Source organism: Apodemus sylvaticus, chromosome 3 (genome assembly GCF_947179515.1).
Source record: "Apodemus sylvaticus chromosome 3, mApoSyl1.1, whole genome shotgun sequence".
NCBI classification, from domain to species: Eukaryota; Metazoa; Chordata; class Mammalia; order Rodentia; family Muridae; genus Apodemus; species Apodemus sylvaticus.
In genome coordinates, this window is record NC_067474.1 from 147710672 (window position 1) to 147778526 (window position 67855).

Genomic DNA, 67855 nt, shown 5'->3' on the forward strand with positions numbered 1-67855 from the left:
CCTCAGCCAGGGCATGTGATCTAGATTTTAGAGTTAGACCCAAGGGCAATCCCTACTGTGTGATTGCGAACAGTCCCCAAGGTGTGACTGGGAGGATGTGGAAATCAACATGTGACTCTGAGCCTCAGGTTTCCCTCAGTGCAAAGCGGGAATGCTGACAGTGCTTCACTGAGACCCCAAGACTGCTTAAGGTAAGGCAACGGAAGCCCTCACCCAGCGCGGCCAGGTGCTGCGTGAGTGGAACCCAGCAGTTGGAGTGACGTCATCGCCCATGCCTACTAATGCCTGCTTCTTCATTGCCCTGTCAAAGAGGCTCCTGTCCACCGTCAAAGTCTCAGACCTGGGAAGCCGACACTGCAGTGTCTTGCCTGTACCCGCGCCCCCAGACCTACCTTGGAACTCAGAACCCAGAACGCAGTTGCAGTTTCCTTTCTGAAACTGTGGGGCACCAGGGTACTGGTCTTGTCAGAGAAAGGCAAAGCAACAGCGTCCAACACCTGGACCCTCATCCTGCTGAAAGCCCAAGGTTATTAACCCGTCACAGATGTGAAGGACGGATAGACAAAGGGGAAGGCAGACAGATGGAGGAGTCAGACAGGCAAAGGTAAGCTAGTGCTTTGGAAGAGATGTGTGGGAGAGGTCAGAGCCCCACAGAGGTTATCCTGTCTTTCAAACCTTCTGGTGCCTCTGCCCTACACCTTTTAGACAGCTGAAGAGGCTCATTAGGGCAAAGCTTCCCTTAGCCATCTCTGGAGAAGCATCACCTGGAGTTCTAGCAAGTTCTTCCCCTCTGGCCAGTCAGGAAAGAAGCCACAAGTGGGAGATGGGAAAGGTGCTGGGCACTCACCAGGCAGGTTGAAGGCTCTGTCCCTGCTGAGCAGTAGCAGAAGCAGCAGAAACCAGCGGCTTCCCATGTCAGTGCTGCTGGGCGGTCCTGAAGGATCTCTGGCCAGAACAGAGGGACAGACAGCAAGACAACGCAGTCCTGGGGCTTTGTATAGTTAGAACTAATGCTGATGGGGAGTCAGAGGAAGGGAGAGGCTGTTTCCCATCAGCTGCAATCAGTGGACCTCTGGGGACCTCAGTTCCAACTAGTGAATATCCCCCAAGGACCCTAGTTGTCAGCCTTTAACAAATAGCAGGGCAGACCTCTGGGCCACCCAGCTTCCCTATCTGTCTCCAGCACCAGAATATCTGAGTTTTAGGGACAGTGGCCTCCCACCTTCTGGGTTTGAGTTGACATTTGAGAAGTCAGATCTTCTGCCTGTACTTACGTAAAACTATGCCAGGACATTTGGTGAGCAGGTTAAGACCTGGAGACTCAGTGGACACACACCTGAGGCTTAGGCGACTCCCAGTTCCCTGACAGACTCCTGACTTGGAATACCTGCCGTGCTTCTCACATAAAAAAACAAACAAAAAACAAAAAACCGAAAAAAAAAAAACAAAAAACAAAAAACAAAAAAACCCATGCTCTGTAGTCACATAGGCTCAAAACAGAGTTCTCCATGCTAATGAGGTACCTAGAGGCCTGGGTGGGGTGGTTGGGGGGCTTAGTCAATTAGCTTCCCTTCCCAGACATTCTTCTCTGCAAAAGGCACTTAATCGCAGGCCCACCCTGAGAAGTGGGGTACGGTTTTACGCATCCATTTTCTGCCATGACTATAAATTGTTTAGAACCATGAATCCACTGAGGGGAGAGCCATGAAGTCAGGCCTTTGCCTACAGAGCCTCAGCCTAATCTCCCTTAGGCCTTTCTGCACTTCCATTCATAACCGCCACAAGCCTGCCTCCTCCAAGCTAAGGACAATCATCTCTGCTGCGATAAGTCTGAGCTCTCTTTCCCATCCCGGGGCTAGACGCTGCCGTCTCCATCCTTAGGGTCCCTGCAGCGATGTGCGATAGGTGCAGGAAAACTCTCCGTGTCCCTCCCTCTCCACGCAGCCATGCCCAGAGGCCTACAGCCCTATGTGTACTGATCCAGTTTTCTCTGTGGTGGTTTGAATGAGAATGACTCCCATAGGCTCCTATATTTGTATGCTTGGTCTCCAGTGGGTAGAAGTGTTTGGGAAGGATTGGGAGGTGTGGCCTTGTTACTGGGGGGGGTGTGGCTTTGAGATCTCAAAAGCCTCTACCGCTCCCAGCATTCTCTCTGCCTCACTGCTTGCAGGGTCATGATATAAGCTCTTAGCTACTGTTCCAGCCACAGGCCCTCCCACTTCCTTCCAGTTACCAGGGTGGTTCTTCTCCAGAAGGCCTTCGGGGACTCACGGAGGCCTTTGGGGTTGACTTTTGCTAACCATTCTTTGATGTCCAAGGGTGAAGCCATCTGTGCAGCTTGGACCATGGTGATCCTATCAGAGACTCTATCAGGGCTCCCCAGGGTGAGAGGGAACAGAAGACACAGCCTGCTTCATCAAACAAGGGCTCCCAAAAGCATGAGGCCAGAAACAGCACCCTCATTCTAATTGAGGTCAGGGGTTATATCTCTAACATTAAGTCAAAATGATCTGGAAAATAACTTCATCAGATTAGAAGCCCTTAAGGGATCATCTATCCCAACCCCAACACAAGTTCCCACTGAGAACCTCAGGCTAGCCTCCAACTCTCTTTAATGTTCCTATCTTAGTCTCTGGGGGCTGGGATCGGATGGTTGTCACCACATACAGCACAGACCAATGGGTTTGTATGTTTTGTTTTGTTAGCGATAGTGTCTCATGTAGCCCAGGCTGGCCTCCAATTGGCCATGTAGCCGAGGATACCCTTGAATTCTTGATTCTCCTGCCCCTATTTCCCAACTGCTGGGAATAAGATATGAATACCATGCCCCAAGCAAGGAGGCTTTTGGGATACAACATCTATCTTCTCTTTTCTTTCTTTTTCTTTTTTTCTTTTCTTTTTTCTTTTTTTTTTCAAGACAGGGTTTCTCTGTGTAGCCCTGGCTGTCCTGGAACTCACTCTGTAGACCAGACTGGCCTTGAACTCAGAAATCTGCCTGCCTCTGCCTCCCAAGTGCTGGGATCACAGGCGTGGCCACCACGCCCAGCTCTCTTTTCACCAAAGGCAGGGGTGCAGAACAGGTAGAGGATTAGCAGTCAGACACATTGGTTATAACACAAAAGTTTATTTTCAGTGCACACAGTCTCACTGGCCTGGCTCTTCTCTTTATGGTGCCTGGGCCCACACAGGCCTCATCCAGCTCTGGCTGAGGCAGAAGTCAGGGACACTCATCTTCAGGCCAAAGCCTGGCTACGCCTTTCTGTAATTCCACTCTCATCCGGAATCTTGACTCCTCTGGACTTGAGGCTCCCAGGCATAAACCCGCAGATGCTGCTACCTTTCCAGCCCCATGGCCTCTGCCGCCCGGGTGGAAGGGAGAGGGACAGGCTCCAGTCTGGGATGCAGCAGCTGGCCCTGTGTGCAGGCCCTTCGGCTCCCACATGGTTCTCTCAGTGGCTGAACTTGTGTATGCTGACCAAGTTTATGTTAGATTCGTACACCTGCAAACCGAGAGATCTTTCTGTCATTCTGTTTACCTGAATGGGAACGCCTACTCCTCTTCCCTCCTCTTGCCTCAACAGCTGCTCCATCCGGGTAACTCTAGCATGTTTAGTGCCCACTCTAACCTGGAGAGCTCAGGCATCCCCAAGATTCTTCAGTCTACTTAAGTCCCATGAGATAGGAGGCACAGACACAGACATACACACAGCGACACACACAAACACACACAGACACAGAGACACAGAAACACACAGACACTGACACAGAAACCCAGACAGACCCACATGCACCAACATACCAGAAACACATAGACACACACACACACAGACAAGACATATAAACACATAGATACACAGGAACACAGACACAAACACACACACAGAGGTACACACAGACACAGACATACACACACAGAAGCCACTCAAGAATAAATTTGTGGGTGCTGAGGGTGGGGGAAAACATGGACTGGACTTTTAGGGCAGAGCCTGATGGGAGGAGACAGGGCTTCTCTGAGAGGGAAATGGTGAGATTTGACCAGATTGAGTGATACCAGCTAAGATGAGTGGGGATTTTAGTGGGTCTACAGGAAAAGGAAGGAAACCTTAGCTATATGCCTGGAGGTTGTTGGTGTGTGTGTGGTATGTGTGTGTGGGGGGGGGGGCTAGGGGAGTCGATTAGCTAGGGAAAGGAACACGCACCTTTTCCCTGCTGGCCAGCGCAGCGATCAAGTCTTGCTTGTTCACCTTGTCACGAATTTCCGGGGAGGACTCGCTTAGGAGGGTCAGGCTTTTGGAGGTATGTTTGTGCATTATCATATCCTCCTGCTCCTGGTTGAAACGGATGGAACGCACCTCCTCCACTATCCTGGGGGAGAAGAGATGCCGTGTTTGTTGGTGGTATTGAAGCCTTTCCATCTCTTCCCTGGTGTGCAACCTCTTTCCCCTCCCCACTAACTACTTCTACCGGCCTTTGAAACATCCTTCCAGGAGACCCAGACCGTGTTGGCCCCTCCCAGCAGACAAGAACGACCCGAAGGTCAGGGTGCCCACTCCTGAGCTGGGAGGTATGAACCCTGGGCAGGCTTCTCTGCAAATGAGCTTGAGGCGGGGCCCAGTTCAGACTCCCCAGGACCATCCCTACCTGTTGAGCTCCTCTCGGATCTCTTTGTATTCCAGCAAGTTCTCCTGTATTGCTTCAAGCACCAAGCAGAAGTTATCGCAGGTTTTTTCTGAGAGGTTACACAGGGGTCCCCCAACCAGTGGCTCCTTGGGGACGGTGGAAGTCTCCTTGCGGGCGTCTTTACAGTGCACCAGTGGCAGCTCGTCACTCCAGTCCTCTTCCTCTTCTTCTGCCTGGGGACAGTACACGGAGGGAGACAGCTAGCCCAGGGTCCTGGGGCTTCAGGGAGGATACATCTCTTAGGACGTGCCGCCTCTAACTTTATTTGGTATGATAACATTTTAATCTGTGCATGCTAGGCACGGAACCCAGGGCCTCCAGCAAGCTAGGCAAACAGTCTGATACTGGGCCCAGTCCTTCGATCCAGTCAGTGTTAGCCTCCCTAGCTTGTCATGGTAATTCAATTTCAAGCACATAAGCCCCTTTCTTACCTCTGGAAATTCTTGTTCCAGCAAACCTCTAAAGTCCTACCTGCTCTGAAGTGATGGTGGTCACAGTCCTCTAACCTTTCCAAAGACCATTTCCACTCTACCTTATAGAAATTCTGCCAAGTGAATTCTGTGTAGCTAACGTTTAGTTAGTCTCTTTTCTAACTATCAAGTTCTTTTTTATTTCCTTCTTTCTTTTTCTTTCTTTCTTTCCTTCCTTCCTTCCTTCCTTCCTTCCTTCTTTCTTTGTGTGCGTGCGTGCATGTGCATGTGTGTGCATGCATGTGTGTGTGTGTGTTTGTGTGTCTGTAGCCCTGGCCAGAACTCACTCTGTAGACCAAGCTAACCTCCAATGAAGAGATCCACCTGCCTCTGCAGGGATTAAAGGCAAGTATTTACTTTCTTTAATGTGTATGAACGTCTTGCCTGCTATATGGAAGTAAAGGCACCATATACATGTAATGCCTGTGGAGACCAGAAGGCAGCTGCGAGGGATCCCCTGGAACTAGAGTTACAAACAATTGTGGGTAGCCGTGTGAGAGGGACCTGAACCCTGGATGTCAACAAGAGCAGCAAGTGCTCTTAGTCACAGAGCCGTCTCTCCAGTATGCTTGTCAGGTTCTTACTTATGAGCCCTCATCAGATCCTCTGAGATTCTCATGAGAGTGCTGGCAAGTGAGGATTGTGACCATGTCCATCATCGAGAGGAACTTCAGATGCAGTTGGGTAAAAGTCCCAATATCACCCCATGCTCAGCCTCAATTATGGCACATCTAAGAATGTACACCCAGCCTCCAAGAGCCTCAGTCACAGAGCAGACATTACAAATGTGGGGTCTTGCCTCCAGGTCTTGGTCTTAGGGCACACACTCTCCTCCCTCGTGTCCTCCCCATCCCACACATCTCACTAAAAGTTTCTTGTTTTGAGACAGGATTTCCCCCGAGCTGTCCTGGAACTCCCTTTGGAGCCGAGGTTGGCCTCGAACTCATAGAGATCCAACTGTCTAGACCTTCCAAGCGCTAGGATTAAAGGCGTGTGTAACCACACCCCCAGCTCACCTCATTAAAAGTTATGTGCAGATTCCCCTCCTCCTCGCTGGTCTTCATCATTTGTTCCAGATTTGTGGTTACCACGACGACAAACAAGTTGAGACCAATGAAGGCACCGAGGGTGATAAAGATAGCGAAGTAGATGGCGCCCCCGACCTCCATCGCATACTCTCTGTCTTCCATCCTGGGAATGGCGGTCAGGGGCTCCATCATCATTTCCCTGGCCCTCTGTGCCTCAGAGAGTTAGGGCCAGCTCTCACACCAGCTGTCAGCACTTTTTTGTATGTCAAGGACAAGCTTCAGTTATACAAGGCACAGCCACACTTACATCCACTGTAAATAGAAATGCTCTGTGCTGAGCTGCATTCTGGGAGAGTTCTACAGATCTCTCTAGACTGATCCTTATGCCACCCTACGACGTAGCCAATACTGTATTGTACTATCTCATTACGAATGATTAAACAGAGGATCAGATACGTAATAAAGCCCAGCTCTCAGGAAGTAGAGATAGGAGAACAGAAGTTCAAAGCTAGTCTGGGCACCTGTCTCAAAACCAAAAGAAAACAAAACAAAAACTGGAAATGAAACCTGGTTGTTAGAGTACGCATGAAGCCCTGCACGGGGTCGTGTGTCTGTAAGGTTAGCATTTGGAAAGCGAGAGGAGGAAGAGCCGGCATTCAGGACTATCCTGGGCAATGCTAGATGCGTTTAAAAACAAAACAGATAAAACAAACCCCTCCGACTTTTAAAAGCTAGGCGTTAGAGATATGGCTCCGTAGCAGAAGGCTGGCCTAGCATGCTTGCCAGCTGGGACCATAAGGTAAACAAATACATAAATAAACAAGCTGGTCTTGGTAGCTCACATCTGTAACCTCAGCATTTAAGAGACCAAGGCAGAGCTGGGCAGTGCTGGCACACGCCTGTAATCCCAGCACTTGGGAGGCAGAGGCAGGCAGATTTCTGAGTTCAAGGCCATCCTGGTCTACAGAGTGAGTTCCAGGACAGCCAGGGCTACACAGAGAAACCCTGTCTTGAAAAAAACCAAAAAGAGACCAAGGCAGGAATATCGATACAAATTTGAGGCCAACAGTGGAATTATTTCTTGGATATCACAGGGCCAGTGCAAGGGACAAGGCTCAAAAATCCAATGCAACTCCACTGTGAAGTCCACATAGACCTGTCTGGCCACCAATAGAGATCACACTGCCTCTCCCTTCCCAGTGCTGGGACTAAAAGCAAAAGCCACCAAGCAATTGTGCTCTGGGCCTTAGTGTCCTACCTTTTGTTGTTGTTGGTTTTGGTTTGGTGATGTGTGTGTGTGTGTGTGTCTGTCTGTCTGTCTGTCTTGAGACAAGGTCTTAACATGTAACTCTTGTTAGCCTGAAATGGGCTATATAGACCAGGCTGGCCGAGTTCTTTCAGAGATCCTTCTGCCTTTGCCTGCTGAGTGCTGGGACTAAAGTTGTGTGCCACTCTGCCAACTTTTTTGTTTTGTTGATAGTTTTTAGACTGGTACTCATGTTAGCCCAAGCTGGCTTCAGACTGTGCCATACAGGTAAATGTCACCAATCTTGCTTTGTTTGGTTCTGGGGATTGAACCCAAGCTGGGCAAACACTCTACTGCTAAACTCTGCTCCAGCACGCCTCTCCCCCGACCCCTTCCCTTTTCTCCTTTTTTGAAGCAAGTCTTGTTAATTATAGCCAACAATCAACTTGAACTCCTCTTTCACCCGTCTCTGCTTCCTGAATGCAGGGAATTCTGCTCCCTGTGTCTGGATGAACCACGACTGCAGAAACCCAACTTGGCTTCTACTTCACAGCAGGGAGTGGGATGGATTGAAACTGGACTTGGACTTGACAGAGAAGAAGCAAAGAATAGAACACAAAGATGTCCTCGGGGAGCAGGTCTGAGCCTGAATAGATTAAACCCAAACTTCCCAGGAGTCTAGGTGGTTTGTCCTGCTCTGCAAGCTGGAGACCTCCTAGTAACCTCAGGTACAACCACAGACCTGCGTCCTGGCCAGAGGCTGAGCCACACAGCTATGTTGCATAGCTGAAGTCTCCATGAACAGGGTCAGGAGGTCCTAGGAATGTGTGAAGCTTCTATGGCAATAAGGTTCAAGTATCACAAAGTCAAAGGTCCTGCCCCATGATTTCCTTGGGTATTTACTGCCTGTAAGACCAACTTCATGAAGTCCCAGGAGCCCCCTATTATAATTTCCCAGGAGCCCCCTCTCATTTCCCAGGAGCCCCCTCTCATTTCCCAGGAGCCCCCTCTCATCATTTCCCAGGAGCCCCCTCTCATCATTTCCCAGGAGCCCCCTCTCATCATTTCCCAGGAGCCCCCTCTCATCATTTCCCAGGAGCCCCCTCTCATTGTTTCCCTGTTGCAGGAACTCCAGCTCTGCCCTAGCCAGGGGGAGATGGAGCTCAAGAGAGTCCCAGTGAGCTGTACTCACTGGAAGTCAGAGTAGATATCCAGCCAGCCATCCTGGGTGATGCAGATGAAGAGCGTGTACAAGGCAACCCCCATGTTCTGGAAATGCTTGGGCACAAATGCACCAAAGAGCGTGACCCCAAACACAGAGAACACCTGTCAGAGAGACAGAACCCACCCCAATCTCACCCAGCAGCCTTGGAGCTTGGCAAGACTGGCAAATGGATGCAAGCAAATATGGCAAAGGATTTGGACTCAAGTGCTTTGCTTCTCTGGTCACCCGTCCCTCCGCACTGCCCTACCGGCCATATTCAGAGGAGACAGGCTGGGGTTGGGAGACACTCACCAGCATGAAGAAGAGGATGAGGGCCATGACGTTGGCCAAGTCCGGCATCGACTGCAGGATGACCTTGATGATTCTGGCCAGGGGCTCCACAGCCATGCACACGTGGACCAGCCGAAGCACCCTGTGGGGAAGCGCCTCTCAGGGATACCTCGACCCTTCCCAGACTGCGCCCTCCTTGGTGCCTCCCTCCCACCAACATTAACAATTTCTCTTCTCCTTCCTGGGAGCCAGACAGATGCCCCTCTTACCTTCAGGGCTCCCCACTCACCTGAGAGGGTAAGTGATGGCAATTATGTTGAGTTGTTTTACGAAGAACCCCATGAACAAGATAAAGACAATTGCAAAGTTGAGGATATTCCAGCCATCCTAAATAGGAGAGCAGCCCATAAGGGTCTATCAAGCCCAGCCCGTGTGAGCATCCTGTCTGCACTACCACACCCCAAGAATGGGAGAGTCAACATTCCTCTAAGAACAAAGCTAGACAGCCACCATCTCGTGGCTGTCACCCTACTGTTGTCCTAACATGCTGCAAACACACAGAATCACAGCCCTACACCTATGTCTACAGCCATTCTCAGATACTCACAGTGAACACACCACACACACACACACACACAGGCTAGCTCCTGTAGCCAGTGACTTGACCTACAGTTAGGTGACTTGAAAACTCCCTGAAGCTCCTGCCTTAGTGTGATGTGTAACATATACTATAATCCAATTAAAGTGTAGCTGCATCGGTCAGGAGGCAGAAGCAATTAGATCTCTTGTGAGTTTGAGACCAGGTTGTTCCACAGACGAAGTTCCAGGCCAGGCAGTGCTACATAGTGAGACTATCTATAAATAAATAGATAAATAAATAAATAAATAAATAAATAAATAAATAGAAAACAACTAACGGGGCAAGCAGTGAGAGGGTGACAGAAGAAGCGATTGTACATCTATCATGCACTAATATTAGAGGCAGACTTCTAGGACCCATCCCATCCCCATAGGCACCAGCAACTTAATACAAAGCACTGTTCACCAAAGGCTACAGTCAGAAAAGGAAGCTCTAAAAATACATGCCTATTTGCCTAGGATTATAACCCAGCCACTGAGCAGATAAATGGGCTATAAGAAGATTACCTAAGGAGGAGATCGAAGACAACAGGTTGAGGGGTTGGTGTGGATCCAGAACTCCACATGCTTTTCAATAAAGTTTTGGCTACTGTGTGTCTGAAGAAAATTAAAAAAAAAAAAAAAACACAACCAACCAACAACAACAACAAACTAATTAACCCTGTATTTTAATGGAGGATGTCCTTAAATTTGGGAGGCAATCCAATAGATACAAGTCTGTCTCTCACGACTGCAGTCTGTGCCACATACCACGCATTCAGGGGACACAGGCCTGCTCCTCTGTAGAATCAACGCCTGTAACCCCAGCCACTCAGGAGACTAAGGTGGGGGGTCGGGCAGTGAAGTGGGTAAGGGTTCTTTGGAGAGTCAGTTGTGTCGGATGGTGTTTGCTGGGGCAAACACGTGAAAGAGTGTTTCGCTGTGAAAGGATGTTGTGCTAAAGCAAGCACGTAAAAGGATGCTTAACACTTCTGGTGGTGGGCTGTGCCTTCTTGCTGCTTCTGGAGATTTGGGCCGATTGGCAGAGTAATGTCAGCTAAGACAGATTCACTTCTTGCTGAGGCAGGACACGTGGTGAGGCAAGACCCTCGTCGGACACGTGATGTTTGGAGAGAGTATGAAAGGATGCTGAGGGACAGTGACCGAGGTGGAGCTTGGCTTCTCACAGAGCTAGCTGTGGGACATGTGTTGGTCTCCTGTCTTCCTTGATCTTTGCTTCCCTGAGAGAGGCACAGCCAAGAACTCTCTTGGCATCCCCGCTGGTTTAAATCTTCCTGTTGACTCACGCTAAGGCCTGGCTGGTCCTGCTAGGTCATGCCAACGCTGCTGCTGTCCCAACACTACCGAACTGGACTGCTGATATATTCATGAAGTATTTGTGAGTGGAATGAACTGTCGCCGTGGACCTGTGAACTGAACTGCTGATTTCCTCACAACGCAGATGGGAGTTGCTCCAAAGAACCATTTCTAAACAGGTCCACTTCCCCCATATCCTTTGTTTTCCACTACCTCTGGTGGGTGGTGGGTTACAAGGGAGGGTAAAGCATTTAAGAACCATCATTAAAAGTAGTTTTTTAGCCGGGCAGTGGTGGCGCACGCCTGTAGTCCCAGCACTTGGGAGGCAGAGGCAGGCGGATTTCTGAGTTCGAGGCCAGCCTGGTCTACAGAGTGAGTTCCAGGACAGCCAGGGCTACACAGAGAAACCCTGTCTCGGAAAAAAAAGAAAGAAAAAAAGAAAGAAAGAAAGAAGCCTAGTGTGGAGGTTTGAATGAGAACAGCCCCACAGGCTAATGTGCTTGAAGGCTTGAGTAGATATGGCCTTGTTGGAGGAGACGTGTCACTGGACATGGGCTTTAACATGTTGTTTCTTTTGTTTGTTGTTTGTTTGTTTTTAGATGTGTTTATTTTATGTATATGAGTACACTATAGCTATCTTCAGACACACCAGAAGAGAGAATTGGATTGCATTACAGATGGTTGTGAGCTGCCATGTGGTTCCTGGGAATTGAACTCAGGACCTCCGGAAGAACAGTCAGTGCTCTTAACCGCTGAGCCATCTCTCCAGACCCCTGGACTTTAATATTTTAAAAGCTGATGACAGGCTCAGTCTCTCTCCCTCTCCCTCTTCCCCCACCCCCTACTTTCTCTCCTTCTCCCTCTCTGTCTACTGCCTGTGGATGGATGTAAAACTCTTAGCTACTGCTTCAGCCCATTGCCTGCCTGCCTGCCGCCATGCCTCCTGTCCTGATGATAATGACCCAACCCCCTGAAACTGAAAGGCAGTCCCAGTCAAAGCTTTCTTTTATAAGAGCCGTGGTCATGGTGTCTCTTCACTGCAATAGAACACTGACCGAGACATCTGGCAAGTGTGAGAGCCTTGGTTCAGTTCTCAGCACTAGGAGTCAAAACACGAGCCCAGCTGTGCTGGCTGGGCAACAAATCCACCCAGAATTAAGCTCCTGCAGCATCCCCTATCTTGATCCATTTTCTGAGGATACAAATTTTTGCCCTGCTGGGCTCCCCGATTCTTGATGGGCTCCCAGATGCTTTTGAGAAAGGCAGATAGAGAATATACTTTATCTCTACCAGAGAAAAACTTGGAAGGAGACTCAGAGAGGCACAGGCCTAGCCTGGAAGAGCCTTCCTGAAGACATCCTAAGGAGTCAGTTTGTGGTTTTTAAAGCAAGGGAAGAGGGGGAAAGAAACAGGCTGGCTTGGGAAACGTAAGACTTATATGAAACTCAAACTGCAGTGATCACACACAGTGCTCCGACTGTCTGCTGGAGACAGTGCTCCATTCCTTAGGCAGGCAGGCAGGCCTTGAACTCATGACCCTTTTATCTCAGCCTCCTGACTGGCGGGACTGTTAAGTGTTCATTACTGTGCTTGGCACAAATGATGTCTTACTGGACTAGAGTCAATCCCAATAGTCCCAGTTAATTAGAGCTCAGGAGTTTGGGGTCAGCCTGGGCAACATAGTGAGACTCTCAAACAAACAACAAACAAACACTTTATCAACACACCTAGGGGAGAAAGAGCTTTTCTGAAATATAACCACTCCCTTGCATCCATGTTCTGGCTGGTGCGGATTTGTGCCACCTGACAGAGGTGAATTGTCGCAATGGGGACTAGAACCCATAAAGTTTAAAATACAAATGACCAGGCTGGAGAGATGGCTCAGCAGCTAAGAGCACCAACTGCTCTTCCAAACATCATTGAGTTCAAATCCCAGCACCCACATGGTGGCTCACAACCATCTGTAATGGGATCTGATGCCCTCTTCTGGTGTGTCTGAAGACAGTTACAGTGTACTTACATATAATAAATAAATCTTAAAAAAAAAAACAAAACAAAAAACAAAAAACAAATGACCTCAGTTACAGAAGACATTTATAGAGTACTAATCCAAATCCATGTAAATGAAGGTAGATATTCTTGATCCCTCAATTCCATCTGCCAGATATAGAAACCTGGTTGGGTTTGTAGACAGAGCTGGGAAGGCAGGAGCAGGGGTTGCAACGCATGGAGGGGGCATTTCCCGAACAGCTCATATGCTGCTACACACACACACACACACACACACACACACACACACATACACACACACATGCGCGTGCGCATGCGCGCGCGGGGGGACACACTCATTCACTCACTGATACACCCTCTTCTCCATACAAACCTTTTACTTTGCAGGGCAAAGGCTCGATGTAGTGCAGACAGCAATGGAGGGATGAGGACAGGACAGGAGGGCAATGCCAGGGATTCCCAGAGCTCACCTTCCAGAAAATCCAGAATCCATTCAGCCAGCCAAGGAGAACCTCACAGATAAGGATTGTCAACACAATGTCATCTATGGTTGAGAATAACTCGTAGTGTTTCTACATGGAAGACAGAGAAAAGGACATGAGGTGTCAGTGAGCCGGACTCGCGCCAGGCTGGAGAGAGGGTGTGTGTTGTGTGTGTGTGGGGGGCGTAGAGTACCCCAGCTACTCTTTCTCCTCAATATCTCTATGGCTTCCTTTAGGGGTCACTTTCTGCACAAAAGTCAGGCAGTACCAACACTGCGTCATGTGACTGTCAATACTGTTTTGGAAAGTCGGTTCCTTTTCTGTCGCATCTCACAGAAGGAGAATTAGGAGCCCAGATGCACACAGCCAGCAGGCCTTCACCCCTAACCTCTAGAGCAGACTATTTGGGAAAGGGAAGTGTAAAGAGGGCCAAGCAGACTCTGGGACTTAAAGAGAAAGGCATGGCCCCCAGGAGCTGCAGGGCCCCCAGGAGCTGCAGGGCCCCCAGGAGCTGCAGGGCCCCCAGGTGCTGCAGGGCCCCCAGGAGCTGCAGGGCCCCCAGGTGCTGCAGGGCCCCCAGGAGCTGCAGGGCCCCCACGAGCTGCAGGGCCCCCAGGAGCTGCAGGGCCCCCAGGAGCTGCAGGGCCCCCAGGAACTGCAGGGCCCCCAGGAGCTGCAGGGCCCCCACGAGCTGCAGGACCTCCAGGAGCTGCAGGACCCCCAGGAGCTGCAGGGCCCCCAGGAGCTGCAGGACCCCCACGAGCTGCAGGACCCCCAGGAGCTGCAGGGCCCCCAGGAACTGCAGGACCTCCAGGAGCTGCAGGACCACCAGGAGCTGCAGGGCCCCCAGGAGCTGCAGGGCCTCCAGGAGCTGCAGGGCCCCCAGGAGCTGCAGGACCCCCAAATTGGATGCAGGGAACTTCTCCGCTAGTCTGGTCCTTGCAACCCCTACTGATTCCAGCATCTCAAGTTCTCTGGGTCAAGTCTGAGGCGTCCACCCCACTGTAGACCTAGGACATGTATTTTGGGTGTCTATTCAGTGGATGGATAGCTAGGGTCTGCCCAAACCAAATTCACTCCTGTCCAACTTAAATCTTGGTCTTTCTGCTTTCTCATAGCTGTAACCTAACCTCCCCCACAAACAACTCCCAGTCCAGAGTTAACCCCAGCAAACCAAGCACCTCACCCTCTATTTCTGCACCCCAGCAGCCCACAGATTCCCTGCCCCTCATGTGGGCCTCTTACCGTTCACATTTACTGTTATTGGACCTACAGGCTTCTAGGAACTGACCTTCATAGTCACGAACTCAAAGGTAGGGTTTCAGGCTTTATTGTATTTTATTTTTCCCTGCTTTACTGTATTATCTGAGACAATCTCCTGTAGCCTAGGCTGGCCAAGGATGACCTTGAATCTCTGATTTACCAACTGAACTCCATCCTCAGCCCCAGTTCCAACAGTTTTGACTGAGACCCATAATAGCTGTTTTTAACATTTTACAAGCCAGGTGGTGGTGGCGCACACCTGTAATCCCAGCACTCTGGGAGGCAGAGGCAGGCGGATTTCTGAGTTCAAGGTCAGCCTGGTCTACAGAGTGAGTTCCAGGACAGCCAGGGCTGTATACAGAGAAACCCTGTCTCGAAAAAACCAAATCCAAAAAACAAACAAACAAACATTTTACAAAATGATCTTCAGGGACTGGCAAGATGACTCAGTGGCCGAAGGAGTGTGCCGGCATGCCTCACAACTTTAGTCGGATCCCACAGTGGAAGGAGACAACCAACTCCTGCAAAGTTGTCCTTTGACATCCACACTTTTGTCATGGTGCACACACACACACACACATACACACACACACACAGAGGAAAAAAAATGTAATGTTGCTCCCCTCCCTCTCTCCGTCTCCCTCTCTCTCTCCCTCTCTCCCTCTCTCCTTTTATCTCCCAGCCCTGTTCACTATCAGATGCTGGCATCTGCAGTCTGAATTCATTTCATAACCCAACAATGGCTTCTGCGTGGACTTCCACAGTCTTTGCTGTGTAAGCTTCCTAAGTGAGTTGCTGCCTCCCTGAGAGCCAGTTCTGGGGGTGCCAGGGGCGCTAACTCTGGGGAATACCTGTGGTCTTCACCAGGCCTGCTCCTCACCAGCCAGCCCTGTTGGCTGCCCTCTTGGCTGTGAGTCCCCTGAGCTCACTATTTGCCACTATTGGTCCCTCAGTCAGCTTTCCTCGTATGAGGAACCTGTCTCGGCGCTCTCCCGCCCTCACACTCCACATACTATCTCCACTCAGCCTTGCCTCCTCCTCCCCTGATACCGGCAGCTCTCAACGTCCATCCCCAGCCCTGCGCACCCCAGCCTATCTGCTCCTCTTGAGCTGTCCCCATAAGCACCAGCCCTGTACTGTTGCTCCGGCCACAAACTCAACTCGCTGCAGTTCCTTTGTGTACCTGCACAAAACGATGGTATGTGGTAACAAGGTGGCACGTAGTAAAGGCTCACTAAACATAACTAGCAATGCAGTCTATCAGGGAAGCCCGTGGCCTTGGGGCTGGTGGTGTAATGCTAGCCTAGCATGGGCTCAGGCTGAGCACCACGAAGAGCAGGCAGAAGAGGCCACGGGCATGGTGCTCCTCTCACCCACCGCCATCGTCCTGGTGCAGGTCACAGGATCTTTCCCCTGGACATCTCTCACCCATCTTAGTTCATCTTCTTTCACTCTTGGCCCTCTTCTGTGGCAACCTGGGTCTTTTACAAGACTCTTTTCTTTTAAAAAGTGTGTAGTTTGTATGCACACCACACACATGCAGATGCCCTTGGAGACCAAAAGAGGCCTAGACCTTGGGTTATAGGCAATTGTAAGCTGGTTAATGAATGCCCCAGAAACCAAGAGCAGCAAGTGCTCTAACCACTAGGCCATCTCTCCAGCCCCAGCCAGTACATTTTCTAAAATTCAGTTCAATTCAATTCTAAATCTCATTTCACTTCAGTGCTGCTTAAATCTTTTCCTGGATACAAACTTCTCTCCCTCGCCATAAAGACCATATGTGATCTGTCCACTGAGAGCCTTTCTGAAATCATCTGTCACTGCCTCCCTAGACATACTAAATTTAAACAGCATATATGTATACAACTCATAAGAAATTAAAACTGCCAGGTGTGGTGACTCACATCTGGATTCCCAGAACTTAGGAGGAAGCTGCAGGTTTTCAAATCTGTCCTCAGATTATATATATACATATATACATAAATATGCACACACACATATACATATATATGAAGGCATCTTGGGCTATATGAAGCTCTGTCTAAAGAACAAATGAAAAAAATAAATAAATGCCCATCGGGCATGGTGGCATATATCTGAAATCCCAGCACTCAAGTGCCTGAGACAGGAGAGTCATAACTTTGAGACCAGGCTGGGCCACATAGTAAGATTCTGTCTCAAACCAAGGAGACAAATAAAAGCTAAAATAAAACAAGAAATCTATCAAGTGTCGTGGTGCCCAAGTATAATGTCAGCACTTGCAAAGCTAAAGTAGTTTTGAGTTTGAGGGCAGCCTGGAAGACACAGGGGGTTGGAAGCAAGCCTGGGCTCTCTAATTGGACATACACATGATGAATTCTCTCCTGATTCTTTTCTCTCTCCTCTTCCTCTCTGTGTCCGAGTGTGTGTCCCTGTGTATGTATGCGCCTGTCTGTGTCACTGTGTGTGTGCCCCCTATATGTGTATGTACCTGTGTATAAGTGCCTGTGTGTGTGCCTGCATGTGTGTGCGCACACCTGTATGTGTGCCTACCTGCGTATGTCCCTATGTGTGTGTTCCTGTTTGTATGTGTGTCTCTGGATCCCTGTGTATATGTGCCTGTGTGTGTGTGTGTTCCTGTGTGTGTATATGTTTGTGTGTATGTGGATGCACACCCTCCTCAGTGTGTATGTGGCGATCAGAGAACAATATAAGAACTGTTCACTGGGTTTTGGAAAGATGGCTCAGTGGTTAAGAGCACTGGCTGCTCTTCCAGAGGTCCTGAGTTCAATTCCCAGCACCCACATGGTGGCTCACAACCATCTGTGATGGGATCTGATGCCTTCTTGTGTCTGAGGAGAGCTACAGTGTACTTACATACATAAAACTTAAAAGAAGAAGAAGAAGAAGAAGAAGAAGAAGAAGAAGAAGAAGAAGAAGAAGAAGAAGAAGAAGAAGAAGAAGAAGAAGAACTGGTCTCTGCCTACTTTGAGGCAGGGTCTGTCTTGCTGTTCGCCGCCCTGGTGACTACCCCAGGCTGGCTAGCCTGAATCTCTAGGGGATTCTGCTGTCCCCACTTTCCATGGGATTGCAGTCATATACTGAACCATGCCCCCCCCCCACGCTTTTATTCTGATTCTGGGGATTCACACTAGATTCTCTGGAAGAGCAGTAATCATTCTTAGCCTCTGAGCCATCTCTCCAGCCCAGGGAGTCTTTCTCAAAGTGCAGACCCCATGCAAGGCCAACAATGGCACACTTTATTTAGCATAATTGCACTGCCTGGCACGGGACCTGCTGCATGGACAAGAGATCCACCTGCCTCTCTCTGCCTCTCTCTCTCTCTCTCTCTCTCTCTCTCTCTCTCTCTCTCTCTCTCTCTCTCTCTCTCTCCCTCTCTGCCTCCGCCTCTCTAGCATTGGCGTCTGGATCATAGGACTTCTGAAGAACAATCAATTCAACGCTCACACACAGACAAAGAGCCACCGGCCAGAGAGGAAAGCCTCGCATCCCAGGTCAGAGCCCGCGGGGCCAGATGAGGCCGGCATCCCACCTGGCCAAGAGAAGAGTTGGTGCGGAGGGCAATGGTGATGGCGTTGGTCACCAGCAGAAAGGCCAGCAGCAGCTGGAAGGCCGGGTGGCGGAGCAGCTGCTTGACATACATTTGAGTGATGAACTCCTGTACATCCCAGGCGTCCTGGAAGGAAAAGGAGGGCCTTCAGGCAGGTGTCAGGTGTCACCACAGGCGGCCTCTACCAGGGCTGTTTAACTCCTCTGGTGAACAAGGGGTAAGGGTGTGAGGGTGTACCCCAGGAGTTTGCCCTAGAGGGTGATGTTGTCTGCTGTTTTCTGTGTGGTAGTCACTACCTAAATGGTCCTTAAAACGAAGATCACTCCTGGGGAACTTTGGGAGCTTGGGGGATGGGGTGGCGCCAGCTTGTCTCTGCTGATGAATGGCTATCGCATTATAAGGGTTTCTGTGAAGAATCATCCCAAAGGGCATTATCTCCCAAAGAAAGTCCTCAGGGAGGGCAGTTAGAGAGCAGAAGAGACCTAGGGGGTGACTGTCACCTCAGATCTTAGCCCTGCCTCTCCCTCCCTCCCTTCCTCCCTCCTCACCTTCTTCTCTATGACATCCCTGCGGTTGATGAGCACTTGTTCCTCATGCCGGCCCATGAGCTCATAGGCTTTCTTCTGCAGAGGAGAGGGACAGACCTTCAGTGTGGCCGCCGCCCCCCACCCAACCCAGGATGCCAGCTTGGCGGCGGTGGTGGCGCCAGGAAGAGGCTCCCTACCTTAGAGCCCAGTTGTGGGGCATCGATGATGTTCTCTGTCCGCTGCCACCACGTTTGTTTTTCAGACATCTTTGCTCTGTCCCCCGTCTCTTCAGAGACTGCCTCCCTCTTTGCTGCGTGCGAGCAGTCTCTCCCTCTTGTGGTGAGATCACAGAGGCAGCTGTTACCTACCACCTTCTGTGTTCCACCCAGACATTCCAAGCAGATAAAGATTTAAAAAAAAAAAGCCAAAAAAAAGCTCCTCCCACGAGGTACCTCACAGAGAGACCCAAGTGTTAGGCCAAGGGCTTCAGGATGGGGTCAGAGGTCAGAGGCTGGTGGGAATAGGTCTGGTCTCCCATACCGTCTAAATACAATAAACAGGTCCCCTTTCTGGATCCAGGTACTAGAGGGGAGGCTGAATGAAGGAGGAGCCAAGGGAGATGCCCGGTCTCCAGCTGCATGTCCCACTGATGCCCACCTGGCCTTTCAGAAAAATGAGTTCCCTTACCTACTTAGTGGACCTTGCCCCCAGGAGTTAGGACAGGGGAGTAGCTCTGACCTCTAAGGTCTAAGGAGAGAGACACAGGCCGGCTGTATGACCACAGAGCTCAGTATCCCAGCACAGGGGCCTCAAGTGTCTAACTCAGGGTAATGGGCTACCCAGCGAGCTTGCCACCCACCCCGTGATGGAGAAGCATTCACTCTAGCCCTGCCAGCATCCCTTTACTCCTGTGGGTGGTTGGAGAGGCAGGGGTGGAGTGGGGCATGGCAGAGGGTGCAGACACCTAATTCTAAAGCAAAGACACGTGGGTTCACTTCAGAGAAATCAACTTTATTTGGTGGAAAAGCATCTCTCATGTAAAATAAAATAAACACCTATCTAGATCTGATCTGGGAAACCTTTTTGAATGACCCAGGGAGGCAGGGACATCTCAGATCTGAGGACGGGTTGAGGGCCTTCTCTCTTAGAGAAGATGGAAGATTTCCTTCCTCTCTCAGGGACACATGAGTAGAAAGTGTGGAAGCCCAGGAGAGAGAACATTTTGGGGGTAAAGCTAAGGGCTAACACTCCTTCCTGTCTCTCACAGACCCCGTTAAACACATCTGAGACTGGTAATGAAGTAGTCCTCAGTCAGGGTCAGAGGTCAAAGGTCAGGAGGTTGGAGGCTGTTGTCTGGGGTCAAGGGAGAAAAGCTAGAAGGGCTCTTCGGGGTCAGAGGGTAAGGGCTGTGGGGAATGACCCCTGGAGTCAGAGTTTGGATCTGAGGAGCTGGTCTGGGCCCGCGTCCCTCCCCAGGTCCTCAGGCTCTCTGAGTACAGCTCCTGATTCTGTTCCTTCCACAGGCGGAACTTTGCTGCTGTGAGTTCAGGGTCACCCAGCACTTCCTCCAGAGCCTGCAGTTCCTGGAGCTTTGCCTGAGGTAAAATTAAGGGGGCAAAGATTCACAGTCACCCAAGGAGGAACAGAACCCAGGAGCTTATCCTGCGCCCACCACCAGGATACCCTAGACCAAGAGTCTGGGTGAATAGAGAGTCTCTGTACATGGAACCTTCTAGAACTTGCCTCAGAACGCAATTGAGACTTGAATGGAATATGGAGCCCAGGATTGGGCCCCAGAAAATCCAGGGCTTGTAGCCTTCAGTCTACAGTCCTGAACTCACGGTGGAGCTAGAAACCAGACACCACCAGGGCCTGAAGCCCAGAGTCTTATCCTAGTGGGTGCCCAGTGTGCCCACCTCACCTTGAGTGTGCTCTGTAGTGCCCGGACACGGTGCACGCGCTCATTGAGATGAGGGTCACGGTTGCGCCTCATGAAAGAACTCCTCCATTGGTCATGGGTCAGGGGCTGTGGCTGGCCCAGGAGGGACACCCCTCCCTGCCTCAGCCCCTGTACCATTCCTTCCAGGGCTCTGTCACTGCTGTCTGTGGAATCAGGATGCAGGATGAGTACCACACGACAGCCCTGAAGCCCAGTTCCCTGCTCCCGGAGCAGCACCTGGTGAAGAGCCACAGGAGGCCCTCGGACTCTGCAGGGGTGAAGCCACGGGTGATGTGTCACTCCAAGCTTGAGCAGGGCCAGGCTGTGTCAAGGCAGGAGAGGGAGGATTAATCTGAGCCCGCACCGCCTGCCATCCAGCCCCACCTCCTACTCAGAAGTGAGACTTGACTCACAGAAGCTGAGCGGGACCCAGCGTCCTCATCCGGGTCTTCTGCTTCTGTCTCACTGTAGCAATCTAGGGTGGGGAGTTGGAGAACCACAGACTGGGTTTAGAGCACCATGGAGTGGGCCAGGAGATCTGAGTTCCGGCACCGGGGCTGGGGAATGGCAGGGACTGCTCCTCCTCCCACTCGGTGATCCACTCACCTTCCTTTCTGGCCGAGGGGGCCCGGCCTGGAGCCTGGTACTTGGAAATGCAGGTAATGAGGTGCCGCACCCACCTGAGGGGGAGCATGTGGGTCCTGGAGTTTCCATCCTCTTTGGCCCTCAGAGATCTGCGCTTTTCTGCCTTTACCTACATCTTTTAATTTTTTTTCCCCCTAAACTTTGGTCTGATCCTGGAGCCCAAGCATAAAGAAACGCTTTCTATATTAAGCTATATCTTCCACTTTCTTTCCTGTTTTCTTGAGACAGCGTCTTACTATATTGCTCTGGTTGATCTGAAACTCACCATGTAGCCCAGGCCAGCCTCATACTTACAATACTCCTGCCTCAGCCTCGTAAGTGCTGGAATTAGAGGAGTGAACCACCTTGTCCCAGATCCACAGAACTAACACTCAGGGAGCAAGTGAGGTAAGAATGCTTCTTTGCCCATTTTGCAGATGATGAAACTGAGGCTTCCTGAGGGTTAGGGTTTGAGTCCTGTTCCCTGAGCTCAGCACTTAAACGCTTGGTAGCTGGGGACTGCATGGGAGTAGGGACAAGGAAGTGGCACTCACATGCTCAGATCAGACAGGGTCTCAGCAGCGAAGATGAAGGGCTTGTACACATTATGGGTCAGCTGGAACACACTGCCGGGGGCAGAAAGAGGTGACAGCCTCCTCTGGGCGAGCCCGTCCAGAATCCAGAGACAGACTGGAGCAGGCATTCCAGCTACCTCTACCCTCCTCTCCCCCTTTCTCCCAATCCCATCTCGTTCCAAGACTTAACTATTTTTTCTTCTGGTCATGCCCACTCTCCAGGCTGTAGTTGGAGATATTGATAAGCCCTTCGGCCTTTTCATCCTGGGGAATCACAGCACGATGGTCAGCACGGAGCCACGGGCCCCCAAGACTCAGCCAGCTCCCTAGTTATCCCTTCAGGGCTGAAGGTGTGGTCTAGGGGCCCTTCTAGACAGGGAAGGGGAGCAAAGGGGAGGAGCCCTGCTCAGGCAGCCCTTTAGCTGCTGTGCCCCGCAAAGTCTTTCCCCTTCCTGGTTTTCTTTCCCCTTTCATTCGACAAACATCCAAACTATGCTTTCCAAAGAAGCTTCCAGGGTCCTTGGATTAGACTGTGGGGGACCAGGCCCCCACTTATCACTTGAGATTTCCTTTATCCCAGCACATGGCCTATTGCTCTTAAGGATGTATTCAACCCTTGCCCCCGCGGGCCTCTGAGATGCAGAGGGTCAGGGACTGTCTGAATCTTCCCTGTGGCCTTCAGTGCTCCACCTCAGAGCTGGAGCCAGCAGGCACCTGAATGACTGACTATTGAGTGGCCTATCACTAGGATGGATGAAATATTGGGAGACGAGGAAGAGGAAGAGAGAATAAAAGTGACTTTTTCTACACTTAAAAAAAAAGTTTCACATTTATTTATTGGGGAGGGGGGCGCCTTTCCACTCACGCCACAAGACACATGGAGATCAGAGGACAGCCTGTCAGACCATGTGGGTTTGGGGTATCATAGCCCAGTCATCAGGCTTAGCGACAGGCACCTGTGTCCACGAAGCCGGACCATCGGGCTGCGTTTTCTGAAACGTGAGCCTCATGCTATAGTCTGGGCTGACCTGAAATTTGCTATGTAGCGCAGAGTGATGCATGTCTGTGCACTACATGAGTGCCCGCAGAAGAGGGCACTGGATGCCCAGCAGCTACCAGCTGGGTGTCACACATCTGACCTTTGTGAGAGTTACAAGTGCTTTGTAACTGCTGATCACTTTTCCAGTCCCCCTAGAACATTCTTTTATCTGTGTATAAACTCATTTTCCTACCAAGAGCCACCCCCCACTTTACAAACAGGAATACTAGGAAAGTATGGGGCTCCTCTGTGTAGAAGGTAAGAATGGTGACCCTCAGGTTCCCTTGTTACCTATGCAAGCGTGTGTATAGGGTCTCACCTGGGGTTGGCGGTACCAGTAGAGGGTGTGTCCCTTGAGCACAAACCAGCAGCGGCGCCAGCGTGGGCCCATTAAGCCACCGGGTGCCTTTCGCAGTAGAAGCCATCCATCACAGTCTGGCAGACCCAGCTCTCGGCAGGACACCCGTCGGCGGCTCAGCCTTGTGGCTATACCTGCCCCAGCACAGCAGACCCTGATGTGATGGCCCGACAAGCACTCTTCCCTGAGTCTACCTGCCCCCGTGGGACTCCCCAGCGAACTGAGGGCATACTCTGGGTTTACAATGAGAAAACTGACAATCAGAGGGTGCTTTCTCCTGTCTCAGAGCTAGCAAGAGACCTAGGCTAGAAGCAGGGGCCCATGTTTTCAGGAAAGGCTGTTGTGTTAGGTAACATGTATATGCAGTGAGGGGGTCATACCCAGCCCCGTAAGACCCCCCGAGCTCCCATCAGCCAGGGCCTCTCATACCTTTAGATTTCTTCCAACCAAGGATAGGGCTCTGAAAAGACCATGAAGAACTTAAAGAAGCGTCTAGATCCAGAGCTCACGCCCCTCCCTACTGAGTGCTTGAGTTTACCTTGTCAAGGGGTCCCGAAGACTTCAGAGGTTCTGCCATTTCTTCTGGAAGTGTGCCTGGGAGAGTGGGCGGGGACTGAGCGTCAAGGGAGGTAGAGTCTGTAAGGCAGGGAGGAGGGAAGAGGGAAAATTCATGAGTTTAGGCCCAGGCCTGTGGGCAGAAATGTCAGCACGGAGTGTCGGTTGGGTACTCAGGTGACCTTCCCAGATCATGAGCCACCTGCTGGGGCTGTCAAGCTACCTGTCCAGGTGGGACTGGGTCCAGGATTTCCATCAGCAGACAGGCTGAAGGCAAAAAGGCCTTCAGATGGAACTCTGTGGAGAGCAAGGGGACATAGATGAGCCCGTGGTCCTTGCTTCGAGGCACACCTAAGGTAGAGCTTGTTACCTGGGAGACGGTGGGTTCAGGGGCAGCGGCTGGCTTAGCAGGTGAGGGGAGTCCAGGGGCGTCTGGGAAGCAACCAGAAACAAAGTGACGGAGGTGACCCTGAGAGTCTGAAAGCAGGTGTGGAGTGGCAGAGCAGGTACCTGTGAGGGGGTCTCTGGCACGGGAATCGTCTTCAGCACAAGGCTGACTCTTGCTGGTTCCCTCAGCAGCTCCCTCAGCATGTTCTTATGGGGCCAGCCCACCTGGGAAACAAGGAGACTGAGTTGGGGGATCTGCAGCACCCCAGTAACTCTTCCTTCCCTCTCAGAGCTCCCTGCCAGGTCTCACTCCTTCACACCACCTCCAGGGAGCCCTTTGACTGAGCTCTGTGGAAGGTCAGGCTAGCACAAGTGAGATCCCGCCCGTCAGCAGTCACCGTGAGACCTTTCTGGGTGGACTCATGTCACGCCAAGGCAGCTCCCACAGCCCTGGTCTTCACACGGGACAAAACCTTCTGGTGACTTTCCCGCTCCGCCAACACCCCTCCTCAGTGCCCGTCACCTCCGGCCTCCCTGCCCCTTCCCCATCACTCACCACCACCTGCTCATTGATCTGAACGATCTCGTCTCCTGGCAGGATCTGGGAGCTGGTGGCAGCCTGGGGTGAAGAAAGGGGCTCAGAGAATGAGGCTTTCCTGGGTCCTGAAGCGGCCATGGCCAGTAGGGGAGAAGGCCTCCAGGATAGACAGGGGTAGTGGGAGTGGTTGAAGCTCTTACCTGAACCCCTACTTGGGACACAAAGTGCTGGCAGTTGCTGGTGGTGTGAATCTCTAGACCCTGTAGAGACAGAGGCCAAGTCACTAAAGCCTGGTTTCAGCAGAGGCCGAGGGCAGGACCCCACAGTGGACACCGGCACTCTAGTGAACGGAATGGGGACAGAGCCCTACGAAGTCATTGTCCTAACTGCTGTGTAGCTTTGGGCTTGTTGCCCCACCCCTTACCTCTCCCCCCTCATAAGGCCACAGTGAAACTGTTTCACTGATTTCTGAGGTGAGAGTCTCAGAGTTTCCTGAATAGAGAAGAGGGGATGGCATGGGGCTGGGGGCAAGAAAACTCTGGTTTTCTCCAATGGTTATTTCAAGTGTAAGCGTCCTCTCTCATTTCTATTAATCAGCCCCCTCCAGAACCCTGCCAGGGCTGAAATGCACTACCTGGGCCACACGAAATAGCCCCTCTGGTTTGGGAAAGGTACCCAGGAGTGGTGAGACCCCGAGTGAATCCTCTGGGTCTCCATCTAACACCTGGGCACGGAAGACTCATCAATACAAGGCGCCGGGGGCCCCTGGACCATGTCTCAGGGCTCGCTTGCTCGGACAAGGCTGCCAGGGGTCTGCGGGAAGAGGTCAGGGGTCAGAACTCACGGCAGGGTCGTCCAACTGCACCGTCTCCAACACGGCCCTCTGCTCCAGCAGCTCCGCCGGGCTGAAGCTCAGGATGTTGTGACAGATCCCTGCCACGTGGCCGCACTAAGGGAGGACTGCAGGTTGTCTGGCTGCATCGGATTCAGTCCCCTACTCCTCCCCTCCCCCTCAGGACACTCACGATCCTCAGGATGTCGCCTTCCTTCTCAGCCTCTGGGCAGTCCTGAAAGCAGGGAGCACTCCTTTAGGGAGGAGTGGGGAGCACCTTCTCCTAAGGACACGGGCTCCTCTCCTCTACACTGGTCTCCTCACCAGAATTAGAACAGTCTCAGAGTTTTAACTCCAAGGTTTCATTCCCGACATCTGACTCAACAATCACTACACACATCCTAACTTACCACCCTTCCCGAATGTTACCCGAGCTTCTGCCTGGGAAACCCCAAGACCCACCCCATGGCCTGTTACCCCACACCCAGGCTTCTTCTCTTCCTCCTCACCACCCTCCCCCCCACACACACACCCAGTCTTGGTCACAGGTTATAAAAAGCCCTGGGACCTAGACCAGCCTGTCCCTTGTCCCCATACCTCCTGCAGGACTTGGCCCAGCTCCCCACACAGCACGCCAATCTCCTGGCAGGCAGAGAAGTCATTTACCTGAGAGAAGAGGCGCCTGGCAGGGGAAGGACAATGACAAAGAGGATGTCGGACATAATTATCACCCGAGAACTGGAGATAACGCCTGTCTCTGGTGGGGTGTGCTCAGCACAGGGCTTATTTGCCTTTCTTTTTAAAAAGATTTATTTATTGAAAGATTTATTTATTTTACTATTATATGTAAGCACACTGGTACACTGTAGCTGTCTTCAGACACCAGAAGAGGGCATCAGATCTCTTTTCGGATGGTTGTGAGCCATCGTGTGGGTGCTGGGATTTGAACTCATGACCTTTGGAAGAGCAGTTGGTGCTCTTACCTGCTGAGCCATCTCTCCAGCCCTGACTTATTTGTCTCATATGCACCAGGCCCTGTTGTAGACAACAGGGAGACAGCCATTAAATAGGAAGTTATATTATTAATGATTTAACTTCAGCTGTTCTGGGTGTTACAAAATGAGCTAGCTGTAAGAGCATCACACAGGGAAGGCATCCCCGAGGAGGTGATATTTGAGGGAACTGAAACACACAGAACAGACAACTGCTCTCCTTTGGTTGTGGGACCGGGGAGAGGTTAACCATGGGTAAAGATGCTTGCCTCTAAGGCTGACAACCTGAGTCCCTGAGTTCAGTACCTGGGACGCCACGGTGACGAGAACTGATCCTTGTAAAAGATGCTCTGACCTTTGCCCGCCCCCCCCCCCCACACACACGTCAAACAAGCAAAACAAAAACTCAACTCTTGATAAAATCATTAAGCTGACAGGCTCTAGGGTGGGGTGGGAAGCTGAGTGTCTCAGTGTCTCCATTCAGATCTGCTCTGACGGATCAGATCAACAGCCAAGTACTGTTTTTCTGTCCCAGACCCTAGAGGATGCCAAGGGTAAGAACAGTCAGTCGCTGTGAGTCACCCATCCCTAGTACCTGTTAAGCCAAGAGAGGAGGGCATGGGCCTCCCGCACCAGCGCCACAGCAGCACTGAGGACATCAGCAGGTGTCTCAGCACAATCTCCCAGACGGCCTTGGACCAAGCTTTGGAAGGCCTGTGTCCTTTCCAGCAGCCCCTGAGCCAGGCTCTGCAGGTTCTCTGTCTGTAGTTTAGAGCCCTGCATCAAAGAAGGGGGGGGGGCATATCACTGCATCCTCCCTGGCAGCCAGCCCTCATGGGCAGACCCCTCAGCTGGTGGATGCCAGGGCCAGTGCAGGCAGTGCTCACTCACCAGGGCCCGGAGCTGCTCCACCCCATCTAGAATGAGCTCCTGGTGGCCCAAAGGCCACACAGTCAGAGCCTCGAGGCTTTGGGGACAGAGCTGCAGCAGGTACTTCCCGGGCAAACCCCAGTCCTCGAAGGGATAGTCCTGTAGGGCATCATCAAGACCTGGAGCAGGAAGGGGTCAGCGTGGGCAAATAGGCGTCATCACCATTCCGAGATTTTATTACATCAGAGCCCTTCCTCTCCTTCCTGTCTCTAATGACAACCCTGAGCCCTGACTGGGTTCTGCCCTTCTCACAGCTGATGCGACTGAGTTGTAAACCAGAGACTCCAGCAAGTGTGCCCCACCCACTGACGTTGCCATCCGCCGACTTCATGCTCAAATACTCGGACATCTAGTGACCATGAAACGCAACAAACAGGGACCTGAGAGGTGGCTATGTGCTTAAGAGCACTGGCTGCTCTTCCCAAGGACCCAGGTTCAATTCCCAGCATCCACATGGCAGCTCACAACTGTCTGTAACTCCAGTTCCAGAGGATCTGGCACCCTCCCACAGACATATATACAGGTAAAACATGGATGCACATTAAATAAAGAAATCTTTACTAAAAGAAAACAAAAAACGGAAGCTAGTGAGATGCTTCGGTGGTTAAGAACAACACACACTGTTCTTGGAAGGGACCTAAGCTTGTTTCCCCAGTATCCATGTCCCGAGCACGTGATGTAAGGGAGACCTGAGGGGGGCTAACACTCAAGATACAGAATAGCTCCCTGCCTAAATTTCCTCACACAAAGCAGGAGCAGGACTGGAGAGACGGCCCAGTGGTTAAGAGCACTTACTGTTCTTGCACAGGACCCAGGTTCCGTTTCCCAGCACCCACAGGGTAACTCATGACCATCCGACAGCACTCTCAAAGTGCACATACATACATGCAGGTAAAACACATATACACACACACACAGTAAAGAAAATGTAAAAAATAAATAAACCAGGAACGGTAGCAGTGCCTGCTTCTAACCATGTACTTCAGAAGATTGCTGTGGGCACTTGCTATAGTCAGACAGCGGCGGTCATCACATGGCTGCCAGGCTGTCTGCTGTGACATGCATGACTTTACTTTGTGGGAGGCAGTGTTTTGAGAACTTTACCCATAGTCGGGTGTGGTGGTGCATGCCTTTAATCCCAGCACTCGGAAGGAAGAGGCAGGGGGATCCCTGAGTTCACAGCCAGGGCTACACATAGAAACCTTGTCTCCAAACAACAACAACAACAACTTTACCCATCTGGCACCTTTGCCCTTCACATTTCTAGAAGGTGAGGCCCACCCTTCATCGTCCCTGATACACATCTGGGTGAACTAGTGGAGGGAGATGTAACAGCTCGCTCAGGCTTTGGTGGAAAGCCTCCCAGTCCAGGCCCGACGACCGACCGTCCTCGGGAATGTGGAGTTGTTTTTAGATTCTCCTCCCCCATTCTCCTGTGCCTTAAGAGTGCTGGATTGGGAGCCCTGGAGCCAGGGTTCCTCGGACAGTTTCATTCCCACGTTGACCGTCTGCCATCCCCCCTCCCAGAGGGCACGAACATTTGAGCTATGCACGCTCGTCACACCACCATGGTCTCATTTTGTCCGATTCATGAATAGAGAAACGGAGACCTGTGGTCACCGTGCTGGTGAGCGGTAGTGCTGGCCTGGGCCCCAGTGTGCGAGTCCCCCTGCTGCTCTCCTGGGCTGCTCTCCTGGGCTGAAAAGGTCTCCAAGCGGGCTCCAGCTGCCCCCACCCCCACCCCAGAGCCTCCACACTCCCTCTTGCAGCCACCGAACGCCCTCTTTTTCCTGAGTCTGACTGTGTTTATGACTCTTGATCACCTGGGGAGCAAGCCTCACTCCAGACGGAAGTTTCGGGGTGGAGCCGTGTCGCCCCTTCAGTATGACTGGGGGTTTCTGTTTCTCTTACTGCCAAGCTTAGGCTGGGAAAATGACACCAAGGGACGGCCCTGTTCCAAGACTGAACAAATCACTTACCGGCTCTGTGTACGTTTCTACTTCTGAAAAATGGGCTTAATAATAGCTCGCAGGGCCCTGGGGCACAGAGAAGATGACGGAGATAAAGGGGGCGTGGGCCACTAGCGCCTCCCTGCTTTGCTTACTACCGCACCTGTCTGCCGCCATCCTGGCAGGCGCTAGAACGCACCAAAGTTCAAAGACCCCTTGCTGCATCTTGGGCCCTCTAGTGTCCCCCGGCCTATTTCTGCCCTCGCTGTGCCTGTATAGGGGACTCTGGTAGGCTGGCACAGGTCGGACGCTCTATAAATACCTGTTGACTCATAGACTCTAGGTTCTTTTTCCTTTTCCCTCCCTACTTTCTGGTCCAAGGGACACCGCACTAGTCCCCTTGAGCCCACCTCGCCCCTGCCTCTCCCGGTTCACCAACCTCTCAGCCAAGCAGCCACCTTCCCGGGGGTCCAGGCCTCCACGGGCTCCATCCCGAGCTCCGCCCGCAGCGTCCAGCGCCTGCAGGAATTTCCGCTCCCAGTCTGAGCCAGAGCCTGGAGCCCGGAGCCCAAGGGGCTGGGCCAGGGCGGGCAGGGCGGGGCTGCTGCATACCTGGGCCCACGTGGCCACCCAGGTGAGGCAGAGCCACCGCCATTGGTCCACCGCCTGTGTTCCTCCTGCCCTGCCCCTCTGGCATCCTAGGACTTTGGCAACTAGGCAGTTGGACTCCAGGGCTGGCGCCAAGGGGTGTGACTCAGGCAGTCCGGAACTGGCATGGGATTCGACTCAAAACTGGCCTCACCAAGGAGGACCGTGAGTTTGACGTTAGTTGGGTCTTCATAGTGAGTTCCAGGCTAGCCAGGGCTGCGCTTCGAGACTTTGTCTCAAATCTCAACAAAACGAAAAACAAATTGGGCCCATGTCCCCGCAGAGAGGACACACACACACACACACACACACACATACACAGAACACCACGTGAATGGTTGGCGCAGAAGCAAGGCCCCCAACTACCCAGCCCGCGGCCCCGGTGGTGTTTGTTATCAGTGCCGTCTGGAGTCGGTGCCCAGACGGCTGACCTGGATTTCAGTGCTTATTTTCAGGGCATAACAGTCCTTCATGGGACATTTGCGAGTATCTGAACAAATACTTTAAATGCTTTAAATGGTGTAATCTCAGGATTCTGGAGGCTGAGGCAGGTGGATTGCTCGAGTTCAAGGAGGACCTGGAGCCATTCCAAAACAAAAAATGCAACAGTAGAAACGAAATCTAAGTAAATCAAAGCTTCAGCGCGGACCTCTGCCCCTTTGACAATCCGTTGAGACTTGGAGGCCCTTTGTCAAAGTAAGACTTTGATCAGTTCAGTTATTACTGATTTTAGGGCACAACACGCCTGTATTGGTTACCATAGTAAGTAAAGTAGAAACACGCCAACCATTCCCGAGAGACATTTGCAGATGTTAGCTGCCTCCTGGAAGCACTTTTATTCTTGCTGCAATCTTTGAGTTGCTTTTCATTCTTACTATGTGGCTCAGACTGCTCAATGACTCAGGGGTTCCAGTGATTTTCCTACCTCAGTTTCCAAAAAAAGCAGGGACCACAGGCTGCATCACAGAGGCAGCTGGAATGATGCTCTTAAAAGCCCAAAGCGAGCCGGGCAGTGGTGGTGCACACCTGTAATCCCAGCACTCTGGGAGGCAGAGGCAGGCAGATTTCTGAGTTCGAGGCCAGTCTGGTCTACAGAGTGAGTTCCAGGACAGCCAGGGCTACACAGAGAAACCCTGTCTTGGGGGAGCCGGAGGAGGGGGAAAAAGAAAGGAAGGAAGAAAAGAAGAGAACATAAAAGTGGGCCAATGAGATTCAATCTCTAGGACCCACATGAAGAACTGATTCCTACATGTGATCCTGTGACTGCCACACGCACACCACAGCATTCATGCACCCCAATAATTTTAGTGTAATTAAGCATAGATTTTAAATATATTTAAGGAACACTAGCCAAGAACAGTGGGAACACCCCTTTAATTCCACACTTGGGAGGAAGAGGCAAGTGGATGTGAGTTTGAGGCTAGCCTGGTCTAGGACAGCAGGACTACACAGACGCTGTATCAAAATAGAAGCATTTAGTAGAATGAGTGGTCTAACTTACCACTTGCTTTCTGTGGTGCTGGGAACTGAACTTCAGGCCTTACATGCTGGGTACGCGCTCCAGCACACAACCGTATCCTCAGCCCTCCCCTCAGGGTAGTTAACAGAGAACTCTAAGGTGGGGACTGCAGACGTGTGAAGGAGAAGTCTGGGTCAGCAGACTGAGAACAGGTAGTGGCCATTTGGCCATCCAAAGTCTGACAGACACAAAGGAACCTAACCACTGGCAGCTACATGACATTGGGGCCTGAGACAAAGAATGCCAACAGGCGGAGTTAGGAGTAGGCTAAGGAACAGCAGTTTTGAGACAGTTCTTTCCTTTTCAGAGAGTAGTAGGGATCCCAGACGGCCTGGGCTCCCTCTATGTCAGAAGATGACAACCTTGACTTTCAGACCCTCCTACTGAGTTTGTACTGGGGTTACAGACATAAGACACTACATTTGGCTTATGGGGTGCTAGGGATGGAAGCCACATGCCAGGTATGAACTCAGAGTCTCACCCTATATTCAGCTCTGTATTTTTTGTTTGTTTGTTTGTTTGTTTTGTTTTGTTTGAGATAGGATCTCATTATAGCCCTGGCTGTCCTGGAACTCACTCTGTGCACAAGGCTGGCCTCAAACTCAGAGAGATCCGCCTGCCTCTGCCTCCTGAGTGCTGGGATTAGAGTGTACCACTGTGGTGGTTTGTACAAGCTTGGCCCAGGGAGTGGCACTATTAGACGGTATCGCTGTTAGAGGAAGTGTGGCCTTGTTGAAGTAGGTGTGGGCTTTGAGACCCTCATCCTAGCTGCCTAGAAACAAGTCTTCTAGCAGCCTTCAGATGAAGATGTAGAACTCAGCTCCTCCTGCCCCATGCCTACCTGGATGCTGCCATGTTCCCGCCTTGGTGATAATAGACTGAACCTCTGAACCTGTAAGCCAGCCCCAATTAAATGTCTTTGTGAGAGTTGCCTTGGTCATGACGGCTTTTCACAGCAGTAAAACCCTAAGACAGCTATTATGTCTGGCCACCTCTATATCTCGTCCTCTCCTTTTATTTATTATTATTATTTTGATTTTTTTGGATTTGGTTTTTTCGAGACAGGGTTTCTCTGTATAGTCCTGGCTGTCCTGAAACTCACTCTGTAGACCAGGTTGGCCTTGAACTCAGAAATCCGCCAGCCTCTACCTCCCAGAGTGCTGGGATTACAGGTGTGCGCCACCACCACCCAGCTCTCTCTTTTTGAGACAAGGTCTCTCTAGCCTCCAGTTCAGAGATCCTCCAGCCTTTGCCTCTGGAGAGCTGGGATTACAGACATGTGCCCAGCTAACACTCCTTTTAAGCCTAGTTTTCCTTTCTCTTCTTTGTGGTTCTGGGGATCTATTCCAGAGTCTGCAAATGACAGGCAGGCTCTCAATCACTGCACTAGAGCCCTCTTATTCTTTATTTAGATATTCCACATACTATTCTGAAAACTGTACTGTTTTTCATTTTCATAGAGAACAAAAAGCTAGCCATGCTGGCCTACACCTTTAATCTCAGCACTCTTGAGGCAGAGGCAGGTGGATGTCTGTTTGAGTTTAAGGCTAGACTGATCTACACAGTGAGTTCCAGGACAGCCAGGGATGTGTAGATTCTGTCTCCAAAAAAAAAAAAAAAAAAGAAAAAAACAAGATAACAAAACACATACACACAAATATATGTAGTTAACATTTTTTAACACAATATTATAAACAGCTTAATGGCATATTTTTTTTGGTCATCCTCAAGCCCCCAAGAGATGTTCTTTTGAGAATGCCATCTTTGTGGGGAAATGGAGTGTATCTTCCCACCAAAGTGGTTGAATTGACAGAAGCCAAATAGCAAAGTGGCTAACAAGTCATATGGCCTCTTTTGCTAATGCTCACACATGGTGCAAACCAGGGCTGAGGAAAACTGCCCGGTACCTGTTTGATGTGTGCACTCCTGGGCACTGCCAACCAAGGTTTTGCCTACATGCCTGGCCAGGCCTCTCTGGCGAATGGGGGAGGAGCTGCTACTCAGGCCTGATGCTGATCGCCCCTGACAGATGCTCCTAAGGCTGGCAAGGCAGCAGCAGGCAGGGGGGAGGGGCCAGATTGAAAGATCCAGCCGCCCCGCCCCACCCCCTGCCAGACCTGGGTAAGCCAGCATCAGTGAGCATCCTCTGTGCTCACAGTGCCCAGGCAAATAGGTCAGGGACCCCCTATGCTCGGGTTTACACTTCTTGGTACCTCGGGCGACATCTAGTCTTCATTTCTGCTCCCACTTCACAGGCCAACAGGGAGACCAGTGCCCCCACTATGAGATTTCGACGCCTGACTCCTGGCTACTTCCGGGTGCTACAGGTAAGTAACTCTAAATACTGGCTTTCAGCACTACTGACCTCTTCCTCCCCACTTCCCCCAGTGACAGGGCTGATATCCCCCAACAGCCAGGCTGTCACATTCCCTGCTGCCTGCCTAGCCGGGACCCAGATGGGCAGTGAGGCGAGAAGGATCGGGGTGGAATCTCCCCGGGGCAGAAATGGCGTCCGAATCTTCTTTACCCAGCTGCGCCATCTTATCCTGTTCCTGGCCAGAAGCCTCAGTTGGCCCTTCACGTGCACCCTCTGTGTTCTCCCAGATGCAGGTGGCTGGGGAGCTGAAGGCGGAGCCCCGGAGTCCGCTCGTTGGGATTGTGGCTACATTGTTGGCTGTCCTCGGGTTAGGTGGCTCCTGCTACGCTGTGTGGAAGATGGTGAAGCATCGGCAACCATCACAGGCCCCATGATGAGGCTGGCAGCCTCTCACCCAGGCTTGGAGGTAGGTGACTCAGGGTAGGGGCTGCAATATCCGAATCCCACCTTTTCCCCTGGGGGATTAGTCTCGGCCATTGCTAGATCCTACTCCCCAGTTTTACGCTGTACCTAGACTCCCGCCCAGATTCCAAGAAGCAGGCGTGGGATACAGGTTCCAAAGCTGGACCTAGTAGGGAGTAGACATCTTGGCCCAGAAACCCCTGGTAAGGGAAGTTAATATCGGAGGTGCGCCCTCTTGTCCAGGTCCTTTATTTTGGGCAGAACACCCAGAAGAGAGCATCTCCGCAAACCCAAAATCCAAAATCCACACTCTCAGCCCCGCCGGCCGATGAACCACTGCCCTGCATCCTCTCAGGTGGATGTGTCCATCTCAGGGATCTCAGTGGACACTTCTGTGGGCACGCCCAGCCGCTGGGGTTGCACATATGAGCCCATGCCCGCTGCCCTCTCAGCCTCTTCCTGACTGTAGGGTTCGACACTCAGCTGCTTCAGCCTGGGAGAAAGAAGAATAGGAGATCGGAGCTCACCAAGTGCGAGACCTTCCCGCATGGCACCCATCCACCAGCCCTCTACTGACCCCTTCATACCTTTTCTTGTGGTCTTTGGATCGAAAGTGCGTCTTCAGGTTGGCAGAATCGATGAAGTACCTCCTGCAGGGATGTAGGGTGAGAGAAAGAGTGGAGGGGTGAGGTCTCTCAGGTATGCCTACCTCCCTGGCCCTAGCTTGTTCCTGGACATCAGCTTCTGAGCCCAAATTGATGAGGGGCGCGCTGACCCACGGGTCTCAAGACAGAACCTTCTAGCGGCTCGCGGCCCGGACCTCGCTGCTCCGGACTGGTAACTCAGACCCTGCTGCTCCCCTGGCTGGACTCACGCGCAGGCCAGACAGCGATGCAGGCCGCCCCCTGGCAGGTCCGGGTCGGGCTCTGCGTCCCGCTCCGGCTTGGGCCGCGGGATCCCCTGCGGCCTCAGCTCGCGGTGAATCTCATCCAGGTCGGGCCGCCGCTTCTTGGCCTTCATCTGGCGGGCTAAGGAATGTGCTCGGTGCGCGCCGGTCCGCCGGGAGCGACCCATGATCAGAGAGAGAGAGAGAGAAAGAGAGAGAGAACGACACACACATACAACACCAAGAAACAGGGAGTAGAGAAGAGACCCACACGTGTTGGCGCTTCCGGGCCGCCCAATGACGTCACGAGAAGCCCGCCCGGGGGCGGAGCAGAATTGGACAGACTGCCTCTGATGACGTCACGGTCGGGTTGGCTGCTTGAGCGCCCCCAGGTGGTCGTCGACGATAGTGACTGGGTTCCGGCGGGGCAGTAGCGGGCCTGGGGGAGCTGGACACAGTATTCTGCCCGCCCCATGATCACTTCCGGGTTTCCACACCTGGGATTTCAGTGGTAGGGGCTGCTTTTAACGTCTCTGGACAGCACTGATGCTTGTGCTATGAATAAATTGCTTCATAAATGAGAACTGGTGTGGAATCATAGATGGGTCACCCAGAGATACTCCTAGCTTCTAACAAAGAGCCTTGTTCCCTGCCACACCCCCCGACTGGCTTTTCATTTTATATCTCTTCTCCCCCCACCCCCCAGCCCCTTCTACTTTCAAGCAAATTCCTGGGGCAAAGAGCAGAAAATTGTTTCACAAAGAATCAACCACCTAAGGGGTCTGTCCTTGAAGAATGCTCAGTTCTTTTTACAAAAAGAGCTTTTTGTCTGTTGTTTGGTTGCTTGCTTGGTTGGTCTTTCAGAACTGGGGTTGGTGTCCAGGGCTTCATATAATCCTGGCAGGCAGTCTAACAGAGGAGGTTGGGGTGGGACACCACATCCCTAGCCCAGGAGGAAATGTCCCTAGAAGACCCCCACCACCACCTTTGCTTTCTTTGTCTATGCCCAGACTCATGGGGAGGGCGGGCAGGAAAGGGGGAATGGCCACGAAGCGGGCCTTCGCTCATCTTGGCCTGGTGCCTCTCAGGCTGGCCAGAGCCAGCTCTACTGTATGGGGGCAGAGGATCTCAGCAATAATTCAGGGTTCTGGCTCTTTGGAACCAGTTGCCAGGAAACAGGGAGTCAGGCACGTGCATCCCTGGGGAGAACAGGTTTCTAGGCCAGCCCCATAGTGAAATGGAAGCCAGGCTGTGGCCTGGGATCTTCCAACTCCAGCTCCTGAGGACTGGGTAGACACAGGGTGGGACCCTGACCAGAACTCAGCTGGAATGGCGACAATCACAGGATACATGAGTATGGCTCCTGGACTCAAGGCTTTGAGTGGAAAACTTTTTCTACAGCTATTCTAAGGGATGAACCTCCATCCATATTCCCAACTGCGGGCAGGAAAACGGACTCTCCAAAGAGCCAACTTTATTAACTTTGGCCAATTTGGGTCAAGACTTGGGGCTGAAATGGCACAAGTCTGCCCCAACCTCAGAATCACTAGGATCAGGTTTACCTGCCTGGCACAGGGCCAGCAGGGAGACTGGTACATCTTTCATGAAGTCACCGGATCCCCCGGGACAGGCTGTCCATTCTTCCAAGTTTCAGGAGCCAAAGCCATTGGAGCCCGTTGAGCCGCCACCTTCTGTGCCTGGGTGCAGGTCCCTTTCCCCCTGCAGCCATGAACCAAGCCTTCTGGAAAACGTACAAGTCCAAAGTGCTACAAACTTTGAGTGGAGAATCTGAAGAGGGCCTGGCAGAGGAGGTGGGTACTGTCCGTGCTTTCTAGGACAGACAGACAGACAGACAGACGGCAAAGGTAGGGAGGATAGAGAGTGTCGTACAGGCTGGGGAAGAAGAGAGATTCACTTGGGCAAAAACTGTAGGTGGGATTCTGAACAGCGGAGTGCAAGGATGGGGATGTTCAAGAAAATGAGAACAGGGAGAGGTAGGGCCGTGGGAGAAGCTGGCTTCGAGGATCTCACGAACTGCCCTATGACAAAGATTGTCCCAACGCCAATTGGCAGTAGACGTAGACGCAAAAGTACGTTACGCTTTATATACAGCTTCAAGGTGGACAAAGCTAAGCAAAAGTGGGATCCCTTGCCTGGAGAATAATGAACCCCTGTTTATGAAAAAGTGGGGAATAGCTCTTACACTCTGTGGACCACAGTGGCAGCATCCCAGCAAAGCCACACTTAGACCGTACTTGGTTGTGAGGAAGAGGGCAAAACAGACTTTGAAACTAAGACAGTTTCGGTCTAGAAGTTGGGGTAAATGGCAGTTACATGAATAGATGTGGCAGCGGGCAGGAGGTGGCCTGGTGACAGGGAGGCTAAACATATGACAGACAGGTTGGTGTCCAAGTCTATGGATATGTTTGTAGGAAAATGCTACAATTAATGTCTCTGTGGAAAGTCCGGAGCAGCTGTGAACTGGATTTAGTGAGTTTTCCTGGGTGTGTGGTTTGGAGCGGGATTCTGTACCTGTGTGCTTTCCTGTAGGCATTTACAGGTGTTACATTTGGTTGGTAGGGAAATTTGGAGGGCTGTGGCTGTGCATAGGTCTCTGTCTAGGCAGATTCCTGCCGGAGAAGACACAGGAATGAATTGCTTAGCCACACGAGTGTTCTTGTGTGGGTGCCTGTGTATACAGGGGGAAAGGTCTAGCCACAAAGAGACATGTGTGTCTGTGGTACTTACTACACATAGTGTGCCGTCATCCGAGGTTTGGAGTTTGTTTAGATGTGTTTGGGGTTGGGCAGATGAATGTGCTCAAGGGTAATTACCGCAGAGATTTACCTTGCAGGCCTGTGCACGTGAGCAGAGGCATTATGCAGAGATAAGTGTGCTACTATAAGCATTGCCATGGGCTCTAGTGGAGATGCAAGGTGCACAGGAGATGTGCTTCTATGGTACATAGACTGCCTAGTGTGTGCACTGGTTAGCAATGGGGCTCCTCTTGTGTCCCAGAGAGAAAGCCCAGCATTGGTGGAGTCTGAGACGGCAGAAGCCACGGAGGAGACGTTCAACCCCATGTCACAGCTGGCCCGCAGGGTGAGTTCAACCTTCTTCCGTCCAAGTCTGGGAAACCTGACAGAGGCTGTGGTGCCGCCTTGGAGGCTGGGCCATTCCTGACTCCCAGATCTTTCCTCCCAGGTTCAGGGGGTTGGGGTGAAAGGCTGGCTGACAATGTCGTCTCTGTTTAACAAAGAAGATGAGGACAAACTGCTTCCACCAGAGCCCTGTGCTGATCAGTACGTGTGTTCTTAGGGGGTGGGGCTGGAAGGGTCCAAGGATCTCTCTTCTCCCAAGAAGGCTCTCTCTGTCCTAATCCCGTAGAGCTTTAGTCCCGGGCTGATCTTTCCTACCAGGATACACCAGGCCTGGGTAGGAGATGGGGTTCGATCTCTTGGGACTGAGGCAAAGGGAAGTCTCATGGGTGGCTCCTCCCTCTTCCTGAGGACAGCCATCTCCCTAGAACCCAGGACAGCAGAGAAGACCTTTCCGGGTGTTTGTGACAAAGAAAGGTGGTCTAGATGATCAACCCTCACCTTCCAAAGCAGCTTGTCACCAGCGTGTAGATTTCCCTTCTCCTGAGTCTCTGGGTGTCCACGGAGGCCTGAGAATCCCAGAGGATCCCAAGGCAAACCAGTTTGGAAAGCAGTGCTTGATAAGGTCTTTGACATTGAGAACAGACTCAGGGCTTCATTCCCAGCTGGCGTTGTTTCTCTCACACAGCCCATCTGCCTGCCTTCAGCCCCGCTCACCCACACACGGCATCCCCTTCTTCCCTAGGACCCCCATCCATTACTCTGGCCTCAGAGGTCCTATCCACCCCTCCCCCACCTTCCAGTCCCAGTTCTCGGAGGACCTTTCCAGAAGCAAGGCTCCTTCTTCAAGCCCTATTTATCACTCCTCCTTGACAGGCCTTCCCCGCATCGACTCCCCCTAACCCATTCTTCTAAGCATCCGTGCCAGGATTTCTTCCACTTTCTCCGCCTTCCAAATTTCTCTTTCCCTCAATCCTAGAGCCTAACTACGTTGCTCACTTGACTCTCCCCCCCCGGGGGGGGGCGGGGGTGTCCCTCCTATAAAACCTAAACGAGCCCGCCCCAACTCTCTCCCTTCTCCTCTCAGAGACCCACTCTGGCTTTCCAGACCTGGCTTGATGGCCTATCCTCTCTGCACCAGAGTCATTTCTCCGAACTCCTGACCGCTCTATCCAACTTTAGGATCCCGGTCTGTCCACTGCCCGTCTCTGGGACCCTGAGCCATCCTGCTGACTCCCTGCTTCTCCCCTGAGCCATCCTGCTGACCCCCTGCCTCTCCCGCAGCCCGCTGGCTGCACCCCCTTCCTCGCAGGCGGCGGGAGCCGAGACCGAGCCGCGCGGACCAGGATTCTGGGACGCGTTCGCCAGCAGGTGGCAGCAGCAGCAGCAGGCGGCGGCGTCCATGCTACGCGGCGGGGAGACCACCGCGGAGCGGGACCTGGAGCCCCAGGACAAGCCTGCGGAAGAGGCCACCGAGAGCCCCGAGACACGGGAGGCGGATCCCGCGGCAGGCTTCAAGTGGGGTTTCCTTACCCACAAACTGGCAGAGATGAGGGTAAAGGCCGCGCCCAAGGGCGACTAGCCGGCCAGCCTCACCGGCGCCCTTTCTTCCCTACCTCCCATAAAATCTCCTGGATCGACACTCAGTGTAACTGCGTACTTTTTTTTTCGGACAACAGGAAAAGCTACTTTTAGGTGGGCGACCTCGTGGGTGGTGGGGGTTGGGGTTGGGACATCTGGCTAAAGGGTTCCTTACCTTCTTTACTGACACCGTGCCCAGGCACTCCAGGTGACAGGAAGGATGGTCTTAGATTTGAGGTGCGACTTTCCAGAAAGCCCCAGCGGACAGACTCCACTTCCCTGCCCATCTTTATTTCATTCAGCAAACCCTGCTGATGGCCCAACGGCATACGCGGAATCGAAATGCTGGACAATGTTGGACCAACAAGTAGCTCTCTCTATCAGCGGGTTCCACACAGGGTTTTGTTGAGGCACAAAACAGGGCTACCCGTGAGAGCTCAGGGTACATGGGGAATTTTGAGACCGTTTCCTGGAGAAGAATGCAGAGTTAGGGAAGGAAATCAGCGCTGAAGGAGGGTAATTCTGAACAAAGGCTTCTCCCGGAATCTGTGAGGGAAAATCCGCGACTTTGTGTCGCCAGGGGAAAAAGGAACCCTGCTGGGAATATAGCTTGGTTGGTGGAGGGCTTCTAGCTGCATGAAATCCTGTGTTCAACCCCCAGTGTTGCCTGTGGTTGCTAACAGTGTGAAGGTGAACTGGGGCACACACGGACAGTAGTAGCAGGAGGTTCCGAACCCTGACCTAAAAGGTGTCCCAGTTTCAGTGATTTCAATCACAGATCCTCCAAGTCTCAGCCTTTCTTATCTCAGGACTCTGGGAGGGTGGGTCTGGGTTGTGAAGCTCCGGGAATCCAGGGTAATTTAAGCAAGCTACCGTGTATTGAGCACTTTCTATATCCCAGGCACATTTGCCACATAAATTATGGCTCCTCCAAAACGCTGCTCTATACCTCCTTTAATAACCGTCAAAGCCGGGCAGTGGTGGCACACGCCTTTAATCCCAGCACTTGGGAGGCAGAGGCAGGCGGATTTCTGTGTTCGAGGCCAGCCTGGTCTACAGCGTGAGTTCCAGGACAGCCAGGGACACACAGAGAAATTCTGTCTCAAAAAAAGCAAAAACAAAACAAAAAAACAAAACAAACAAACAAAAAAAAAAACCCACGCCAAAGCTCCCTCCCACCTTGGCCAAGCTCACGTACTCAGCCTGGAACCCACGCACTCAGCCACTCAAACCAGTTCTCCTTTTTCCTCAACATCTGTCCGCTAAGCCAAACTCATGGTCCTTTTATTAAATAACATTTTAGCTTTATTCAGTAGTTCGCTTATCTCCCATCCCAAGTCCATCACTGCTCACACTTAGCATCTGGAGAGGCCACGTGGCCACTCCACGGCTTGGCTTTCCAGTCTGCGCCTGGCCCTTGTGGTCCAGCCTGCTCAGCGTGCAGATCGAGGAACCTGAGATTCAGGGGAAGGGTTCGTTCACGGACGAGGCGTGCTCTTCGGCAGCCGTCTTCCCGAGTGGTGGTGGTCACACCTCGGACTCGCGCGGCGGGGCGCGCGCGCGCTGGCAGCCGTACAACCATTGGATGACGCGCGCGTTGCGTTCCACCACCGACACCGTGGGGCGTCCGTCCCGCGCGGACCCCGCAGCCTCTGAGCCGCCGCCGCCACCGCCCGCACAGTCCGGGCTACCTGCGTCCCTGTCGCTGGATGTCCAATCGCTGGTGTCCCCGGAGCCGGGAGGCGGCGACGTTGGGACCTGCGGACCGTGCTCTGCGCCCCAGCTCTGCGGGGAGAAGCGCTCGGCGCCCAGCACTTCCACCAGCGCTCGCTCCAAGCCGCAGTAGTTGAAGAATCGCTCCTTCTCCGACAGTGGCAGCGAGCACGTGGGGCACAGCGCGCGCTTTCCTGTCGCCTCCGGAGTCTCCGGGGACCCGGCCCACACCGCGGGAGCCCCAGGTCTCTCTGTAGGTGCCGGACTGCTCGGGGCAGCGTCCCGGGTGGCACCCAGGAAAAGGCGTCGTACTAGCCCCTGGCCCTTGGCGTTCTCTTTGTTTACTGAAGCCTTGCAGTCCCTCTTCTGGCGGTAGAAGATAAGGGAGTCAGGTCTTGGCTGTCGCCTGCCGCTACCCCGGCGGGCAGGCCCAGGCGTTCTAGGCGATGCAGAGGCCCCCAGCTCATTGCAAGGGTGTGGCGTCAGTGGTCCCGGTCCCCCGCGCAGGGCTGGCTCCTGGCGGCGTACGATCACCTGGTGCGTCTTGACGTACTTGGCTTTGTCGGCCTCCAGCCTCTCCACGGCGCTGGGGGTTCGTCCCCTCGATGGTGTAGTGGGTGAGGCCAGGAGCATCTTCACGGAGCTGGGCAGGTTCAGTGCTCCATACACAGTTAAGGACACACAGGTAGCTGAGGAGCAGCGAACAATTCTCTGGAGTTCCTGGCGCCTGTAGGGAGAGAGGAATTGTCTGGAAGAGAGTAGGCTGTTCCTGTTCCTTTCCCGCAGGCATTCCTGGGTAGAGGATCAGCCAGTCACCCCTCCCCCACCACTCGGTGCCATGCCCAGGGAGCAGAAGGTAGAGCCTCCCTCCCAATCCTTTAGAGGCACTGGGTGGTTCTTGGGGAGGGGGCATCTATGCCCCTTTGAGAACATCCCGATCTGGCGGCTGGGTCTTGTACACAGGACAAGCAAGCGGGACACTTGGAAAGGAAAATCAGGCGGGTCCTAGCCCGATTCCCGAAATCGGCCTTAACCGGAAAAAATACCTCTTCCCAACAGTGTAGCTTCAAACCCAAGACAAGGAGGCTCCCCAGCCACAGGCTGACTGCAGCCGACCCACCCTTCCCGCCTCCAAGCACCGAGGTCAGGGACATAACCATAGGGTAGAAGCCTCTAGGAGCTGGTGCCAGCTTCCTTGCCCAGGCCCGGTAGGGCTATTCAGGAAGGAGAGGGAGGCGGTCCCCAAGCCATATCAGTCTGTGACTGCCAGCCACTCTATGCCCCTGCCAAGGGGAGTCTCAGAAAGCCTAATTGTAAACATCAACCCATCCAACAACCCCCACACTTCCATTTCAGAGGTCAGGACAGTGGGTTTATACGGGTCCTTTTGAGAGTTAGGGTGCCACCTTGGAACTCAGGTTTCTTGCCTTACTGTGCTGATCTAGATCAACTTGGATTCCCTGCTGACCTATTAGAAAGTTTCCTTCCAGGGTTTTGGTTTTTGATCTTGTTATAAAACGAAGCAGGAACTCCTAGTCTTACTAATCGGTTCCCTCCACCGATTCTTCCGAATAACTTGCACACCCAGAAATTGGCCCTCAGGGTCCCTGCCGCCTTCCCACCCAAAGTCCTCTGGCCTTTTCCCTTCACCTCCCCTGTGCTGAGGAAAAGGGCAGGAGGGAAGGTAAATCAAAAGCTGACAGTTTCCTTGTCAGCTAACAGAATGGGCCACCCACATGGCTCAACACACCCACCCCTGCCCTCCAATTTCCCGTTCCCACACTGCTGAGCCGGACAACCCTTGGATCTGGAGGTGACAAAGGAACAGACTAGGCAAGGGTGTGTGAAGATGGGTGCCCTCCACCCTTCCCAGAGGCCTTAGAGCAGAGATCATGGCAACCGCAGCCCCAATCCAAGCTGTTTCAGGTTCCATGGTCTGCACTGCCTTCCAGTATGTGGTAAATCTGACTAGAATGTGAATGGTTGAAACCGAGGCAGCAATGACAGTCTCCTGGTGGCCCCTCTCTATTCTCTCAGGGAAGATACTAGGCGAGTGGGTCAGATTCCAAGGTCCCAGGAGGCGCTGAGCCTGTCTGACTTCAGCGATGGCCTCTGCGTTTTCCTCTCTTTAGCCCTGAGCAGAGAGGCTATAAAAAGTCCCTAAACACAAGGACCAAAATAGTGTACTGTCCCCTGCCTGTTCCCTGTTTTCAAGGCTGGCTTTGATGTTTGACCACAGACGGCCCATCCTAGACTGGTAGCCAGTCGTGTCCTCTCTGCCCCACTGCCTAAACTCTCCCTGCCCTAGAGTTAGTAAATTCCAATTCGGTCCACTCCAGCTCAGGCTGAACCCTGGCGCTTCTAGGTTGGCACCAGCCTTCTTACCATCCTTCCAGGTTGCCCTCCCACCCAGAGTGGGGCTCTGCGTATGCTCACCTCTGTGTGGAGACGCTGACTTGCAGTGGTCCCTGGGCATGCCCAGACTGAAGGCAGAAGGGACAGCGGGGACAAGGGAGAAACTTTGGTGGCAGCCAAGCCTTACTCTCCACAGGAAAAGCGGAGAGCCTCCACCCCCTAGGTTAACTCTTCCTGACCCAGAGCTCAGACTCAATTAACTCCTTCCTGACCAGTCGTAATGTTGACAGGACCCTTGATCCATGTTCCTGCAACTTTACACTACAGATGGCTAGATAAACAGTCTCTGTCGGGTTCAATGGTTGTCATGGAAGCACCATAAACATGGGCTGAAGAAACAGCCCCAAACAAGACTTTCTGCGCTGCAGGCTCCCTCTGAAGTACCAATGCTCCGATGTAGGACAGAGGGCCGAAATGGGTGCCATGACATTTGCTCCCCCCTCCTCCCGTCCCCGGCAGGTTTAGACCTGTTCTATTGTCGGATGCCTGCTCTTCCTAGAAGGGAGCCCCAGTATCTGTACCCTAAGGGTGGGTGCAGTGTGTTAGAGGTGTGCAGGGAACATGAGGGTTGAACGAGAACTCAGGGGTACAGCCTTAACGATGACAAACGGAGCTAATGGGAAGGGTGTGACAGGAGAGATCTTCCAGGGCTAAGCCTCTACCCTACAGCCGCTACTTGGGAACTCTTAATTTATCTCCAGGGGAAACCCATCTGTAAGGGAGCCCCACCCCTCTCAGCAGGTGAACATCTCAGCACCCAGAGTTCAAAGACCGGTGCCCGGCTCTGGTCCTTGCCTTTCTCCCAGTGGTACCCACCCCCTACCAGCCCAACCACTTAGCATGAACCTTCTCCCTCCCTTTTAGCACTTCTGCACATTTGCATCCGTGCTCTCGGATCCCCGCTGAGCCCCCTCCCGTGAGATAGGACTCAGCAGGGATAGTAACCCCACTTACTGAGGAAGGAAATTAGTAAAGTAGGAGAGATTTGTGCAGACCCTCCGAATCCCCTCTCTCCTCTCTCTGCCCCCACTGTCCGTCTGGCAAGATCAAGAGTCAAAGACCCCAAAGCTCATAGCCTGCGGGTGGGGGGAATGCTATTACCATACCTGGACCCGAATAGGATGGGGGTGGAGTTAGCAAGGAGGAGAGGGAGGGAAGAGAGTATTTGGCCTCCTACCTGGGGAGCCTGCCAGAGTGCCCTGACCCTGTTTATATGAAGAAGCCCTTTCCACAGCACTCCTGTGGACAGGTGAGCTCTCTGGCCACCCAGAGTTCAAAGGTCAGTGCTCGGCCCTGGACCTCTCCCACCCTGGTCCCTGCCGTCTTGAGGGTTCCTGGATCCCTGCCCCACTGTAATGAAGGGAGAGGTTGCTTCTTCTTTTGCCGTAACAAAACTGAGCTGTTGCGGTGTCTTAGCAAATGCTCTCACGTCCTCGGTCACAATCCTTCTTTGGGTTGTGACAATCTTTGGGGATTAGGTTTTACTGTTTTTTTCCACTTAGAATAATAATATTATTATTCTAATAATAATAGCTAACTTTTGTTTTGTTTTGAGGTAGGGTTTCAAGTAGCACAGGCTAGCCTTGAACTTCTTCTGCTATCTCCGCACACCCCCCCCCCCCAGCACACACACCTCTAGAGGCTGGATCACCATGCCTGATTTTGCACAGTACAATGCTGTGGGTGGAACCCTGGCCCTGTGTGTGTGAAGCAAGGCCTCCACCAACTGAGCTACATCATCAGCGCAAGAGGTGACTTTTATTGAAAACTACATATGTGCCAAGGACTGCTCTCTCATTACTTCACACAAGGAAGTAATATCTATATATATTTAATCCAGCAAAATGGTCCCTTCTAGATGGGGAACAGGCCAGTAGCCCTGTGGCCTGAGTATGAAAGGGTTAAGCAGGGGGGGAGGCTGGGCCAGGGCCTAGCTGGGAAGTTGTCAATGGCAGGAAACCTGGCCTGCCAGGGGGAAGAGGGGACCTAATGTCTTACTGAAGAGGGGACCTAATGTCTCACTGAAGCCCCCCCCCCCATCCCTTTGGTCTTAACCGGGCATCTGGGTGGGACTGACAGGGGTCCTATCACAGCAGTGGTCCGGGGACCAAGGGCAGAAGCTAGACTACTGGAAGGGGAACCCAGTGGGTCCCACAAAAGTCATCCTGGGAGCTGGAGAGATGGCTCAGCAGTTAAGAGCACTGACTGCTCTTCTAGGGGTCCTGAGTTCAAATCCCAGCAACCACATGGTGGCTCACAGACCATCTGTAATGGGATCTGATGCCCTCTTCTGGTGTGGCTGAAGACAGCTGCAGTGTACTCACATATATAAAATAAATAAATCTTTTTTTGTCTTTTTTTGGTTTTTTGTTTTGTTTTGTTTGGGATTTGTTTTTTTTGAGACAGGGTTTCTCTGTGTAGCCCTGGCTGTCCTGGAACTCACTCTGTAGACCAGGCTGGCCTCGAACTCAGAAATCCACCTGCCTTTGCCTCCCAGAGTGCTGGGATTACAGGCGTGCGCCACCACTGCCCGGCTTAGAAAAGGGTATGAAGTTTATTTATTTATTTATTTATTTATTTATTTATTTATTTATTTATTTTAGTTTTTTGTTTGTTTGTTTTTTTGTTTTTTGAGACAGGGTTTCTCTGTGTAGTCCTGGCTGTCCTGGAACTCACTCTGTAGACTAGGCTGGCCTCGAACTCAGAAATCCACCTGCCTCTGCCTCCCAAGTGCTGGGATTACAGGCGTGCGCCACCTGGCTTAAATAAATCTTTTTATAAAAAAGAGAAAAAAGTCATCCTGATTGGATGTCTTCTTTCCCGTACTTCTAAAATGAGCCTGGCTCCCCCTCAGGACTCAGTCAGAGAGCAGAGACTTAGGGAGACTTAGTCAGAGGCCAGCGCTCTGGGAGGGGGGTGGTCATGAGCGGGGGTGGGGGGATTGGAGAGCCTCGCTCTCAGGAACTCCCAGTCTGAGGTGACAGCACCCCCGCACCATGATGCCAGTGGACAGTGTGCAAGGACAGACAGAGACCTGGGACCACGGAGCCTGAACAGGAGAACCGGGGAGAGGGCTAACGGGGCGGACGCTAGGTGACAGACCCTGAAAGAGCTAGAGGGGGAGGGTAAGCAGACAAAGAGAGGAAGGCGGGAGGTCATGTATCTGTCGGTGCTAAGAGGATGGGGCCCACAGCCCTCTGTCCGGCTGCCCTCACGTCTCAGAAGCACTCGACAAGCGCCGGATCCTCTCTCTTGCTGGTCATGGGTCCCCAGGGAGATCTTTAAAGTGGCTCCTTCCGGCCCACTGGCTGGGAGCTGGGGGAGGGGGAGGCCAAGTCTGAGGGCTGTTTCCTTCCTCTGTCCAGGCTGGTTCCCGGAGCACCTGAGCTCAGGATGGGACCTGAGTCACAGGCGGCTCCTCTAGAGAGGGTTGACGCCAGGCCGGGAATAGCTCCAGCTGGGTGTCAGGAATGGTGACAAAGGGCTGGAGGAGCCTTCAGATATGGCTTCCGATCCCCGTGCCTACATCCCCTTCAACTGGCCACAGCCTCCGGGCCACAGCCAGCCCCGCTTCAGCCCTGCCTCCGTTCAAGTCCACTTTGTCCACTCAGCCTCCCACAAAAAATGTGTTGTCAAATATGGGTGATGATGAGACCTGGCTTTGTGTAGTTTGAGGGCGGGCGGAGAAATCGCCAGCACCTTGGGGCGCTCTGGAAATGCTGGATGATTCTGACGTCTCCTTGGGCCTCTCCGGCCTTGTGACCCGAGCCTTTTGTCCCCAGCCTCCCTCCCCCTCCGCTGCTGGTGACAGATCATTTGGGACGCTTTCCCTGAGCTGTGGGGTCAGCAGACAGAGGTCACAAACTCATCGGGAGGGTAGCACCAGAGATGGAACAGGAGGTACTGCAGAGGAAAATGATCAGCCCTGCCTCACAGAGAAACAAAGAAAGCAGATGACACGGGGTGGGCCAGGGGCGATTTGTTCTGCCTGGGTGGGGTAGGGGAGCTTCAAAGAAGGGATTTGAGCAGGGCCTGGAGGGGATTGGTGTTTGGTCTAGGGGTGGAAGAGCCTGGGAGCCTCAGGTCAGAGGACAGCAGGAGCTGGGGTCTCAGGGAGGACAAGAGGCTTAGAGAGAAGCCAGGATGCAGAAGATGTCGAGTTGAGAGGTGACCAGGCTTGCCCTGAGGCAGGGGCTCCGACCTGGAAGGAGGCCCGTCATGGGCTGGTGGCCTCCCTTGATTCCAGAGAGCAGAGCTAAAGCTCCACTTTAATTTGTGGTTTTCCATTTGGGGAAAGAATCTTAGCCACAACAATAGCCCAGCTCTGGCTGTTGCCCCTCAGAGGGGTGTGGCTCAGAGCAGGCGCAGGCCCCCAGCACCACCCAGACAGGACACACACAGCGGGGGTACTAGAGAGGGAGATGCCTTGTCGCTGAACATTTATTTCTCTGAGCACCTACATAGCTAGCGAACAATGCAAACAAGACTAACAAGATGTCTGCTCTCTTAGTGCAGAATTGGTGAGTGTTTCCATACTAAGTACTGTGCAAAAAGAGTGCTTTATACTCAGTACCTCCCTGACTTAGAAACTCCTGTGTAAAGGGGGAATTATTATTCTATGAATTTTGTATTATTTACTTTTTTTTTTGCAGTACTGGGGACGAAGCCTAGGACCCCACAGATACTAAGCATTCTGATAATAGAGTTACCACCCTGGCCCTATTAACACGAGAGGGTTAGTAACACCTCCATGATCACCCAGGTGGTATATGGGAGTTTACTTTTTTTTTTTACTTTTTTTTTCTTGTTTTCCTTTCTCTTTTTTCTTTCCTCTCTCTCTCTCTCTCTCTCTCTCTCTCTCTCTCTCTCTCTCTCTCTCTCTCTCTCTTTCTCTCTCCCCCCTTTCTTCCTGTCATAGTAGTTGTAATACTTATCTCATTGCTGCCACAAAATGCCTTACAGAATCAACTTAAGGAAAAGAAGGTTTGTTTAGTTAGCGTGGCAGGAAAGGCCCGGTGCCAGGAACAGGAAGCAGCTGATGACATTGCAGCCACAGTGAGGACGCCGAGAGAGAGGTGAATGCAGGTGTTCCGATCTCTTTCTCCTGTTTATTCAGTCCGGGACCACAACCTAGGAAACGATGCTCCCCACAGTTAAAGTGCCTCTTCCCACCTCTGTGAACTTAGCCAAAAGGATCCCTCGCCGCTGGCATGTCCAGAGGTGGCTGGTCTCCTGAGTGGCTCTAGATTCTGTTGATGGCATCGACCATCAATGCTTGACGTTTATTTGTGTGTGTGTGTGTGTGTGTGTGTGTGTGTGTGCTACAATCCATGAGGTGACCTCTGAGGCTCCTGTTGACCAGTTGTTTCTCTTACGTGCCAGCTAGATGCTCTCTCTCTCTCTTTCTCTCTCTCTCTCTCTCTCTCTCTCTCTCTTTCTCTCTCTCTCTCTCTTTTTTTTTTTTTTTTTTTTTTTTTTTTGCTTTTTTTCGAGACAGGGTTTCTCTGTAGCCCTGGCTGTCCTACCAGGCTGGCCTCGAACTCAGAAATCTGCCTGCCTCTGCCTCCCAAGTGCTGAGATTATAGGTGAGCGCCACCACCGCCCGGCGCAGCAAAGGATGTGGAGAGGAGCACAAGAGACTGTAAAGCCGTGTTTGCTTCTTTCTGGAGCTGCTCACGCCATGACCTTGATGTTGATTTTTTTTTTTTTTTTTTGGTTTGTTTTGAGACAGTCTCGCCGTGTAGTCTGGCTGGCCTGGAACTCGCTATGTAGACTAGGCTGACCTCGAACTCACTTAGACTCTCCTGCTTCTGCCTCCCACTTGCCAAGATTAAAGGAGTTGGGCACTATGCCTGACCTAACTCGAGGCAGGGTCTGGCTTTGGATGACCCTGAACTTGTGATTCTCCTGCCTCCGCCCCCTGAGTGTGTACTACCATGTCCAGTCCTATGCAGTGCTGGGGATCAAAACCAGGGCTTCCCGAGCAAGAGGCATGCCCTCGACAAGCTGAGCCTCGACCCCAGCCCCTCTGAGGGCAGCCCCTCCTTCTCTTACCTTCTTATCCAGTCCAGTCAAGACCCTCTGGTTCTCTTCAGGAAACGTGTGGATACCATGGCTTCTTACCCAGCTGCATCCCCACTACCGCAGGCCACATCATCAGTGTCCTGGCCTAAGATGCCGCCATGGTCTTTCCCAAGCTTCCCTTCCGCCATGCTCAACTCCCTAGAGTCTGTTCTCAATATAATGGCTACGTCAGTACTTTCAAATATAAATCAGACACGTGCCGCTTGCATAGGCATGCACGTGGACACACACACACACACACACACACACAGATTTTAAAATACACACCAACCCTATGGCTTTTCTGCTCAAAACACACTCCAATAAAAGCCAATGGCAGGAGCTGTAGGGAATGCTCAGTGGTTAGAGCATTGACTTCTTTTGTGGAGGTCCCAGGTTTGAGTCCCAGCCCTCCCATGGGGGGGCTCACCACCTCCTACAACTCCAAGTATGGGTGATCCAGCACTGCTCCTGGCCTCCAAGGGCACAAAGCACACATGTGATACACTGTCGAGTATGTAGGAAGACAACCATACTAGAACACTGGCTTATAGGTGGGAGGCATTAGTGGGAGGTTCATCCCTCAACACAGAAGCCAACCCCCTGCTGGGGTGCACAATGTTAATCCCAGTACTCAGGCCCGGACAGATGGCTTAAGGGTTAAGAGTGCTGGTTGCTCTTCCAGAGGTCCTGAGCTCAATTCCCAGCAACCACATGGTGATTCACAGCCATCTGTATTGGAATCCAGTGCCCTCTTCTGGTATATCTGAAGAGAGCTACAGTGTACTCATATACATAAAATAAATAATATACATAATATAAATAAATCTTTTGAGAAAAATAAATCCCAGCAGTCGAGATGTAGAGGCAGACAGACCTCTGAGCTAGAGACCAGCCTAGTCTATAGGGTGAGTTCCAGGACAGCAGGGCTACACAGAGAAACCGTATTTCAAAAGGCAGAAAGCAACTAAACCAAAACAAACCAAAATCCAAAGAAGCTAGCATTCTTGGCGGCCTGTTGACTCTCTGGCCTTGTCCCCCTTCCCTCCTCCTGGTCTCTTCCAATCAGATGCTCTTGGTCTCCTGGTCTGCTCTACTCTTTGCCTTTTTGGGTTTTCTGCTCTGCAATAGGATCTTATGTTGTCTGGAATGACATCTAAGCATAGATGAGAATGGTCCTGATCTTCTGACCCTCCTGCCTCCACTCCCCAGGGTTGGGATTGTAGGCGTGCACCACCACACCTGCTCTGGCCTGCTCTTTGAACACACCACACATTTCCCGCCATGCAGGGACTGGGTCTCTTCTCACTGTCCGACCTTCTGACCCCTCTAGCTTCTTTAGTGCTATTCAGATTTCACCTTTAGGCCTGAGGGTCGTTCACTTTGAATGTGTGAGGGGCTGGGTTCCCTTTCCAGTCCTAGAGAATGTTCGGTGAACTGACTGTTTGGTTCCCTGCACCATTATGATGGCTTACAAGTACTGTAACTCCTGTTCCAGGGGACCTCTTCTGGTCTCCAAGGCACTAGGCATGCAAGCAGTAAACATGTATACCCTCAGGTATGAATACTTGCATGAAGATTAAGTATGTATGTATGTATATGCGTATGTATGTTTGATCTTTCCAGACAAGGTTTCTTTGCGTATTCCTGGCTGTCCTGGAACTTTCTCTATAGACCAGGCTGGCCTCAAACTCAGAGATCTGCCTGCCTTTGCCTCCTGAGTGCTGGGATCAAAGGTATGCACTATTGACCACACCTAGCTGTATTTTTGAAGAATACAGGAACATAGGAAGCAAGAGTCAGACCACGAACAGTTCAGCTCACCAGGACTCCATGGACCTGGGGAATCACCTTTGGGTTTTATAGCATCGGAACTTCTGGTCCTCTTAAGGTTTCTCACACTTTTTTTTTTTTAATTGCGGGTCTGTGTTCCTGTCTGTGTGGGACAATGCTCACAGCAGTGTAGGTGAGCTGAGAGGCCAGAAGAGGGCACTGGACTCCCTGGAGCTGGAGTTACTGACGGTTGTGAGTCCCCTGATGTGGGTGCTGGGAATTGAATTTTGGTCCTCTGCAAGAGCAGCGTGTTCTCCTAACTGCCATCTTTAGTCCAGGGACTCCATACTTGTCCATAGGAGTCTCATTGAATTACAAAGCTATGGCTGCTTCTTGTGCCCTGAGAATGAAAAGAGGAGTCCCCCCCATCTTACCCCATCTTTCCAGGCATCTTCGACTCCGGTTCTAAGTGGGGATACAGAGTCTGGGACACAGCAGGGGTGAGGAGCGGTGTGTGCGGGTCCTGGCTGCTTCTTGGAGTTCTGCGTTGATAATTAGTCGTCGTAAACAGACACGTCATGTTAACTCTGGCAGCAGAAGGGAATGAGATCCAGGTGCTCCGGCAGTCTGGCAGCACGAGGGTCTGCGCTGTGCCACCCTGGGAGCCATGAGGCTTGAAGACGTAGTGAGGGAGAGCTGAGAGGAGGGGGAGGGCTGGCTGCCGCCGGGGCTGCCTAGCGTGGGCCACCGGGTCCTCCCACAATCCTGTATTTCCCTCAGGAAGAGCCAGCAGGAGCTTCTCTCTCAGTGCAGATGGTGGTGTGGTCAGCACCAGTCTTCAAGGGAGGACTTGCCATCCACACATGGCCAGGGCTCTTAGCAATGTCACCTTCCCTAAGGCCACCAAGGCCACTGCCAAGGTCAAGCCTCACCAGGCGGTGGTGGCGCAGGCCTGTAATCCCAGCACTTGGGAGGCAGAGGCAGGCGGATTTCTGAGTTTGAAGCCAGTCTGGTCTACAGAGTGAGTTCCAGGACATCCAGGGCTACACAGAGAAACCCTGTCTTGAAGAGAAAAAAAATAAGTCAAGTCACTTGATGTCCCTTCCTGCCCTCAAACAGACCAGGACTGCCGCTCACTGGTAAATCACTTACCAGCAGGGAAGAGGTGCTGAGTTCACTCTCCAGCATCCAGACAAACGGAAAGGATCTGGGGATAAGTCTTTGTGCGATCAAGGAGCTAGGTGCAAATCATGCTGCTTCCCTTTGGAGTTTTAAGACAGTCAGAGAGCCTGCCCCTGCTGTATCTACTAATCAGGAGATAGCACCGCCCAAGTCCTGGTCAACCACACGTGATAAGTTGCCGCCATGATAATATTGCTTCCAAAGTCATCCCACCAGACCTTACAAAATCCACAGGAAAATTCATGCAACTGGAGCGGTGCAGAAACTCTTTGGGGTGTGGTGTATGCCTGGACACCCCGAAAGTGTTGGATTATCCAAGCTTGTCCACCAGGGGGCAGGCTGTACCAGGCAGGATGCCTTCCTGATCCCTCTTCAACTTCCCTGTCTCTTTCCTGTTCTTCCAGAGTTTCAGGGGCTGCCTGCACGGCCGCCTGAACAGACACCCTTGGTGCCCTAGGCCACTGGAAGGGTTTAGACTGTTCTTTATGCTGACACCGGGTGTTCTGTGAAGGTAGTTAGCCAACAACAACAGCCACTCCTCCTTCGTTAGTGTCCCTCCTGGGAGATTAGGAAATGACTTTGCGCCGTCGTATGTTATTGTAATTTGGTTAGCAGAACAATTTGGAAAAATAATTTATTATTACAGCCTCTCCTCGGAGGATGTGGAGCTCACAGAAGTTAAGTGGCTAGATCAAAGTCACACAGCAAAGAAACTTCTCCTGTGTTCAGTTAATCCCTGACATTTATTAAGGTCTTGATGCGTGCTATTGTGTGACAAGACTTTCCTGGGAACACGCAACACACACAGCTACTTGTCCCAAATAACAAGCCCTTGGAGGATCCAAGTACACATACAACCAAAGTCCACCTTGGGGAGCCAATGGGTTTTATTGGGGGTCGTTACACGAATATGGGTGAGGGGTCCCTTATAGGAACAAAGACAGCCCCATCACCAAAGCCCACCCCAACATGGCCAACAGCTCACAAGGCCGGGAACCTGGAGCACACCGCACAGCTTGCTGGCAGTTCAGCAGACTGGGGAGTGTCCTTTTTAGGCCCCAGTTGGTCTAAACTTCTTCCAGACAGCTCCGCGGGTTTCTGTTTCTTTCACACATCTGGGCTGGCCTCAGAGTCCTCTTCTCAGCTTCGCTGGTCTGGGAGTGACTCTCAGCAACTTGGCTCGTCTACTCTTGGGAAGAAGAGACTTAGTGAATCTGGTCAGTTTCTGGAACTTCCTGAAGCTATTTGAGTTGTTTAAGGAGCTTCTCTGTAGGATGTAATGGTTGTCTTGGCGGGAACAGCTGCAGATTATGTGCCAAGGGTGATACTGGGGGACTGTCATCAGGCAGCCAGCGTGGCACACACCTTTAATTTCAGCACTTGAGAGTCTGAGGCAGAGGGATCATGAGAATGACGTCGGCATAGATTTTACAGCAAGCCGCTGGGGTAACAGGAAGACTTATTTAATTCCACAATATTTGGGACAGTGAATGACTGTATTGACTTGGGGTAAACGGAGCTCATTAACTGCTCGGTTCAAAATGTTTATATTTTTACTAATATATTTTTATTTCGCTTATTTTATCACTTAGTAAGAGAGATGTGTTAAAATGTTTTGCTATAGCAGACTGTCAGTTTTTCATTAAACCATTAGATGTATGTCATTTCAGAAATGCTAAATCTTACTGGTGAATTGCAACTGATCTTTTATCTTTATATTTATTTACTTTGTGTGTATGTATATTTGCCCGCATGTATGTATGGCTCCATAGGAATGCCCGATGCCCACCGAGGCCAGAAGAAGGCTTTCCCTGGAACTGGAGTTATGAATGATTGCGAGTCACCATGTGGGTTCTGGGAATTGAACCCAGGTCTTCTGGACCAGCAGCCAATGCTCTTAACTGATGAACCATCCTTCCAGCTTCAAGAGTGTTTCTTTAAGTGAAACAATTTTTTTAAACCATGTTACAAAGCCTTGCACACAGTAGGGCTTGTTGTTTCCATCTGCCATTTCCGTAGCTGGACGTTATCTGTCCCGGGGTGGAGATGAAGGCTTCGCTCAGGTGGTTGAAGGTTGAGAACTAAGATCAGTGAGTCCTGACAGCAAGGCTTCTCACAGGGCCAGATGTGCTCCTTTAGGGCGTGAAAACCGACTGCTCCCACGGACCGGATGCTGGACCCCGTGGACCTGGCCGGTGACCATCCCCATGGAAGACGCTTTCTGCACCCAACCTCAATCCAGGAGATCAGAGATCTTTCTCTAGGTGTCATGGGGACCTGGAGCAGAATAAAGACAGCTACATACTAAAATGTGACTTGTGCTGTCTCTAATCCTTGCTGTTTGAGAAGACATCCTTTCCTTCCTTCCCCATTTTCCTCCTCTCCTTCCTCTTCCTCCTCCTCCTCCTAGACAGTCTTACTATGTAGGTATACCACCATTCACTGTCCTGGAATAAATTTCGAAAATAGGACAGGCGATGGTGGCACTTGCCTGGGGAGGCAGAGGCGGGTGGATCTCCAGCCATGAACTTGTTAGGTAGCCAAGCTAACCTTGAACTCCTGCCTCAAAGTGTTTGGATCACAGGAGTGCACACCACACTCGGTTTGCTTTCTCTGCTGAGGACTGAATCTCACCCCGGCCCTTGGACATGAGGTAAGTGCTCTGTTCTCAGGATCTCCCCTCCCCCTCTCTCCATTCCCCTCCCCCTCCCTTTCTCTCTCCAGAATTACTCTAATGCCTCATGCTAAGCATTCTAACTTGCGAGCTATACTTCCAGCACTTTCTTTTTCTTGAGACAGGGTCTTGACATGCAGCCTGGCTGGCTTCTAACGCGTGACCCTCCTACGCATGCGCCATTGCACCTGGGATCAAATGCTGGGATCAAACCGTCTTGGTTCACGAAGGGGCAGCAGTTCAGCAAGGAGCTGCAGCTCGGACTCTGGCTTTTTCATTTCCAATTGTGAACTAACCGTGCCTTCCTCAGCTGAGGGCAGGACCTGTGTCTCCGTCCTTTGTGACAGTCAGTGGTAGTTTTCCAGGAATGGGCAGAACCCCTGAATTTCACAGCAGGAGTTATACCCAGGTCACTGACAATGATTAATTATTACAAAGACCCTTTGAACCCGTTGGGCCCATGTACTTAAAGGAAATCCTGAGGCCAGGAAGTTTCTCCTCTAAGGTCTGGACCTAGGCTGAGATGTAGGCTGAGATAAACATGATTTAGTTCCAAAGATCGATCTCTCTCTCTCTCTCTCTCTCTCTCTCTCTCTCTCTCTCTCTCTCTCACACACACACACACACACACACACAGCTCACTGTAGCACACCATCGATGATGTGAGAACCACAGGGCGAGGCCCGCAGGCTTTTCAGCTTCAGGAAATCCTACCCTCTGAACTGGGAGAGGCGGGGCCAGAAGGGTTCATTCCTGAGTCAGCTGGAGAAGGCCAGAACCTTGGCTAACTGCAGTAGCTGTGTGCTGTGTATTCTGATAGGTGGATCCTGACAAGAAGGGTCACCCCTGGGGGAGCCTTCCAATTCCTCCTTTGAAGTGTCCTGTGCCTCTCCCCAGAGCACTTGTGACAGATGCGGTCAGTCAAGGGTGGCTCGTGGGTGTTTGGATGGAGCTGCTGGTTGAGTGTGGCTATGCGTGCTTATAATCCCAGCACTCAGGAGGCCAGAGCAAGAGGTTCAAGAGTTCAAGGCCAGCCTAAGCTTTTGCTTGTAATTCTAGGGGGTCTGCTGACCATGCTAGAGTCTCTCCTTGGAAGCCAAGTTGAGAAGTTCTAAAGTAGAGAGCCAGGAGGAGGGGGTGGGTAAGGTGGGGCAAATATGATTGACGGGCGTTATATACAGTATAAAAAGAAGATGCCATGGTGAAATCCATTATTCTGTACATTAAAAATAAAAACAGAAGGGGCTGGAGAGATGGCTCAGTGGTTAAGAACACTAACTGCCCTTCCAGAGGTCCTGAGTTCAACCAACCACAGGGCGGCTCACAGCCATCTGTAATGGGATCTGATGCCTTCTTCTGGTGTGTCTGAAGACAGCTACAGTGTATTCATATGCATTAATTAATTAATTAATTAAAAAAAACAAAACAGAAAGTGCTGGACAGACCAGATGGCTCAGCAGGTAAAGTCACCAGCCACTCAGCTGACCTCCTGAGCTAGATCCCCGGTCCCACGTAGTGGAAAGAGAGAACCGACTCCTGCAAGCTGTCTTCAGACTCCACGCGTGTGTTCTAGCATGTCCATACTCACGCATATTCATGTAAAATTGATTTTTTAAAATGCATTTTTTCAATGCTTGAAAGAAAGTCCTGTCAAATACCCCCGAGGGACAAGTTTCAATGCTTCTCACAAGCTCATGAGACTGTGACATAAAAAGACTTCCAAAGTAGAGATGGTCGCCGAAGTGGGGGCGCTGCAGTGGGGTCTTTGCAGCTGCGCGGTGGAGGTAAGTGAATTTTCAAGATGCTATCCGGACCTTTTTTTTTTTCCTTTTTACTTGTCCCTCAGTCTAATTAACTCCGCTTCTTATGCTACTTTTAAAGAAATTTACTTACCTGGGCAGTGGTGGTTCACGCCTTTAATCCCAGCACTTGGAAGGCAGAGGCAGATGGATTTCTGAGTTCGAGGCCAGCCTGGTCTACAGACGGAGTTCCAGTACAGCCAGGGCTACACAGAGAAACCCTGTCTTTAAAAAAAAAAAAAAGGGGCTGGAGAGATGGCTCAGTGGGTAAGAGCACCGACTGTTCTTCCGAAGGTTATGAGTTCAAATCCCAGCACCCACATGGTGGCTCACAACCATCCTTAAAGAGATCTGATGCCCTCTTCTGGTGTGTCTGAGGACAGCTACAGTGTACTTACATATAATAAATAAATCTTAAAAAAAAAAAAAAAGGTTTTCTTATTTTATGTGGGGGGGTCTTTTGGCTGTTTGTCTGTCCCTACAGTCTTGAGTGCCTGGTGCTTGCAGAGGTCATAGGAGGGCGCTGGATCCCCTAGGGCTAGAGTTAGTTGTGAGGTGCCATCTGGGAGCTGGGAATCAAACCTGGGTCCTCTGGAAGAGCAGCTGCGGCTTTGAACTACAGAGCATCTCTCCAGTTCATCTGGAGCCACGGTTTCCGGTTGGTGGAAGCTTCCGGTTCCGGAGCTGTGGTGCGGGAGCTGGTCCCTGAACTCTTCTTTTCCTGCCGCGGAGTGGGAGGAAGACAGATGTGCACAACCATTTTACCCTCATTTTACATTAGAGCCACTAATGTCCTACAATATTAGTGTAAGGGCTCCACCTACTGAAATTCTGATGGCTAGAACCTGGCCGCTAGTCTTTCTTTGTTTTGTTTGATTTTAGTTCAAATAACTAATCAGCATAAAAAGGGTATAAACCACTTAGCACAGCTACAGCTTCTAAAAGGTTCTTCCTGTGGGTTGGAAACCATACTATGCCACTGCACGCCCAGGTAGCCACTGATACGCTTTCTCTCACTTTGTTCTAGAATATGCTATGAATTGCAAGCATATAAAATGTGATTTGGGGGCTGAGGATCATAGTTTATAATGGCGTGCAGTCTGGTTTTTGTCCACTTGACACAAACTCAGACACACCTGGGAAGAGGAAGTCTTAATTGAGACAATGCTTTGCGCACCGCGCACACGTAAATAAACAGATGTAATTTAAATAACTAGTGATCAAGAAACACACTCAACAACCACCTCTGGCTCCCCCGCCCGCTGTTATGTCCCCCAGGTGTTTGCAGTTTGGAAGCGTCTCTGCATCTGCCTGTCTCTTTCTTCAATTCTGGGGACGGCAGCAACATTTGCCCTGGAAACTTTCTGTCCTCTCTCCTGCCTCCAGTACAGTATCCTACCGAAGCCCAGACTGCCATCCTCCTGCCTCAGTTTTCCCAGTGCTGGGATTGACAGGTGAAAGCCTCCACACCCAGGGTGACTTTGCCTTTCTACGACAAATTGATTATTCTGTTCCTCCAGCCTTTACCTGCCGGGGTGGTGGATGGTGACTCTGCAGTGTCAGTGATCAATCCCAGGCAAACCCTCTGCAGAGTGGTGTTTTTGAGAAAGGGTCTCACTAGTAGCCCAGGCTGCCCTAGAACTGATCAGACTGACATCAAATTCAGACATGTACCTGTACTGGGATTAAGGGCCTGTGCCAGTATGGCCAACCATAATACTTTTTAGTTAAATGAACAACAGACACTATAATTTCTTTCAATTTCTTCCCACAGATTATGAAGTTGAGCTCCCAGACTTGGTAGAGCATCCCTGTGGAGGGCCACCATCAGTGCCTCCCTGATAGGTGAGATTATTACAGCTTTTACATATTTGTCTTTTTAAAAAATTAATTAATTTTGTATGCTGTGTTTTGTCTGCAAATATTCCTGCATACCAGAAGGGGGCACCAGATCTCATCATAGATGAGGCCCCGTGTGGGTGCTGGGAATTGAACTCGGGACTCGTAGAAGAGCAGTCACTGCTTTTAAGCGCTGAGTTCTCTCTCCAGGCACCCAGGCAGCCCCCTCCTTTTCTTTTCTCTTTTCTTTTCTTTCCTTTTTTTTTTTTTTGAGAGGGTTTTTCTGTAGCCCTGGCTGTCTTTGCCTTTCAAGTGTTGGGATTAATGGTGTACAGCAGCACCACCACCTACCTTAAAAGTAATTTAAAAAAAAAAATCTAAGCATTGAATAAAGTTCAAAACCATCTAATTTTTTCAAAAGTTTTCCAGTTCTCAAAAACATAAAAGTTAGGGCAATGCCTTTAATCCCAGCACTCGGGTGGATCTCTGAGATTAAGGCCAGCCTGGTTTACTGAGGATATAGAAACCCTGTCTCAACAAACAAACAAACAAATTAAATTTTTTTTTTGTTTTTTTTTGGATTTGTTTTTTCCGAGACGGGGTTTCTCTGTGTAACCCTGGCTGTCCTGGAACTCACTTTGCAGACCAGGCTGGCCTCGAACTCAGAAATCCACCTGCCTCTGCCTCCCAGAGTGCTGGGATTATAGGCGTGCGCCACCACTGCCTGGCTAACAAATTACTTTTAAATGTAAAAAGAAAGTCCTGAGGAAGAGGTCCGTGGTGTGACTGTAGCCAGATGTATCATACGTACATGCGTGATGGCCATTCTTAGTTGTCAACTTGATCAATACCTGGAGTTAACTCAAAAGTCAAGTGGCTGGGCAGAGAGACCTGTAAGGGATTTGGTTATTTGGACTATATGAAGTGGGATGACCCACTCTAAACCTGGGCCACGCCTTCTCATGGCAGACCATATAAAGGACACAGAAGAAGGGAGCTTTGGCTGTGGCCTGCTTGCCATGACTACCAGATTCTTGGATTTCCATACTGAGACGACCATTGGTGGACTAGCCGGACCACAGCTGTATGGTTCTTTAAAAGCCCCTTAGTATCTCTTAATATTCCTGGCACTTGAGTCTGAGAGGCGGCAGACATCTTGAATTATAATACTCTCAGAGGAATGAAGGTAGAGCAAAGGGGAGCTGAGCCTTAGATCTGCAGAGGGCTGCAAGGCAGGAAGACTGGCCGGACGGTGCCATCTTGATACAGAAGATGCTAACTTCGTCACTGAGGTAAAAATGGAAACTAACGTTAATAAAAAACAAAACAAAAACAACAAACAAACAAAAAACAAAAACAAATGACCCAAAAACCTCAGTGTTTCTCAGCAGTGCAGATTGGCAGTAAGGGTAGTTTTAAGCCTCAGTGTCCTGGCACCAGTGACAGTTCCTGAAGAGAACCTTTGCATATCAGGAGTTAAGTGTCCTTTCTGTATAAATTCAGGAGGCTGAGCAACATGGTGTCTCTCTGTAATCTTGGCATCCAAGAGGCTGAGGCCAGGCTAGACCACAGAAAAGGAATGTCTCCTTAATAATAAATACTCACAGGAAACAGAATTGAAGAGGTTAGGATACTCATGAAGTTACACAGGACCAGAAAGATGAAGGGTTGCTCCTTTTTCCACACACAATCACAATCACAGTAGATAGTCTCCAGGCCCCATGCACCTGTTTTTTTCTTTTTCTTTTTGCTTGGTTTTGGTTTGTCAAGACAGGGTTTCTCTGTGTAGCCCTGGCTGTCCTGGAACTTCCTTTGTAGACCAGGCTGGCCTCAAATGCAGAGATCCTGTTTGTCTCTATTTCCCTAGTGTGGGTCTAAATGTATGCACCACCACCGTCCACCTTTGCTTTTGATTTTGAGACAGGGTCTCACTATGTAGCTCTGGCTTATCTGGAACTCACTATGTAGACCAGGCTAGCCTCAAAGTTACACACAGCCCCCATCTCCCCCTCTTTGGTTCAGATAAATTAAAGGCATGTTCCACCACTCCTGACTTCTTTTGCTTTGTGTGTGTATGATTCGGGGGAAGGAAGCCATGGTTTAGGCATGCTAAACACATGCTGCACCACTGAGCCCCAGCCCCAGCGTCATGTTTATTGTTTTAGGGATATGGCTCAGTTAGTAGAGTACATGCTGCCAGGGGCCTTGGGTTCAGTCTTCAGTGGTCAGCAATGCATAAATTAGATGCGGTAGTACACACCTATAACCCCTGCCCTTGGAAGGTAAAGGCAGGAGAATCAGGAGTTCAAGGTTATTTTCAGATACATAGTTTGAAGCCAGTCTAGAGTAAAGAAAACCGTCTCTCAAAAAAAATTTTTTTTTTCAAGCTGAAGTATAATAAAATATCTGAAGTCTAAAAATTTTATGTGTTAGAATCAGGAGCACTTGTCTTGCACATCTGAGGGCCAGGGAGTGAGGAACTGCAAAGTCACGTGTGGCTTGCTGATTCTACACACAATAACTCCTGTGTAGCTATCACCTAAGGCAAGAAACAAAATCATGTGGGTTCACTAGAATCCCTGGGTGCAAGGACTCTTTAGGTTAGGAGCGCTATCACAAAGGCAAGCTGGCCACCCCAACCCAGGATCCCTCAACTTGGGGTCTGTGACATTGGACTCCTGAGGAAAGGGGACAGTGCCTTCACCAGATTCTGCCAAGGTCAGGGACAATTAAAGCTATATCTGAAGACTAATTCGGTGATTCCTTCCTTCCTCCTCTCATGGAAATTCCTTGTGGTGTGTTTTGTTGCCGTTGTTGTTTTGTGAGAAAGGGTCACGCACGCAATGCAGCCCTGGCTGGCCAGAACTCTGCTCTCCTAAACTTCAAATACTTGAGCAAAGATCGCTGACCAACTCAACATGCAATGAGATGTAATTATCACTTTCATTTGGTGGCTATTGGAACTGAGGCTCAAAATGAAGCAGCTGCTTACCCAAAGACACACTTACTTATGTGGCTATTTGCAAAAGTTACTCTTCCATACCGGATCTTTCGTGTGCTAGACCACAACAGCTTTGGTAATACCAAATTGCTTAACTTCAGCTCAAAACAGGCTAAGCTTGAAATACCAGGTCAAACAGGATAAGAAAATTCCAAAGCCCGGGGCTTTTGTTTCTCTCTGTTAACCAATGGAAACTCTTTGCCTAGGTGGAAGTACCACCTTTAAAAGAGGCGTTTGCCTCCTAGGGGTGTGGCCTCTGTGGGCTTTCTCAGGTCGGAGTTACTTTCTACCCACAAACCGTCTTTTCGAAGCGCGTTAGAGGACGTCAATGATTGGCTGATCAAGACAGCAACTTTTGAATTTAAAGGAAGGCCAGAACAAGGCCAGTTCCTTCCGCTGGTGAGATAAAGCTTTGCTGTGAGAGGACCGCCAACTGGAGGCAGAGATTAGGCAGTATCACAGGTCCTGGGGTGAGACCTGCATCACCTGCTGTTTCCACCTTCAGTTCTTCACCAGGAATCAGCTCTTACTTCAAGAGAATCTGCCTGCCTCCCCGAGGGCTTGAAATTGAATTTTAAAAAGATGATCTCTAAGCAGACCGCAGAATCTGTTTTCAGAGGTTCTTAGCTGCAGTAGGAGGCACGGCAGGGCAGGGACTTTCTTCCTGTCCCTCAGCTGTTCCACTGGCTACTCGATAGATTGTATTCTGAGGCAACCAGACATTTTACAAAAGAAAATGGGCTGACGATGGCAATTTCTTTCCCTAAGGTTTCACTTTGTTGTGCTGGCTTAGAACTCAGTATGTAGACCTGGTTGGCCTGTCTCCCAAGTGTTGGAATCTAAGGCATGGGCCACCACTGTCAGCTAAACCTGACTTCTTTAGAAGTCATTGCATCCACTTAATACATTTAATAGAAATAGGATACATGGAGAAAAAAAAAAGATCTGTGGTTAGAGAGATGGCTCAGTGGTTAAGGCCCCTTGGAGCACTCTTAGAGGACCTTTGGTTCAATCTGCAGCACCTACAAGGAGGTTCACACAGAACTCCGGTTCCAGGCGATCTGACACCTTATCCAGCCTCCTTGGGCACTGCATGCACAGTGCACAGACATATGTATGTAAAACATTCATACACGAAAAATACCTATCTTGAAACAAGAATCTTAAACAATATATACTTCTCATATAAAGCAAAAATAGCCAGATAGCATTGCGGTTGCGGAGAACTTGAAATGTTACAGTCTTGGAGTCCAATCTCCGTCCTTGACAACGGCTTCCAGGAGAGAATGATTTACTCCATAAGCTTAGATGCTTTTCCAGGAGGTAGGAACTTCACTCCTGATGCAGACAACTGCACAACTCAAAGTAGCAAGAGAGCTTTTAAGGTTTTTTGTTGAAATTCACTTTATTAAAAAAAAAAAAAACCTTGTGAACAATAAATTACAATACTTTCCCCCTTTATAAATTCTTCATAAAATATATTTGACAATTTTAAAAGAAAAATTTTAAAGTTGCCTTCTTTTCTGATGTGCTGATGACATCTTTTTTTGTTTGTTTTTTGACTATTTTGTCATGCTGGTGAGTTATTTTGTAGCTGCTACAATAGTTTGATTGATAACATTTTACAATTAAAAACAAAAACCCAGACCTGCAGAAAGAACTATTATTCTGTGCTATTTATCTGACACTTAACACTTACTTCATCAGAACGACAAAGTACCCCTTAGCACCAAGAATCTACAGAACCCCATGTTTCTAAGTGACAACAGGTGCAAATTAACAGCCTAGGGACTAACTGTACAACCCTACAGTGACTGGACACAGCTGCCTATAAGCTTTATTTGAAATATTTGGTCTTTTTTTCTCAATTAAGACAAATTTCATAAAATACTAGAAACCATGGCAACAGACTATGAGGGATAACTGTTTATTGAGTACCTATTATGGGCAAGGCACTGTGCACAATTTCTTGATTGCATTTTTCCTTTAGCAATTATCCAAAATTCCCAAGTATCATTCATCTTTTATTCTTACATATGTCTAAAGAAAGTGCATGGCTAGATGCCATATTTAAAAAATGGTTTGTCTTTATTCTTAAAATTGTGTGTGCATGTGTGCGTGCGTGCACGTGTGTGTGTGTGTGTGTGTGTGTGTACGCACATATGGAAGCAAAAGAGTATATTAGATCTCTGGGAGCTGGAGTTAAGATAGTTGTGAGCCACTCAACGTGGGTGCTGGGAACTGAACTCTGGTTCTGTGCAAGAGCATCGAATGCTCTCAGTGGTTGAGTCCTCTCTCCAGCCCCTACAACTGCAAATCTTAAATGGTTGTCATATCAATTAAAGTGCTGAGCACACAGTAGGTACTTAATAAATACCCCTGACTGAAAGAACAAAGACAAATTATTGTCCTTTTGTTGATATCATAAGCTATGTCAGAATACAAGGACTTAAGAATGCTCTGGAAGAAATTTCCTGATCACTCCACACCCTTACCTCTAATAAAGGAAAGAATTCTATTTCACAGATAAAAATCTTTCAAAATAAATTATAACTGGGGCTAGACATTTAGCTCAGTGCTAACACCTTTGTGTAGCACATGCGAGGCCCTGGGTAGGATCCCAGCACCAACGGAAAAAAAAGGCAAACCAAATTATTTTCATTATTTTCAAGGAGGCAGGATCAGAAGCTATGTGCTCAGGACACCGAGGCTTCAAGTGCACAGGTATTTGTAGAGCAAAGAACTGTTGGCACACATCACATAGCCATCTGAGAAGGGCCAAGCCAGTGGTAACCCATTAGAATGAAACTTTTTCTAATTTCCTGTAACTCATCCACTGGTCAGATCTGTGTCAACTTGGTGACCCAAGCGGTCAATTACCATGAAGATCCAGTACATTTCTTATTTCTGAATTTTTTGAGTTAAGTCTGCAAGTGATATTAAGTGTATGTGACTTTTTTTATTTGATAAAAAACTAAAGCCTTTCAGTTCATGTTTTTATACTTCAAGATTGATTCAGTCTAGGAGTTTTATATATTCCATTTTTTGTGTGTTTATCTTTTATCACCTTCTGAACACGTTTATTGATCTGTTGACTTTGAGAAGGATTGAATCCAGAGCCTTGTACATGGCAGGCAAGTGCTCTCTTCTGAACTACAGTGAGCTACTGTGACGATGTGGGGGTTCGGGCACTGAGGAAACAATGAGAACTGATGATAAGGACAATACACCGATAGTATATTGATTGCCTTTTGCATCTTAATGCTTATGAAAATTCCCGTGGGGTCCGTGATAGACGGCGTCCCTCACACCTAAGGCCCAAGGTTCTACACCAGCACTGGAGGTGGGCAGCTAGTACCTTATAAAGCCTCGCCTTGATACAATGGTAGATTCTAATTCATCCTAAAGACTGATGTTCTGGTTTAAGGAAGAATCCTTTCCTTAATGTTCCTGAATTAGCTAAACAATCTGGAGGCAACCAGGCAGTTAGAATTTCCCTTCAGGAGTTGAGTCTCTTGCTTTCTGACAGATGCCAGATGATCATATCAAAATGACAACCTACTGGAAAAGCAGTTGATGGCATAGAATTTTATCCAATTTACATCATCTCTCACTTTGGAAGAGAGCGACCAGTATTTGTGACAGTGATTACCAGTCCCATTACTGCATCACATGAGACAAGAGAAAACAGCGTCAGTGTCAAAGTGACAGAGACTCCAGTGATCCAACAGGAAGCCACACCAGGGCTAGCAACTCGTGAGCTCATTTGGTTTCTTCAACTTTATGCTAGGATTTAGAAAAAGTCTTAAAACTCAAAATTAATACATCAAGTATTATAGTTGTCTAACGCAGTGTTTTCAGAACAGAAGAGTACCATCCTCAGGTTACAGCAGATGGCAAGTGCCTGCACATCCCAGTGCTGTGGTTTAATTAGCCAAACAAACGCTCAGTTACCTAAAGGTACGAGTGAGCCGTAAGCATCCTTGCCGACCTTCTACCATGAGACTCAATGACTAATTCAACTCGAGTTGCTACGGGGCACTGGAGAGCTCAAACGTACTCCAGCATCTTAGAACTGCTTAGCTTCAGTTATGTTTAATCAGCCATTTAGACCCTCTAAAATGATGCCTTTAAAGAGATGTATACTGGGAAAAAACAACAACAAAAATATACCCTTAGCATGTTTCCAGTAGCAGGAGGAGCAGGGCAAAGATGAGGGATAGTTTGTGTGGCTTTTATCACCAATTTCATCAGCAAATCTCAAAAACCCAAACCTGTATCAAATAATTTAAACAGACGTGGCATTTTCTTCACGTGGAATGCAAAATGCACACATTCACATACTTACATATACATAAATATATACATATATGTTTCCTTTACAAAGCTTCAAAGGTTGCGTTACCAGCACGCAAACCTCTTCTTCCATGGAAATGCCTAATACTGACAAGGAATGTCTAAAATACTTAAAGATATTTCTAGAAAATGGGACTTTCTTCTCTGCTTGGCTCTTAAAAGAATCTTTTTCTGCCAACCTTTTACCAATGATCATTAAAAAAAAAATTTTACAGCCACATTGGTAATACACATTCAAAACATACAATAAAATGGCCTGCATGGATTAAGAAAAATGAGAGAAAAAAAAACTACCATGATAAAACCTAAACCCTTAGAAAGTAGAGTCTGACTTCTGTCTTCTTTTCGGCCATGTAATGTACTTGCGTGGACTCTGAAGCAGCACCATCTAAGATGCTTGCAAGCAGAAGGTCACGTTTCCCAGCTGCTGTCTTTAAATGCAATTTGGACTAATCTGAGTTCTAGTTCAAAAGCATCCGGGCGATCCTGAGGGTTTGCAGCCAGCATTTCCTTTATCAGTTGTTTCATTCGCCCATTCATAGACTTTTTCTTCACAGGGATGAGAAGTTCCATTTTGGGGTTTTCCAGAAGTGCCTCCCCAACAGGTACAATTTCAGTCCCCTGCTTTACGTAACTCCCCAAGAGCTCCTTCTTTGTCTCTGTGTCTATGAAGGTAATCCTCTCCAGCATTGCCCAGATGATAATTCCCAGAGCAAAAATGTCAGCTTTTGCTGTGTAGTGTCCTTCCCATACTTCGGGAGCCATGTAGAAGTCCGTCCCACAGGCTGTGGAAAGGAAACACTTGTTTACACTGACAGGTTCTTCTGGGTTCTGCCCAGATGCTGAGCAAACTTTACTTAGGCCAAAATCGGCCACTTTCAGTGTGGGTTCCAAGTCACTGGTATCCAACCTGCTCTGAGAAATCAGGATGTTGTCGGGCTTCAGGTCACGGTGGATTATCTGGTTTTTGTGCAGGAAGGCCAGGGCACTGCTGAGCTGGAGCATGAAGCTGGTGTTCGTCTTCCGGTTGGGCTTCCTGGACAACAGGTACTCATTCATATCTCCGCCGTCACAAAAGTCCATCACAAACCACAGGTAATAGGCGCTTCTGGGATCAAAGGCAAT

The 67855-nt window shown here is 50.6% G+C and overlaps 7 protein-coding genes across 10 annotated transcripts in view; 2 read left to right on the plus strand and 5 right to left on the minus strand.

Annotated features, from left to right (window-relative positions):
* Nucleotides 1–3449: 3449 nt before the first annotated feature.
* On the minus strand, nt 3450–18952 carry Catsper4 (cation channel sperm associated 4). The gene is made up of 11 exons (XM_052175694.1): nt 18884–18952; nt 18708–18782; nt 18142–18285; nt 13335–13436; nt 9209–9306; nt 8941–9061; nt 8617–8750; nt 6163–6341; nt 4642–4846; nt 4200–4365; nt 3450–3500 (listed from the first exon to the last, which is right to left on the minus strand). Exons 1-11 carry the CDS (start codon nt 18950–18952, stop codon nt 3450–3452), a joined length of 1344 nt encoding a protein of 447 aa, XP_052031654.1.
* A 1781-nt stretch (nt 18953–20733) lies between these two features.
* On the minus strand, nt 20734–29902 carry Cnksr1 (connector enhancer of kinase suppressor of Ras 1). The gene is made up of 19 exons (XM_052175695.1): nt 29844–29902; nt 27417–27574; nt 27121–27302; nt 26131–26215; nt 25727–25768; nt 25546–25650; nt 24902–24961; nt 24720–24782; nt 24287–24388; nt 24147–24208; nt 24000–24073; nt 23760–23857; nt 23651–23681; nt 23183–23355; nt 22015–22088; nt 21804–21875; nt 21232–21305; nt 21039–21100; nt 20734–20947 (listed from the first exon to the last, which is right to left on the minus strand). The coding sequence occupies exons 1-19, from the start codon at nt 29893–29895 to the stop codon at nt 20798–20800; spliced, it is 1719 nt and encodes a 572-aa protein (XP_052031655.1). The 5' UTR covers nt 29896–29902; the 3' UTR covers nt 20734–20797.
* A 4093-nt stretch (nt 29903–33995) lies between these two features.
* Nucleotides 33996–34326, plus strand: Znf593os (ZNF593 opposite strand). The gene has a single exon (XM_052177678.1). It carries the CDS (start codon nt 34077–34079, stop codon nt 34320–34322), a length of 246 nt encoding a protein of 81 aa, XP_052033638.1. The 5' UTR covers nt 33996–34076; the 3' UTR covers nt 34323–34326.
* A 257-nt stretch (nt 34327–34583) lies between these two features.
* Znf593 (zinc finger protein 593) lies at nt 34584–35548 on the minus strand. The gene is made up of 3 exons (XM_052177677.1): nt 35225–35548; nt 34938–35000; nt 34584–34843 (listed from the first exon to the last, which is right to left on the minus strand). The coding sequence occupies exons 1-3, from the start codon at nt 35422–35424 to the stop codon at nt 34702–34704; spliced, it is 405 nt and encodes a 134-aa protein (XP_052033637.1). The 5' UTR covers nt 35425–35548; the 3' UTR covers nt 34584–34701.
* Nucleotides 35549–36958: 1410 nt separating this feature from the next.
* C3H1orf232 (chromosome 3 C1orf232 homolog) lies at nt 36959–39916 on the plus strand. 2 transcript variants are annotated; one of them, XM_052175696.1, is made up of 4 exons: nt 36959–37047; nt 38255–38338; nt 38441–38538; nt 39619–39916. In XM_052175696.1, the coding sequence occupies exons 1-4, from the start codon at nt 36964–36966 to the stop codon at nt 39914–39916; spliced, it is 564 nt and encodes a 187-aa protein (XP_052031656.1). In that variant the 5' UTR covers nt 36959–36963. The 2 variants fall into 2 exon arrangements, with proteins under 2 accessions (XP_052031656.1, XP_052031657.1); XM_052175697.1 differs by lacking the exon at nt 36959–37047 and adding an exon at nt 37530–37726.
* Nucleotides 39917–41130: 1214 nt separating this feature from the next.
* Fam110d (family with sequence similarity 110 member D) lies at nt 41131–44160 on the minus strand. 2 transcript variants are annotated; one of them, XM_052177679.1, is made up of 2 exons: nt 44065–44160; nt 41131–42355 (listed from the first exon to the last, which is right to left on the minus strand). In XM_052177679.1, the coding sequence occupies exon 2, from the start codon at nt 42259–42261 to the stop codon at nt 41443–41445; it is 819 nt and encodes a 272-aa protein (XP_052033639.1). In that variant the 5' UTR covers nt 42262–42355; nt 44065–44160; the 3' UTR covers nt 41131–41442. The 2 variants fall into 2 exon arrangements, with proteins under 2 accessions (XP_052033639.1, XP_052033641.1); XM_052177681.1 differs by having other exon boundaries at nt 41131–42376; nt 44065–44153.
* Nucleotides 44161–64285: 20125 nt separating this feature from the next.
* Pdik1l (PDLIM1 interacting kinase 1 like) overlaps nt 64286–67855 on the minus strand; it is an 11870-nt gene continuing 8300 nt past the window's right edge. For both annotated transcript variants that reach the window (XM_052177683.1, XM_052177682.1), the window contains exon 3: nt 64286–67855. This exon is cut by the window's right edge and continues 27 nt beyond it. In XM_052177683.1, coding sequence (XP_052033643.1) covers nt 67142–67855 — 714 coding nt within the window. In that variant the 3' untranslated portion in view covers nt 64286–67141.

Bases quoted from the DNA above. Each gene is read 5' to 3' on its own strand.
- Cnksr1 (XM_052175695.1), bottom strand. From the start codon at position 29,895: ATGGAGCCCGTGGAGGCCTGGACCCCCGGGAAGGTGGCTGCTTGGCTG. The intron at 25,651-25,726 runs GTGAGTGTCCTG...GTCCTCCCTTAG, and splicing joins AAGGCGACATCCTGAGGATC to TGCGGCCACGTGGCAGGGAT. The intron at 24,074-24,146 runs GTAACAAGCTCT...TGCTCTCCACAG, and splicing joins CTGAACCCACCGTCTCCCAG to AGTTCCATCTGAAGGCCTTT.
- C3H1orf232 (XM_052175696.1), top strand. From the start codon at position 36,964: ATGAACCAAGCCTTCTGGAAAACGTACAAGTCCAAAGTGCTACAAACT. The intron at 37,048-38,254 runs GTGGGTACTGTC...CTTGTGTCCCAG, and splicing joins AAGAGGGCCTGGCAGAGGAG to AGAGAAAGCCCAGCATTGGT. The intron at 38,339-38,440 runs GTGAGTTCAACC...CTTTCCTCCCAG, and splicing joins TGTCACAGCTGGCCCGCAGG to GTTCAGGGGGTTGGGGTGAA.
- Catsper4 (XM_052175694.1), bottom strand. From the start codon at position 18,952: ATGTCTGAAAAACAAACGTGGTGGCAGCGGACAGAGAACATCATCGAT. The intron at 6,342-8,616 runs GTGAGTACAGCT...CGCCATTCCCAG, and splicing joins GATATCTACTCTGACTTCCA to GATGGAAGACAGAGAGTATG. The intron at 3,501-4,199 runs GTGCGTGTTCCT...CTCGGTTTGCAG, and splicing joins CGCTGGCCAGCAGGGAAAAG to GTGTACGAATCTAACATAAA.
- Znf593 (XM_052177677.1), bottom strand. From the start codon at position 35,424: ATGGGTCGCTCCCGGCGGACCGGCGCGCACCGAGCACATTCCTTAGCC. The intron at 35,001-35,224 runs GTGAGTCCAGCC...ACATCCCTGCAG, and splicing joins CATCGCTGTCTGGCCTGCGC to GAGGTACTTCATCGATTCTG. The intron at 34,844-34,937 runs GTATGAAGGGGT...TCTTTCTCCCAG, and splicing joins TCCAAAGACCACAAGAAAAG to GCTGAAGCAGCTGAGTGTCG.
- Znf593os (XM_052177678.1), top strand. From the start codon at position 34,077: ATGGCGTCCGAATCTTCTTTACCCAGCTGCGCCATCTTATCCTGTTCC.
- Fam110d (XM_052177679.1), bottom strand. From the start codon at position 42,261: ATGCTCCTGGCCTCACCCACTACACCATCGAGGGGACGAACCCCCAGC.